At 39.2% G+C, this 72,089-nt stretch overlaps 1 long non-coding RNA gene across 1 annotated transcript; it reads left to right on the top strand.

Moving 5' to 3' along the window:
* Positions 1-38,202: 38,202 nt before the first annotated feature.
* On the top strand, positions 38,203-52,766 carry LOC119817886. The gene is made up of 4 exons (XR_005285956.1): positions 38,203-38,317; positions 49,989-50,216; positions 51,469-51,547; positions 52,545-52,766. It is a non-coding gene; the product is annotated as an uncharacterized LOC119817886 (long non-coding RNA).
* The last annotated feature ends 19,323 nt before the right edge of the window (positions 52,767-72,089 follow it).

Genomic DNA, 72,089 nt, shown 5'->3' with positions numbered 1-72,089 from the left:
CTCCATAACCATATCTTTGGTTACTCATTTTTATAATCATTCCCCAGGATGAGCTCCTGTCATTGACTCATGAATGAAGGACTCTCTGCTGCTAAAGTCATCTGTCATGTTGGTGAGACTCTGACTGTTCTGTCCAGTACCAGCCTTGGCCATGGCCTTAGTGTTTTCCTGTTCTTCCTAAAAGAGGACAAGCTCCAGATCACGAGTAATGGCTTTAGTTCAAGGCCTCCAGGAGGATGGCTAGTGCCTCGCCCTCTATCTGACCTTGCTGTCTGTCATAGGATTAAGGAATCCTCATATTCTTTCGACGATATGCAAAACATTTCCACACATCCCTTCCTTATTGTGTCCTCTTTTGCAAATCAACTCCGTGACTGTTGGTTTCTTTGGCTCCTTACCACATAGATTGGAGAAATGGTTTTCTGGCTCCTTAACCTGTCACCAACACCACATCTTCCCCTCACCCCAGCAGCATAGGGCTTACTCAATAGTGATGTATTCAGCCTTGAAACATGCAGCAGAGCGGTTGGGAGAAAAGAAATAAAGTAAAGCTGCCTCAGGAAAAAAATGTTATTTCTACCTCTTTACCTCCTGTGAACCCTAAAGAAAAAATTAGACTTGCTAAATATCTCTTGATATGAGAGATGTAGAGCCTAATAGTTTCAGATTTGTGTTTTTAGAAGGAATTCCTGACGGCCCTTGACAGATGCCTTGTACTGTGAGTGGACACTGCGCTTCTTCCTTGAAGAAGGTCGAGAGAACTGATATTTTCTCTTTGAGAGAAATCTTTAACTACTCATTATGGAAATAAAAAGAGCATTCTGCTCCTTATCTGAATAGGATTGCCCTACATAAGCTGAACATGCTTACGGCGACACTGGCGCTGCTCATGAGTTCTCTAACCCTCAAGCCCAACTCTGGAAACAGCGCCTGCTACCCCAAGAGCCCTCTCATCCTGCTTTCCTCACTGTGAAACAGGAAAGCCTGAGTCAACAGCAAACTAAGATGTCCTGGTTTTAAGATCACGTAGAATGGGAAATACCCAGTAAATTGAGTCCAGCCCTGAGCCCATGTTTCCTATCTTCTGAATCCCAAATGCTTTGTGTGCGGCGCTAGCTTTATTTTCTGGAAAATCCAGGTTAAAGAAAGTCGCCCCAGTGCTGAGGTGCTTAGGACTCAGGAGGTAAATGGGGTGTGTGATTCCTTGACAAACCATCACAAGGTCACAGGGATCAATCTGCGTGCTTTATGCAACTCCTCTCATACTACTCAGGTGAAGCAAGGTGAAACGAGTGCCTTGGTGGGTCTCTGTGTGGGTGCATTCTGGGGGAAGCTTTATTAACTTGGCAAAAAGAGCTCGCAGATCCAGAATAGGCCTGGTAGAGGAGGAAGAGGACCCTGACAGTAGTCAAAGCTATGCTTTTAATGTCTTGCACAAAATGGAAGTAGATTTATAAGACTTGTCTACATAAAGATTTAAAAATATTATATAACATATAGTTACCTGTCAGAATTTGTAACAAATAAAATTCAGCAATGTTGGGAGATTATTTGGTGAGTTCTATGACTGGTATTAAATTCAATGTTGCACAATGTTGGTAACTGAATCTGTTACATTCTTACATGTAAGGGACTGTTTAATATAAGTTCCCACTGAAGTGACTTACACATAGTAATTTCTGTATCAGAAGATGTCTGGGAAGGCCTGGAGGGCATTATCTTTGAAGAGAAAAGTCACATTCCTGTTTGACCACTTTTGTACTCTCTAGTCTGTCATATTCAATGGGACTAAGTGGCCCTTTGCATTCTTACTGCAAGCATCACTTTCAGATAATATCCTTAAACTCATAGATGTCAAAGCTTTAAATATCCTTGAAGATGAGTGGGCAAGGATGCTGTGGAAGCAAGCAAGACCCTAACAAAGTCACTTTGACCTTTGCAAATACTCTAAAATAAGAGAATTCCCGAGAGCATCCAAGGAACCAGATTGCTGTGGATGCGTCCTTCTGCAGTATCTTCAGGCATAATTTTATCTGTTAAAATCCTAAGGATGTATATATTTATAAAAGAGGAACATAGAGGATGTGGTTCTGTCTAGTTCTTTTAAAATGTTAAGTATAGAATTGTCAATGAAGTTACAAATAAGTAACAACTCTCCCAAAGGCCAAAGACAATGCTAGAAAGTGCATGTACCTGGATTTAATTATGAATGAGAAAGATGATCTAGTGTACCCAAAAACAGGTGACACATGGTTGAGAGCAGAGGACATCATAGGGAGGTGCTTCTTATCAGTGTAAACAAGCGATGGTTCTCAGAAATCCTAAAAATGCCAGAGAGAAGTGCTCCTTGTTTCCAACAAAAACTTAGAACCCTGAACAACAGAAAAACAAACACGGGAGGTCTACAGCGATATGTGAGTCTGGTAGGGGTTGAAAATTTCTATCGGCAGAAAAGCAGCCATTTGTATAAAACCAATCTGTCAACAAATTAACTGCAAAATGCAGAATCCAGTCTTTTTGTGTTAGTTTGATTATAGCATTTTTAGAGTTGGGACTTAGGGGTAAGGAGACATGGCTTTCTTGTGAAGCCATGGAGGCAAATTTTGTGATTTGCACAGTTGTTGTCTTCTCAACTTTTACTTGCTATCTTGGTCTCTTCTACTGACCTGATGGGGTCACATCAAAAATAAGGTAGCCTGGAGAATAGTAGCTCTCCTCTTTCCACTGTAATAGCTTTTACAGGTTCTTAGTCATCATCATTTCTTCAGCGGTTTCTACTAATAGCATCTATCCTACAGAAGATGATAAGTATCTGTTTGATAGCCCCTCTTTCACCAAGAAGACAGAAAACTCTGTGGGGAAAATAGATTATATCCATTTGTTATTATTCACAATACCCATGCTAGTCTTCAGACAAGACTAAGATCATTTCTTTCTACCCTCTATATACATTGAATTCTTTCCCCATTGAGAGATGGTTTCTCCTTTTGAATATGAGCTTGTCTTGGCACACGCTGTCCTAGCTTGTTTTTCCTTGCTTTGGTAAATATTCTGACAGAAAAAAAAAAAAACTTGAGAGAGTAAAAGGTTATTTTAGCTCATAATTCTAGATTATAGTCTATGACTGTAAAAAACCAAGGTAGGTGGCAGGGATTTGAAGCATCTAGTTACATCCATGGCCAAGAGCAGAGAAAGAATAGACGCATGCCTACTTCCTACTCAACTCACTTCCCCAACTTCTCTACAATCCAGAATCCAACCCCCGAGAATGGTGCTGTTTCCTGCCAGTCCAGGTATTGCCACATGTATTAAGAGAAAAAAAACAATCACCTCCATAGACAATCCCACAGGCCAACCTGATCTAGACTCATTAAAACTCCTTTTCCAAGTCACTCTAGATTTTCTCAAGTTGACAATTAATTTCTTTTTTTAAAGTTTTATTTTATTGTATGGGTGTCTTACCTACATGTATTATACATGTGGTGATACTTCCATAGACCAGAAGATGTACAGAATTCCCTGAGTAAGAAAGTTATAGATAGTTGTGAGCCACCATATGGGTGTCGTGTGAGTCAAACTCAGGTCCTCTGGAAAGGCAGCCAGTGTTCTTAAGCATTGACCCATCTCTCCAGCCTTTTAAGTTGACACTTAAAATTTAAATCAATTTTAGATTTATAATAAATATGCAAAAAGCATAGCATTCTCATGTGCTATTTGTCATTACCAATAACACTAATATTCCATCACCAAGGTTGAATTGTGAAAACCAGAGCATACAAATGGATGCACTATTATCCACAAATTATCAACATTGTTCAAATATTTTCAACTGTCTCACTTTGGGGGTAGAATTGTAAGATAGTCCCCGAGATAGTCCCTTCTCAACATGTGTGCTCTCCTGGTCCAAGCAGTAGGACACTAGTTTAACTGGTGCTATTGGTAGATCCTGTAGAGGAGAATGCTAGAAAAGTATTTGAACCAGGCATGGTATGCATACCTCTACTTCCAGCACTTAGGAGGCTCAGAAAGGAGGGTTGTTAGTTTGAGGTTCGTCTGGGCCACATGATTAGACTTTATCTCATAAAAGAAAATTAATGAAATGAAACCAGTTTACACTAGCCTATATGATTTAGCTGAGTAGGAGTGACCTCACATGAATACTTTGAAAATGGGTCTCAAAATCAAAGCTATAGGTCAGAGAACAAGGAAGTGTTACTATGACTTGTGGGAAAAGCTCTATCGCTAGAGGGGGTCACACAGTAAGGAATTCAAGTGGCGTCTGCAAGGTAAGCGAGGCCTGCTGTTGGCACTCAGCTAATTTTCTCTTACCAATTTTCTTTTCTTCATATTTTTGAGTTTGTTTTGATATTTACTTTGTGTTTGTGCATGTGTATGTCTTCTGTTGGTTTTCTCTCTTTTTTTGAGAGAATGAGCAATAATGTAAAGTTGGGTGGGTATAAAGTTGAAAGGATCTGGGAGGAGTTTGCAGAGGGGAGAGAATATCATCAAAACATATTGTATGAAAAGTATTTTTAAAAAATTAAATAAAAAGAAAATATGAAACTCAGAACATCTCTGATAATCTGAATTCTTCTAGGAACCACAGTTTGGAAGTTTGAAAGTGGATTTTATTTTCAGAAACGTCAGACAAGACCTCAAGCAAACCAACACCTTGATTTCCATCCTGTGGTGTCCTGACTAGAGTCCAGTGACTTTACCATTCAGAACAAGGGCTTAATCGGTAGGCATTGTGGGACTGGGAAGGTAGCTCAATCAGCAAGTGCTGGAGGCCCTGACCGTGTTCTCAGAACCCATGTTACAAAAGCAAAAGGCCAAGGCATCAACAAGGATGAAATTAGAGTTGGAATTCTAGCACTGGAAAGGCAGAGGCAAGTGCTTCCCAGGGATGAGTGGCCAGCTTAACCTGTTCAGCAAGATCTTGGCCAGTGAGAGACCATGTTTAAAACTAGGTGGATTATATCAGAGGAAAATTATCTGAGGTTCTAACCTCTACACACACACACACATACACACACACAAACACACACACACACACACACACATGTACATCTACAAACGCACATAAACACTAAATAAGTAAGTTAAATGAATAAGGATATTGCTTTAGGCTTCTAAACCAAGCATTATTTATTAGGCAGCAGTAAATATATAACGATCTTTCTTTCAGTTCAGAATATATTCCAAGAATCCACATCACAATATTATTTCTTCTCAGTTTTCTCTAATCTGGGTTAGTTCCCTAATCTTTCTTTGGTTTATAAATTTTGACAATTTTGCACAACATACTGCAATTATTTTGTAGAATGTTCTTCATATTTTTTGAAAAGTGCTGTTCTTATTAGAGTTTACTTTTTTGTTAATAATTTGAGAAATGATTTTATGTCTTCTCATTGTATTCTAGCAGGAAGTACATAATGTTCCAGCATATTTTATCACCAGTGATCTTAACTGTGATCACTTGTTCAGGACTCTATCTTCCAAGGTCCACACTTCTCACACGTAAACTTCTTTTCGTATAATTAATATTATATTATCAGGAGAGAGTTTGAACGTAGATTAATTCCTTTAGACAGTATTACAAACATAAATGTTTATGAATATATATGAATGCACATATATGCATGCACTAACAATTAGTGATAAATAGGTCATGAGTTTGAGGCAGAACAGGGAGGGTTGTATTGAAGGGTTTTGGGGAAAGAAAGTGAGGTAGAAATGCTGTAATTGAGACTATAATACATAGTCTCAAAAATAAAATTTTGAAAAGGGAAATACTTAAAAAAATAAAAAACAAAAGGTTAAAAAACTTGTAGAGTATGGTTGTTCTTGTTTTTCTAGAGACCAGAGACCTCAATGTGCATCAATCAACCGGAGTGCCGACAGAGCTGTGCTCCCTGTGCAGTCTCTGAGGTGCAGCCATGACACACACTTTCCAGCTTCTTAATTGCATTTCTTCCACCCTTCCCCTCATGGCTGTTCCTCTGGTATAACATCTTTCCCTCATTATGCTTCCTCCATCTTTTGTGAGCTATTAGATTTTTCTCTGCCTCTCACAAGGACGTTGTGGTCCCATTTCAGGCCCACTTATGTCATTCAGACAACTTTCCTTATCTCAAGAGCCTCAACTTACATATATCTATAGATGGCTGCAGAAGATAGCTTTTACATGTTCCAGGGATTAGAACATGTTTTCCAGCATACTACAGAAACTTCAAATATTGTGTTTTTCATTATACTTTGTCCAAACATCATATTTGCCCATGACCCTTAATTATAACACCTATGTAGTATTCCTCTAATATTTTCCTGTACCTAGACTTGCTTCTGGGGATTTTGTTGTGACTCTTTTATTTCATTATAGCTCATTATTCAAGTACATATATCAGTTGGGAACACTGGATGCTTACTATATAGGTAGTTGTCCATCACACGTGGAGTAGATCAAACTGATCAGACCAGTTTAATGAGCAGCTCCTGCTAGGCAACCTTAATGGTGCTTTCCTATGAGACTCCACCACCCTCTGTCCCTTGTGAAGACATTATGTAAAGAGGCTGTATGTTATCCCCTCTGGTGGAGCTCAGGGAAAAAATACAGCCATGATAGCAGGGCTTGGAGGTAGAGAGTGTGCAGCAGAATTGTTTTTGAGAAGTTCTTGAAAGACTCTCTTAGAATAACCTCCGCATTAGTTTTGTATCCTTGACTAGTAGATCTGTGGAGTAAAGGGAGCAAATTTATCCCTGTGGGACATTTGATAGACTCTGCAGTCAGCTTTCATTTTCCTGACTGCAGCAGCATGAGAATCGTAAGCAGAAAGGATGTGGCTTTATTACCGCCATCTAGTCAGTAGAAGCCAGGAAGACTGACAAGCATTCCAGACGGCACAGTACAGCCCTCACAGCAAGAAGTTATGAACCCTGAAGTGTCAGTAGGGCAAATAGGTCATGCAGGATACTTTTTTATATCCAGCCCCTAGGAGGGAAGAGTTGGTCCCTGACTGGCTACTTTATTTTTGTCTGTTGGTTGCTGTGTGTGTGTGTGTGTGTGTGTGTGTGTGTGTGTGTGTGTGCTTTAGATAATTTAAGTTTAAGGTAAAAGAGAGATAGTATTTTTTACAGTCTTTGTGGTCCAGAGACAAAGCTTCCAATATTGAAATTTTTGTTTTGACTTCTTAGACTATTTCTAAGGTAAAAGACAAAACACAGTTAATGGCTTATCTGTACACTTTGTTCCTTGCTGAGTTCTGTGCTTCTGAGAACCTGCCTAGAGGCAGCAAGGGAATTAGGAAAGACAGACACACAGACACGTAGGCAGAAGTACCTGAGTCAGGCTGTACGTGCTCTGTTGGAGCAGTAGCAGTTACGCAGCAACACAGACCATGAGCACATTTGTCATGTGCGGCACAGGAGGAGGAGTTACCTAGTCTCAGCAGCAGGCCTTGCAGACTTCTATCACCCAGGAACTAGGAAGTTGCAGTTGCTAGTTTTCTCACCCAGTGGCCAATTGTTCACAAACACCTGTAACTGCATACTCTGACAGCATTTGCACCCAGACTTTGCCACCCCTCTGATCCTGACTGATATATGTGTGGGAGGTCTGAGCCATGGGGTCTTTGCTATGGCTGTGTCCATATCCGTAATGTACATTCACTCATAACTTCATCTGCTCTTCACACCTTCACTCAAGACTTGTTCCGCACCCCACAGTTCATTATATTTATTTGTACACAATAATATAAATCATATAGATTAACGTTCTAAGCGGAGATCTTTAATTTGCATAAGAGTCACTGGGTGGGCCCAAAGCCTCTGAGATCCAGAACATTCTGTAGGCTAAAGGGCTGATGAGTTAATTTTCTTGAGTTCTTCCATCTTATTTCTTTCATTTAGAAACAGACTGTGAATGTGCAAAGAATGGGATAAACATGGACAAGACCAATAGATGTCTTTGAAGCTTTGAACACTGGAAAGAAGAGATACTCTGAGTAATTAACAGGACTCTTTAGGGGTATTTAGTGGTCCAAAAATACAAGGAATAAAAGTTTTTTCCAAGCTAACGATGTGAGAGTTTTGCTGCACACTTCCCAGACCTTCTTCCTACCTCATCTGTGCACTCTGGGGATGTTTGGGGGCTGGTTAGCATACGCTGAGTCTAAAGTAGCCAATAGGAAAATGTTTCAGGTCTAGGCTCACTGAGCAGTTCGCAACTACAGCCACCCATGGATGAGCACATCCAAAGGTGTGTCACCTGTCCTCCTGAAAACCTGAAAATCTAGAATTTGTGGTGTTTTTTCTGTAACAAAAATTTCTCAGGAGAGAAGCCTGAGGACATGGAAAAGAGGATCAATATATGCACAAAATATTAATCAACATCTGTAATTCCACCCAGTTATTTTTGACAAGGTTCAAGGGAGTACCAAAAAATACACTAGCTAGTTTCCTATTGGAAAAAAAGATACCTTGCCAAAGGAAATGATATTTCAAAGACTTGAATGGAAAAAAGAGTACTTACAGAACACAAGACAGAATTCAAGCCTAGATGATGACTTTTTCTTGGCTGTAACTGTCAACTCTATAGACCTAAGCAAATTATACCTAGACGATATGTAGCAGGAAGGGCATCTGGGAGCCAGATTTCAGGACGGGTTTGTTGATTTTCCTCCATTATCAGGTCATGGCCAGGCTTCCAGGTCCACCCACCCCTGCCCATAAACTTTCCCATATCTATGGTCACCATTTTAACCCATGTCCTTTCTTGTTTCCTCTCTATCTTAGCATCTGTTATTCCTGCTCTTTCCTTCAAGCCCAGTTCTAAAAGTCACCTTTATTTTAGAACTGAGAAGCTTTCATTCCAGACCATTCTAATTATACTCAATTGCTCCCTTGCTCTGACTAATAATTATAGCTTATGTAATATTGATAACAACAACATGGATGAAGAGGCTGTGTTTGCTAGAGTGCAATGCCATGTACAGCAGATCAGTCATGTTCTAGCTGTGATTCCCAAGTTAGAGTAGAAAACGGAAGAGAAGCCCGAGAGGCTATTATCATGATTTCAGATGTCTAGAAAGTGTCCAACTCAGCAGGGTTCAAGATTCATCCTTATCGGGAAGAATATGTATTTATACAAGTCACGGTTGTGCTTCCAGTTAGTCATGGAATAAATTGACATGAAATGTGAAAGCCTTTGATGCCATCTGCCTTCCTCCTCCATGGAAGTATCAGTATCTATTACAGACTTTGGCTGTGCTCACTTATCAATCTGCAAAATGAACTGCAGTGATTCTGGGATGCACTGGTCAGTTTCAACAACTACAATAGCTGCAACAATTTCCGTGAGCTCTGAATTCTAGACTGCTTAACATTTTACTGTTCATGTTTGTTTTCAAAGGTTTGTTTGGAAATTCCTTAAATGTAGTCTTTGAATCCTACAATTTTATCATAGTAAGCTTAGTATGTGGAACAAAACATAAAATGGACTAGTGTTTAGAAAATAGTTATCAAATCATATTTTTGATAAAACTCACTTTCCCAGAAACAGGGAAGACCCGTTGATCTTTCAGGATTGTTCTTTTGTGGTGGAGATGTATTTATGGTTTTGGTCTGAAGGTCTTGAGGACTTGTGATAGTTGACTTTGTAGGTCTAAATTTTTTAATGTGGCAGGAAGAGTGTAAAAGGGAATAATATTCTGTTGATCAGCTCTCAGACACTGATGTAGCTATATATTTTATGCTAGGAAAATTCTATTCCTTATAATTTTCATGTCCTTCTCTCCAATGTGAACCGAAAAAATTTTGTGAACATCACTTTAGACATTCATTAGAAAGAAACATAAAGTGATACAAAAGGATAAAAATAATTTGCAATTTTGAAAAGTTGGATGTAAATGATAATCAGTTGCATCTTGGGGCCAATCTTCCTGTAAGAGCAGAAGGCCACCATAATGTGGACAAAAGTGCTAGTAAAGAGAATGCTGGGCTAAAGATATGGCTCCAGACATAAAGGGCCTGCCAATCATCCACGAGGACCTGTGTTTAGCTTTCTAATGCCCATGGAAGAGTCCACTGTAGTGTGCATCTGTAACCCCAGAGCTGGAGTGAGAAGCAGTCACTGGCAGCTCTCAGGAACACATTGGCCAGCCATCCTGTCCAATTCGTGAGCATCAGGTACAGTGAGAGACTCTGTCTCAAAATTCAAGATGAAGAGTGGTTGAAGAAAACATTAGACATTGATCTGCATGTACATGTGTGCACATACACGAACATGTTCACAATACATACACACACACACACACACACACACGCACACACACACACACACACTGAGAGAGAGAGAGAGAAAGAGAGAGAGAGAAAGATGAATGTTTGAATGTTTTTGTATGTTCATGTGTGTGAGTGTGGGCCCATGCATGGCACATGAGTGTGGAGGTCAGAGAACGATTACTGGGTGTTGTTCCTCAAAATCTGTCTTTTTTGCCACCGTGTATATAGTGCAGGCATTTTGTTATTGTAACTCAAAAGGTTCACAGTTGGAGGAGATTGATGGTTACTTTTCTCCTCTGGTGGTGTTATAGTTCCTTTCAGTATCAGGAACCCTAGTTTTAAAAGGAAAGTTTTCAGCTGAATACCAGCTCCATTTCTTTTTAGTCTCTGGTGAGTACTAGCTCTGTTTCACCAGTACAGTCTTAACAACAAGTTGTGGAGAGAGAGTAACTAAAAGCAACGAAACTGCCTATAATATTTGCTAGGACCGACTCCACTCTGAAGATGAGTCAGTAACATGCACAAAACTAGAGATAAAAAGAAGAGGAAAACTCAAATTTTCTGATGAGGGATAAGAGATTGGAAAGGTGGGGTATGAGAGAGAAGTTAGGAGACTAGGTTAATGAGTTCAAAAATATTACATAATGAAGTTGGAAAATGTACTGGTCAGCTATTCCTGAATTTACAGACTGCTCCTTGATTGTCAGCTTCATGCTGTGCCCTCCAGGAAAGATAAACTTCATTCTCAAGGACACACAACTCACACCAAATACAGACAGTTGAGAATGAAACTTTAACACTTTTAGATTAATAGTAACTTTACTCCTTTTCAATAACTTTACCACTACTGAAGTTTTCCCACTGTTGCTGACTCTCATCCTATTCTATACTCATTGCTTTTTCTTATTTTCTTGGTATAACTTTAAAATAATTTATAAGATAGAATAGAATTCTAAAATACATATAAAATTAGAGAGAATAGCATGATTAACTTTTGTGCTAACTAAATTTAATAATTATTGATGCTTTTGTGGGCATTTTGCTATTTTTTTACTTTTTCTTATATTACTCAAAAGCTAATCTAGAAACAATGTAATTTGTCCCACAAATACTTAAGTATATATAGATTAACTCTGGAATGCACACTTTGCATCCAAAGTCAGCTCTTTGATATATCACAAGAACATTATGAAAATTGTTTCAGTTTAACAAATATACATTGTATAGGTTGAGTTCTTTGACTTAGAGTCCAGTAATGATTAGTGAAATTATTTCAATGTCTGTATTTTTAATTTTTTGTTATTATATAGTATTTATTTCTTGTATACTTTCCCAACCTGTGTTATAATTACTTGATTTGTGCTGATGATAAATGACTTCCAAGTACCAATGGCTATAACCAAATTTTATTCATAAAGAATGTCTTAACTCTTTGCCCCCTGAAAGGTATAAAAAGTTTATAACCCAAGTTGCACAGCTTAGTGACTTATCAGTGAGGGAGGTAAAAACAAGATTACAAAGGTCATAAAATGCGTTCTCTTTTTCTTTCTTCCCCACTTCATCCTGTGATATGAGACTTTTACTTTCTGTAAAATACCTTTCCTGCTAGGGCCCCCACTTTATTACAAACAGTGACACGGTATCCTGTATTCTAACAAAAGTAGAGGCACCCATAATTTACTTCTCTTGAATCATCATCGGGAGAATCAACTGCTTTGAAACTATAATCAATCAGTGTGTGGCATACAGCTCCGTGACATTCTATACAATTCTCTAGGTGCTAAAACCACTTGAATAGGAAGTGCTAATATCTCTTCCTGAGTGAGATTCATTACCTCACATAAATAGAAGTTCGGTGGTTTGTAGAGATTAAGTGAAATAACTCATGCTGAACTCACTACTTCCTTTCATGGTTCACTTATGAGATGTGGAATGATGGAGTATCAGAAGAAAAGCAATCTCATTGCATGTAACTCCTCTACTGTTGCTTTGGTTGGGTGGTATAGGTGACCCAGGCCTTGACAGAACAGAGGACAATTGTTGGACCCTTTCTTAATGTGATAGGTAGAGGCCAAGTAAAGCAGCAGGCTGCAAGATAATCCTGGATCTCACTTCCAGGTCTAGAGTACAGTGGAATCCTTCCTTGTGTGAAGTTGACACTGGCCTCTACCATACTGGGTGGTGCTGGGAAGCGTCCAGATAGAGCTCTGTTGATAGAAGGATTATGAAGTTGTTACTGCCTTTTCAGGGAATGTAGACTACAGAAGAAGCAGCAGGACAAAGCGAATGATAAGACTTGGAATGTTTCCTATTCTCGGGAGCATTTGGGACTACCATGAAGAAGCGCAAGCAAAACAAAGAGAAAAGATGAAGGTTTGGTTTTGTAAGTAAATCGACAGTGGCTCTAACTATTGTCTGAATGACCCCAGATTGTCTTTACTACACTTTGGCTTGCCTCCTACTTTTCTTTTAGGTAATATCTTGTACCTTGTAAAATGCCTTTGTTGTAGACAAGGAAATACACTACACCAGGTCTTCCACAAAGAGGGACATCTCCTTGTGAATACCCAACACCAGAAGATGATACATAGGGTTCAAAATTATTTCCTCAGTTATTTTTTTAGAATAATTAAGTTTTGGTGGTTTAGGAATTTAAGCAACTGGGTACATGTCTTGTGTTTCTGAATATAGTGAAGAAAAAGTCTTTTGATTTCTGAGTAGAGAGGTTGACTTTCATAAATACAGCAGTTAGGAAGATGAGGCAGGAGGATTATCACATGTTTGAGGCTGGCATGTGCTACATATTTAAGCTCCAGATTAGCTTAACACATAGTAGAACTGTCTCAAAGCACAGCAGTACCACCACCAAGAGCAACACAGGCAGACAAAAACAAAAAGAGCTTTCCTATGTTCCCTTTTTTTCTCCTTTAAAGATCTCCTGCTGCCTTGCCCTTGGCTCTGACAGCAGAGTGCTAAGGGTCAGAAAGAGAATTGTCTTCATAATTCTTTCTGTGACTTTCTCCTTCATGGTTCAGCTGTCCTCCTTAACTAAATCAAGAACAAAGAGCAAGAGAGTAAGAACTCAGTGTTCCTGACAGGAGTTTGTAATCCTTCCTAATGACACAGACTTGTTAATTAGGGGGTCTGTCCAGCTGACGAGCAGCACAAGAGGAAGCCCTTTCTGGGTGTGTTTGGAATAAGAAGAGGCACACTCCACCAGTTTAGCACAGAAACCCAGTGACTGTTTAACGCTACACATTTGAGGATCTTGCGTGTTTGCAGTACATGGAAGCTGGGTTTACTTAGGACTCTCAGTGTTCCTTTTATCTGACCCATTGGTGGCATTACGTGGAAGCTGATAGTATGAGCTCTGGAGTTCAATACTCAGATCTTCATTCTCACACATATTTTGTGTGAAGTTGTAAAAGTTTCTGAGCCTCTCTTTAGTTCTTTCTGCAGTACAGGGATGACTATCCGTGGTTAAGAATGCTGTTGCAATTAGGTGAGACAAGACATGCAAAGTGTTTAAAGTGAGTATGGTCTTATTAAATGTGGGATGGTGTAATTCCTGATTGGACTTCCAAATTTAAGCGATCTTTTGTACGATCGATTTTCCCCGTTTTAGTGTTTAAAATGTAAGGCATTTCATAGGACAGACACTGGATTTTCCAATAGGAACTATGATTTGACTTTGCCTGTATTCTACTACAGGTTTAAGCAGCTGAAATGCATGACCCCTCTTCTCTTGAAAGAACAAAGCTTCTCTACACTCTTCAGAGAGCATCCCAGTGGACTAAACTGGTACCCAGAGATGGTCCTCAGGAAACCAGTAAGCCAGTTACCAAAAGCTGAAATAACAGCCATGATCTGTAATGTCAAGTTTATTCTAGAAAGAGGGATTTTAGGATCATTACTCATAAATTCAGGCTGGATTTTCACATTCTCTATTATAATTCAAGTGAAAAAGAAACCTGACAGTCAAAGAATCCCCACCCTGTGTAAGATTTATAGTCAGCTTTCCTGACATGTGTTGCTTTAACTAGGATCAGACTCTCTACAAGGTGTTTACACTTGACAAACCCCCTGGAAAAATTTCTCAGCCAGCAACAGGAGACTAGTACCTGGCTGCTGCTTGTCAGTTTCTGGCAGGATCAGGAAGATGGCTAAGAATCTCAAGCTGACTGTCTCACTTTCAGGGTCTGCACTACCATTAACTCTTTGAGTATATGATTGAAAATGATATTCTAGGCTTTTAAATTCCTCTTTGCACTGTTTTGTTTAATTTTATTTTGTGACCTTTTGGACCAGGGAAAATGTGCTTCTGGGTCCCGGGAGAGAAAGACGGGGCAACTGCTTGTGACTGTGCTCCGTGAACTCCTTTTATGTCATCATGAAGTTGAAAAATATTACTTGGTTGGATGGAATACTCATGTATTAAGATTTGGCTACCTTCCCTGCAGTGATGGATGTTGGAGGATGGGACTTTGCGAAAAGAATTTTCCTTTTGTTATGCTTTCATTTTTCAAGCAGAGGTCACGGCGACCTGCTGAGCCTGGAAAAGACTATAGCAGTTTGCAACAGGGTCAGCATGGCAACCACCTCTTGCTTGGTGGAAGCAGGTAAGAGAGTAAGGCTTCAGTGAAGGAAGGAGGAGGAAGGATTGTTTATACTAAAGAATGCTCTGGAATCACCAAGTGAGAGATAGCAGGAGGCCATGAGAGTGGGGGATGGAAGAGAGCAGAAGACTCTTATTTGCTTCAGGTGGTTTGTTTGGTGATGGTAGCTCTTCCTTTCTAACCAGAGGAAATGTCTATCTGGTGTGACAAGAACACAGGCTCATGATAAAATACATATGGAAAATCTCTGACACTTACAAGACAAGTTGTCTGGCCTCTCTGAACCTGTGTAAGTCTCACTGTTAAAGACAATCACTTTTGATATATGAATTAAATGGAAATCAAACATCAAAATGCCTTGTTGATGTTAAATCATTTGAAATGTGACTACTGTTAGTTTGGGTAACAGAGTGGTACTTGAGATGCTGGCGTTAGTGGACTTGACATTGAGGATGGCAGCAATGACACCTGGGATCAGGAAGGCAGGATATGTAGGCTCTGGCTAGCCAATGGTACCATAGTAGATACATTTGGTTAGAGAAAACCAAAACCTTGTGAGCTTCAACTCTCAAATGTCTCTTCAAAGTACATTTTTGTACTATGACTGGAAGCCTTAGAAAGAACGAAGTTACCAATAATAAGAAAATGCATTTAAAAGAATAAAAAAATTAATAATAAGAAACAAGAATGTCCCATTCATGACCCTGGCCTCACCTGAGTTCTTCAGAAATCTGGCAGTGATGATTCCCCATGAACCCTGCTGAGAGATGAACAGGGTTGCCTTTGGAGGATACTGTTCCGCCTTTCCCTGGATCCCATGCCAGACAGACCAGGTGGTTTCCACGGCATCAGACCAGGCTTAGATTAGATCTTAGTCCTCAAAAGGAAAGGTACCATTTCCTTTTACCAATTCCCTGAAGAAAATCTGTATGCTGTGATTGGCTTTCTCCCAAAGTGACTCATCAAATGGGAGTTTGTACTTCTGCTGACCCCTGATGTCTTCCTGAGAAGGGGTGAGACCTGCTGGGAGGAAAGGCAGTCATTATATCATCCCTATGCTGGGACCACATAAACACTTCCCTTCACTAATGAATGGGCTCCAAAGGCCAGAATGACTTGTCTTGGTGTGGTCTTCCTAGACCAAGGGTGTGTTAGAATTTAAGAAAATCTTGGTATTAGGAACAGTTAAATATTAATTTCCTACTTTCTTTCTAACTTTATCAGAATGTTAATGCTGTTGCGAAAAAAAAAGTTTCCTTTAAAAATTTTTTTTCTCTATTAAACACATACAGAAGCAGAAAAGGAAGCCGCTCTTACCAGCAAATGATTTGAAAGGTGTCAGTTGTTTCCTGTGGTGTGGAGGCCTAGGATAAGAAGATGGGTCCCAGAGAACATGGTAGTCATGGCTTCAAATGAGGAGAAAAAACTAGAGAGTTCTCTTTGTTGGTAAAATACTTGCCATGCAAATGTGAAGACCTAAGTTTAGCTTCCCCACCAACTTCATAGACACTAGGCATGTGCCTATAACATCAGCATTTGGGTTACAGAGACAAATAGATCCTTGAGGTTCACTGACTTGCCAATGAAGCCCATAATGAGCGCAGAGCTTGGTAAAGGACCACCTCAAAAATAAAAAGAGAGACCGAGGAAAGCAGCTGATGCTGGCCTTTTGCTTCCACACACATGTATACACACATGCAAGTTCATCCAGAGGCACACATGTGGTACAAGAACATGTAGACAGACACACACAAAATGAGACAAAGTGATATAAACATAAAGCCAGTGTGTTACAGTGTAGATAGATGATCTTTTCATTCTCTGAGCCTCATGTTAACAGTGGGGCATATTAACAGCAAATTCTTCCTAAATGCTGTGTTAGACAAAGCTCATTAAGGGTTCAACACCATAGCCGTTTCATGTTCCTAGGCTTTTTTCATCATGGGATTTCAGATTTTTGGATAAGTCTGAGCTACTTGATGGAAAATTTGGGTGTCAACCAGAAAAATAAGTATTCACTCTCAATATAGGATTCTTGGTCAAAGTAGTCACTCAGGATGGTGCTATAACTCTAAATCCATGGCATCTTCTAACTTCAGAACTAACTTATACATGAGTCCCATACTAGATTTTTTTTTTAAATCATGAAAATGGAATTATTTGGGAAGAGGGATGGAATAAACAGGAGTGGAAGGAGGACGAGAGAGGGTAATGGGGCTAACTATTATCAAATAATATCATGTATATGTTTCAATGAGACCCATTATATATAATTAACATTCACTTATGATAAGAACTTACTTTTAGAAGGAAATGGCAGAAAGTTCTAAGATAACGAGAAGGACCTTGGAGGTTGAAAAAGGGGTGCCCCAGAAATACTCAATAATAGAGAACATTGTAAGCCTTAGGTAACAGTTTGAATTAATGTCAAATTAAAATGGGAAGTTAGCAGGGAAAATGTATGCAGCTATCTGAAATTATCTGAATTATGAATTGTATAGAGTACATGTCTTAGTTAGGGTTGCTATTGCTGTGAAGAGACACCATGACCATGACAACTCTTATAAAGAAAACATTTAATTGGGGCCGGCATAGAGTTTCAAAGGTTCAGTCCATTATCCTCATGGTGAGACATGGCAGCATACAGGCAGACGTGGTGCCTGAGCTGAAAGTGCTGCATCTTAAAGGCAAGAGGAAGTCTGCTGAGACACTGGGTGGTATTCTGAGCATAGGAAATCTCAAAATCCACTCCAACCGTGACAAGTCCTCTAACAAGGCCACACCCCCTCCAACAAGGCCACACCTCCTTATAGTGCCGCTCCCTACAAGCTTATGGGGGCTAATTACATTCAAATTACCACACTAAGAGTTCTGGAGTGTGCTGGGTAGCAACCAGTCCAGAGACAGAAGCTGGTTAGGAAATTATTGCAGTAGTCAGAGTAAGAGGTGACGGTGAGCATGGTTTTTGAAATGGTAATGGTGAACGTCTTGAAGACAATTAGATGTTCCAAGTATATTTCTGAACTAGAACTTTAGAACTCAGTGGCTTAGAGAAGCAGTAGAGAAAGAGACAGGGAATAAAGAATGTCTATAAAGTCTTTGGCTTTACAGTTTGGCTGACTGTGGTGTTATTGGCTGAGATGGATTGCCGGGGAAGAGAAGCTGCTTTGGGAAATGGAAGAGTTCTGGATTTGAGAAATGCAAGCAGGGTCTCAAGTGTCTATTTGATTTTCCAAGACCTTTTGGTTCTTTGCGGAGTAGTCTAGTGTAGATAAATAAAAGTGAGGGCTTTCTGAAGAAGAGGAAAAGGGCAGGCTCTGGGACCAACTCCCAGAAAATCTAAGAGTTTGCATTTGAAAGGAGAAAACAGAATCACCAAAGGGCACTGAAAGAAGTTGCCAGGAGTTTGGAGCACAGCAGTGTAGTGTCTGTAAGTGAGACTGGCAATGAGTGAGGATGCTGGGGTCATGATCACTGGGGGAGAGATGGTGGCAGGCTCATATCTAGCATCTCATGTTATGGCTTCAGTGACATAGCTGGGGTGGAAAACAAGGAATGTCAGATTTCAAAACCAATTACTTTCCTTATACTGATGCTCCTTCATCCATGCCCTCACTTAAGAAAGAACTGAGCATCAGAGGACAATGAGGGGACATTGCAAAATGAGTCAAACTAGATTGGTATATGTCACTCCTAAGGACACATCTGTTTTCTCATCAGAACTGTCAGATTCTTTATGACATTTGAAGAATCATCGAGTCCAGACAAACAGAACTATGGGATGGTATTTCCTACTTTTCAGATGCTCCCTCTCAAGTTTTAGCAAACTTGAAGTCATCCAACCTACTTCCCAGGATGCAGGCTTCTATGGATTCTGATGCAGTGCTCTGCCTGGCTAACAAACCTGCCCCAACCATGGGCTTGACAGAGTCTGAGGATGCATGGTAATGGTTATCAGGAAGCCATAACTGCAAAACAAATCCTGTTTCTGGTACTGTTTAGGAGAATTAAAGTGAAGCAATAGCAAAGGGAATTCTTCCCTTCATGATTTAAGACACATGCACAGGCCTTTGTTATACCTGAGTTACAAAAAAAAAAATTAAAAAAATAAAAAAAACCAACCATGCAAAGTATACTTTGTGTGTGGTAGCCAGGAGGCCAGGAATATCTAAACAGAGACCTCAGGTTAAGGATAGTGTACTGATCTCATACTTCAATGGGTAAGATGGGAATGGCTCATTATTCATATGGAGATATAGCAGTCCAGGGGCAAAGGAGGTGCCAAGGAGACAGTTTAAGAAAAGACCAATCACTTTTCTCTGTGCTCACAGGCTGGACTTTGGGCTCAGCTGGGTCTAGCCTAGCAGTGTCACCTTGTGTTCCTGGAGCCTTAGCTACTTCTCAACTGGGCTGGCTCTGCTCTTCTCTTCCCTGTGTGTCAAAGTCACTTAGGCTGAGACAAACTGCCTGTGGCCCGATGCTGCATGACTGTGTTTTATTTCGCTGGTTTTATTTTGGCACAGAGGCACGAGGAAAATGCTGATGCACCGGAGCTTGACCATGACAGATGAAGCAGGGGATCCAGGAATTGGGCTGTGCCCTGGGGCAGGGGGATTTGCCAGGCAGGCGGTGATGCATCAGAAGCAGTAGGAGAATGGATCCTGGTAGGCAGGCCGGCCAGCTGGCCAGTGCCGCTTGAGAGAGGCATCTGAAAAGTGGTGGCATCCGTGTATGGCTTCTGTATAGACTTGATGATCTTAAAATACCCCCAGAACTCACACTTGCCAACTCCGCGAAGCCATTTGAGCAGCAGAAAAGGGCATTGTGTTCTACTATTTATTTGGAGGTGGGTTTTGAGGTATTGTTCAGGAGTTATTATTTCTTCTCGTTTTGGGCACCTGAATCCCACGAAAAATTAATCTGGGGCCATTTTGCTCTTTGACTATGGGCTTTAGATGTTTTTACAATGAGCAATAGGGCACATGGCTAGTTCCCCATGCTTTAGTTTGCTCTGTTGGGCCACAATGAATTTTTTTCTTCACAGATTAATAACTTCTCTTTGGAATCTCAAGGAGGCCTGTGATAGTTCCCTCATTACCAGTTTCTTGTCTAATAAACAAAGCTCCTGCCCCTTTTGAACAATATTATTGCTTACTGACCACAATTTTATCTTAGCAAAACTTTTGACAAAACACTAAGAAGGGTCTTCTCCCTTTTCTATTTATCCTTCATCCTTAAGCCCATACTTCTGTTTTCCTGAAATCACCACATGGAGAGGTCTTCCTGCTTTTAAATGTATGGCAGTGGTAATTGTACTCTGTGGAAATACTATGGTATATATTCATCCTTCCCTTTCCCTCCCACTTTCTGAACACTGCACACAAAATTTAGGGAAATTTATGTAAAGTAGAATTTATACCACATTACATACTTCCTTATAACCTTCCATAGTTCCCCATTTAATACACTTCAGTCTTAAACCTTGGTCATGACCCTATCTGTGTCTTTAACTTGGAATGCTAATTTTCCTTCCAGAATACTAGTTCCTTCGGATACTATTCTGGATTTCCACCGTTCAGAACTCTCCTTAAAGACCATCCACCTACAGACTGCTTCACACAATAGTCTCATGATCCAGGCTTTATTTCTTTTTTTCTACCTCTAGCTACAAGAGGTGTGTTTATTGCTCCATATCTGATGCTCTCATGTGGACTACAAGCTCCAGGAGGGCAGCCTTACTGCATCTCTTATTCAGAATAAACAGAATGCTCGGCATGCCACAGTTGATCCATACATAATTTGTCTAATTAGTGTGTGAATAAAAATTACAAATGCAATAATGAAGAGTGTCGTGAGGAGGCAGGGGTGCAATCGGGGGGAATGAGTAGGAAGGAGAGGGCACGGGCTGCTAAAGACTGTGTTAACTCATGTATGGCAGTTCTTCAGAACTGGAGTCCAGTGTGCTCTAGTCTGCATGCCAGACCCTCGAGCCCAGACTCTAGACTACCAATCTTAGGGGCCCTTAAGTATGTCCTCCAGGATGTAGGTACTATCTTTGCCTCAGAGGATATTGGCAGGGGGCCAAACCTTATGGATTCAAGCCTGAGACCTTTGTGTCTTACTGTTGAGTTGGCATTGGGCCAGCCACAGAACTCCAACAGCAATTTCACTGCTAATTCCTGCCAGGGGGCCTATCTCAGAATCTCTGCATGCCTCCAATTCTCCTACCCCATATTTAGTTATTAATGTTACCACTCACATCTTTTCTTTGTTACTTATACATTAACCAATTATCATAGCTATAGTTATTGTTAATAATTTTTTCTTTTATCTTTCATACTAGAGACACAATGACCTTCCACCCACCTTCCAGTATCAGAGAATTATGAATCTGACTGTCTAGTAGTAGAAATTCCTCTCACTTTATCCATCTGTGGAAATTTTATCTATCCTTCACTATGAAGGACAGTTTTTGCTAGGTCTTTTGTTTGGCATAATTTATTTCTTCTCTTCGAATATATCAAGCCATTATCTCTGTAACAGGCAATGTTTCTGCTGAGGAATTTATCAGTAGCTTAAGTAAAAACAACCCAATAACATAACAGAAACCATTATGTAATGATAAAGGGATAAAGTCCTAAAGATGATATAACAAACTTAACCATGTTTCCCTAGCCTTGGGCCATCCAAAAATATAAAGTTGAAGTTAATAGAACAAAGAAAAGTAGAATACCATACCTGTAAATAAGCTTAATACCACACATTTAACAAAGGGAAGGTCATCAGACATAAAATCATTAAAGCAACAGCACACGCGGTCAACTCCAAAGAGCCATCCCATCAGACCAAACAGACACACAGAGACTGCTGCATCTACCAGCAGCAGAACTCCTTCCAACCACACTCCAAACAGTTTCAAATGTTAGGACACAAAGTAAAGCTTTGCAATTTAAAACATTTTAAATCAAATCAAGTGTAGTTTCAGACCACTAGGCAATAGTAATAGAAGGAAAGCTAGAAAATGAATCAATATATGCCAATTTTAGAAGTCTGGTTGTGAAAAAAAAAACATGGGTGGAAGATGAAACCAGGAAGTAGATCAAAATCATCCAAGTCATAATAACATGAGACATTTACAACCTGTGGCTTCTAAGATGGTTCATCAGGTCCAGGCATTTGTGCACAGACTTGATGACCTGAGTTCAATCCCAAGATCCCACAAGGTGGCAGGAGAGAACCAACTCTCAACAGGTATCCTTTGTAGTCCATAAGTACTTCATAGGACATAAGTGCCACCCCCAAACACAATGATTTGTAAAAATCTGAAAACTAAGTTTAACCAATTAGGTGTTAGATCTGCACACTAAAGTATAAAATACTGAAGAAAAATTGAAAAATAAATGTACAAATGCAGTTTTTTATGATAATGGATTAGAAAAAATAATAGTGTTAAAATGTTTGGACTACCAAATGTAATCATTAGATTTTGTGTGATCCCTATCAAAACCTTAGTGACCTTTTCATAGAAATGAAAAAATATTCAGAAGTCCCCCAAATAACCAAAATAATCAAGCAAAAATAATGAAAAAGGAAAAATCAGACAACCTAACTTCAAGATATACTTTAAACCTGTGGTAAACAGAATAGTCCAATATGAAAATAGGTAGACTGACAGAATAGAATTTATGCATATACATGTATTCCCATATATATGGGAATACTATATATATATATGTATATGTATATGTATATGTATATGTATATGTATATATATATATATATATATATATATATATATTGTTTTTGAGACAGGATTTCTGTAGACCATGCTGGCTTAAAACTCACAGAGATCCACCTGCCTCTGTCTTCCATCCCAAGAGCTGGGATTAAAGGCATGCACCATCACCACCCAGTGCATTTTTATTTCTTACAATTTTAAAAGAATTCTTTTGCATTTGCAAACTTTGTACTCACAGATGTGTGTGTGTGTGTGTGTGTGTGTGTGTGTGTGTGTGTGTGTGTGAGCGCAGGTGTGGTTGTATGCCAGAGAACATATTGCAGGGGTCAGTTCTCTCCACCATGTGGGTCCCAGCGATCACACTCAGGCTTGAGAACAAATGCCTTACCAACAGACCCATCTTCCAGGCCCTCTCTTCTGTTTTAAACTCACTTAACTGTCAATGAGCGTCTAGGTTGATTCTCCATTTTGTGTTGTTGTAAATAATGTTGCAGTGAAGATGTTAGCACAGCTTCACTTTGACATGGCAATTTCATTCTCTTTGTCTTCTCCTTCCACACAATGAAACTGCTGTATCTTATGATAATATGTTCTTCAGCTTTGAGAATAATCCATACTGTTTGTCCACGATGGCTCTGAGTTTATTACCTTCCTATTAACAGTAGGAAAGGATTTTTTTCTCTGCATCATAACCAACTTTTACCATCTTGTTCTTTTGGTAATAGGCACTGCAGTGGGTATAAAATGATATACATGATGAGGATTTTACATTTTTAAAAAATATTTATTTAGTTTTACTTTATGTGTAAGAATGTATTCCCTGCACGTATGTCTCTGTATACTTTATGGGTTCAGTGAAGACCATGAAAGCCTTCATGTTCAGTGACCCATGAAGTCCACAAGAGATCATCTAATCCCCTGGGACTGCAGATGGTTATGAGCCACTCTGTGGATGCTAGGAATAGAACCTGGGGTCTCTGGAAGAGCAGCCAGTGCTCTGAAACTGCCTAGCAATTTGAGAAATGTATATTGAGGTTCTTTTCCCACTTTAAGTTGAAAAAATAAGAATACATACACATACACAGTGTAATATTCATTATTTCAAAAGAAAACTTTGTAGAGTAAGACATGGATAAAATACATGGAAGACAATACTAAGTGAAATAAGCCAGCATAGAAAGGCAAATAAAGAATGATCACTTTTATATGTAGACTTGAAAATACTGTGAAAAGATAGCACAGGTCATAGGCAGGGCTCTGGGTACACTTGTGTGTGGGATGTGGTGGTGGTGGTCAGAGGAACAATGTTGAAGATATGGGGGATAAATAAATTCTAATAAGTTCTAGGCAGCTATTTAACGCCTAGTATTTATAGATGATAATATTGCTTTATACACACACACACAAACACAGACACACAGGGCAGGGAGCAGAGGTACAGCCATGCGCGCACACACACACACACACACACACAAACAAATACACACACATATAGTAACTATGTGAGATGACAGATGTGTTTATTAGTTTGATGTATAATTGTAAACACATTATATTTTATACCTCAAATGTACAACATTTTTATTGATTAACCGCAAGTCAGCAAGCCTGGAAGAGTGTGTGTGTATACGTGTGTGTTTGGGGTTACCTTCCAGGAGGTGGAGGGTAATGCAAAGGGGTCCTAACCAGTTCAAAGACAGCACCAAAGGTGACTTGTAGGGTAACTGATGGTGGCTGAGAAAAGTGGACTTTGTCACACCCAGAAGCAGAGAGATCCCAATCGATTGCCAGGAGCCCAAAAGAAGGAAGGATGAGCATTTGCCTGTGCAGCAGAGCTTCAGAGTGTGGGAACAGTATTTAATGAGGCTTCTAGTGGCCGTGACAAAGATGATCATTACATGGGGGTGGAGAACTCCTATAGAGCAGTCACAGCTGAACTTTTTAGCTAAGTGAACTGTTTTCTTTAAATAAAATTGAACTTGCAATTTCTACACATATGTCACAGTACAGTGAATTTCTCTGGGGCTTGGGCAGCAGCCCAGAGTGCAGCCTTGCTCTCACCCAGGAAGTTATCTCTGACTGCTTTGGCACCCTAACAACAGTCTCCAAGTCTGGCTTGCAGAACCACTAGGGTTGCATGGAACATGGTATGACAAGCTTTTCTTTCTATGGTTTTATTCATTTTATTTTTGCACGCATGGGTACATGGGAACAGGTGTGTGTGCCATGGCAGATGTGTGGAGGTCACAGCAGGAGTGTGTGCCATGGCAGATGTGTGGAGGTCAGAGCAGGCATGTGTGCCATGGCAGATGTGTGGAGGTCAGGGAAGAACTTGAGTTTGTTCCTCCCTCCCATCATGTGGGTCCCAGGGATCAAGCTCAGGATCGTATGTGACTTTATCACTGAGCCATCCCACCAGTCCTTAGTAAGACAACTTCTGATGTGGGAGGATGGAGGAACTATGCACGCATGGAGGTTTTGCCCTATTATGTCCTTCACTGACAAGTGCACTTAGCAGCTGTGCGCAGTCTTCCTGAGCAACGACTGGCGTGTGTGCGACACTTCTGACCACTGCATAGTCGTCCTTGCAGAGTCTGCATTGCTGCCTCAAGGAGCCACTCTCCTAAGGCAGAGCCCCTTCGTTTCCTCTCCGCCCCCGCTTTGGCACCTCCATTGCTATAAATACACCCTGTGTGTGTAATTACACCCTGGAAGAGACGTGGCTCCAGTGCCTCCTTGCTCTAGGCTATTGTGTCAGCAATATACCTCCGCCAAAGCATATAAAAAGACAAGCGACTCGGGAGGCAGAGAGAAAGAAGGGATAAAGAGGAAAATATAACAACAAACAAAACTCATAAGACTGCATTATGAGTCTTCCCAGGAGAATAAAAAGGCTCCGAAAAGGTGGCTCCTGCCCCTGGAGTGTACAATAGGGTTTTTATAAACTTCCTGGTCTCTCTCCTATGGTTTTTTTTCTTCCCCATTTCACCTCCACACGGCATAACTGACTGAAGGAAATTAGATACAAAAACAACTTGTATATTTAATTCCAAGTGGGAAAAAACTCAAACTCCTGAATGTTGTAATATAATATCACTAAGGAAGGTGACAAAAAGCGAGAGGCCAGAAAGCAGTCTTTAGACAGGCGCTCCTTCCTAGCTGTGGCCCATGTTCACCAAGAGGCAGCACCCAGGTCCACAGGAACCAAGCGTGATTAGAAACATAAGGAGGTAATGTAAGCATGCGTCGTGCACATCACTGAAGCCCGGGATAATGACTCTAGGTCTGGCCCACTGCTGGGGCATGGCCGGCTCTGCTCGGTTCTCATCTAGAGGGCCCTGTTGCAGGAAGACGTTCATTTCAGTGGGCTGCCATGTGGTTTTCTCAGGGAAGTGTTGATCAGGCTATGGAAAGAGCCTGGCAGGGACATCAGAGAATCCCATCTTTAGAAACACATCTAAGCTTGCGTCTAAACTTTTCCTCCCCTCTGCTTGTTTCAAGCCCTAGTACCCATTAAGGAACAGAGCAAGCCTGTGTTCTCCCTGAACTCACCTATTTATTGTTCATTCAGCCCTTCCTTCTTTGCCTCCATGAACATGGATGGTTAAGGCTCTGAAGTTTAAATTCGTTCAGTTGCCGCTAATGTTCAGCCACCTTGGATGAACGTTCTCTATTTATCTCTGTCTTTTTCATACAAATTAAGGGAAAGTGTGCCTATAAGACAGTAGTCAAAAACAGTTTCTGTAGTTACTGTGGATATTGTATATATGAAAGGAAACTATACTTAGTACCCTTTGGACTCTCAATCTCTCTCTCTCTCTCTCTCTCTCTCTCTCTCTCTCTCTCATACACACACACACACACACACACACACACACACACACACACTCATGCTTGCACACACACACACATCAGAGAGATGGAGTAGCACTGTATATCTGTTAAAGGTGCACAACACATGCAAACCTGAGCTCATTAGTATCTGGGGATTTCAAGCAGACTGCTAAAAGAAATGTAAGGGCCCTTGTGTATAACATACTCAGGACACCCTTTGTGCTCAGAAAACCCCCATTTACTTAGGATATTACATTTCTATGAGGAAACTAGCAGAATTGGATTCAGGTTGGAATAGGCAGACTAGGAGTAGTGTAAAGGTGAAGCCCTACTAGGAAATATACCACCTGTTCAGCATTTATTGATGTAGGGATTGGGTTATACATGATTGTCCCCAAATTGCTTAGTGTGGTTTTTGAAACCATATTCAATTAAGAATATAAAATTAATGAGTGAGACGCGCGCGTGCGTGCGTGCGTGCGTGCGTGCGTGAGTGAGTGTGTGTGTGTGTGTGTGTGTGTGTGTGTGTGTGTGTGTGTGTGTGATTGCATTTGACCTACCAACTATAATAGGAATAATATATTTTGGATAAGTGCGTAGGTATTTTACAGAGTATGTATGTGGGTATGAGAGAGTGTTTCCCAATTCCAAGCTTTTTGTCTAGAGTTTTGTTTTTTCTTCTGTCATACAGTATATCCCAACTGCAATCTCTGTTCCCCCCACTTGATACTATATCTGTCTTTAGGAAGCTTTAACTCTATTGCAACATAGGTATCACCAGAGGATGCCAGAAAGTAAATTAAGAAGAGAATTGAGAAACACAGAGAGAATAAAGGGAAATTGAAAATATATCATACCTGCTGGTAACATGTTGGATTACAATGTTTAAAAATACCTTAAAATAGTGCAACAACACTAAATATAAAAAGAGATGTCAGCAATTTTTTGAATTTTTGAATTTCCGGCCCCACTGTCATGATATAGTAGAAAATTTCTACCATTGTGTGTGGTAATGTGAGCTAGGAATATGAAGTGGCGTGACATGGGACCCTTAGGGATGGTAAATAGGACTCGGGTTACAGCAGTCACTACCCTGCTCCATCTGGGCATCTGAACCTGCATGGGGTCTCAAGATTCTGAAACACATACAGTGCCATGATTAGCTCTGGAAAAGACAAAAAAATAAATTCTGAGTATTTCTTCTGAATAGCATAGACCAGGAAGGAGATGAGGGCCAGTCGGATTTTTCTGTGAATCCCAGCATCATAGTGCTGAAGTTCTGTGTTCAGAATGTGCTCATACAATGTTCACATAATGATCCCCTCTTCCTCCTTAAAAGCTGAAAGCATGAAGAAGCATTTAAAAAATATGTTGTCAATCTCTAAATTGACATCCCCTTGAATTCTTTTAGAATAATTTAATATTGATTAAAAAAAGAACCAGCCTCAGGTTGAAAATTTGATGGGGAGGGCGGCAGTTGACAGGGACACTGTTCAGACATATATGGGAAACAGCCCCAGTACGAGCCACCTCGGTAACAGATTATGAATGATGCTGACCTGCAACGGATTTAGTTGGCAGATGAACTTGACAGTTTATTACCAGATCTCCTCTAATGGTTGACTGATGTGATCTGGGAAAGATGGTCTGTAGAATGGTTACAGGGATATAGTGATTGGTACCATCCCAGCCATGGAAATGACAAAATTAACCAAAGCAACAAATCCTTGACTACAAAGTTGTGATTGCTTAATGATGTAGCCATACCTTCAATCTTTAGACAGTCATCAAGCACTGATCACACAGCCCCATGCAAGTAAAGTGCTCTCTGCCTTAATTACCGCCTCTGGTCTCCTTTCATGAAGCTGGCTAACAGTTTTTAAACTGGTGATTACATCCTTCAGAACTGAGAGTAGTACGACACTCACCTCCGGCAAGTAGTGTGATTCTTGCTCCATCCAGCCAACAACAAGGTGGCTTTTCCTCCAAAATGGAGGAAGTTTCCAAACTTCTATCCCTGTCTCTGTCACAGTTCACTGCGCTCCGCATGGTCAACTTTAATAGCACCCTCATATAAGTATGAAAAGAGCACATACAGGAGATTTCAAGTTGACTTTTGAGAGCTCCATATCTCTGAGAATCTGGACCGAGACCTTAGTTAAAAGTATGTATGCGCCGGGCGGCGGTGGCGCATGCCTTTAATCCCAGCACTCGGGAGGCAGAGGCAGGCGGATCTCTGAGTTCGAGGCCAGCCTGGTCTACAAGAGCTAGTTCCAGGACAGGCTCTAGAAACTACAGTGAAACCCTGTCTCAAAAAACCAAAAAAAAAAAAAAAAAAAAAAAAAAAAAGATATGTATGGATCTCTACAATTCTTCTCTGGTCTCATCTGACACAGGAGAAATCCGAGATCTTCAAGAACTATCCCATAGCTACAAAAGCTCAGACTAACTCAAGCTAGAACAATGTGGATAGAAAGTTTAGTCTCTTCGTGTTGCACAGAAGAGTTATTTTATTATACACACAAGTACTGGCACACTGCACCAGTAGGAATTGGCATTTACTTTGGAATAGCTGTGATTTTGCCCGGCTTTCAAATACTGGCCTATATCTTCCTACCTAGAGGATTATCCCTATTTGAGAAGAGACTAGAGAATCCTGAGGATGCGTGTATCTCAAGTAAGTTAAGATTGGTCTAGCATTTTTTTTTTCATTACAACCAGAACCCCACCAACATTAATGTATTTGGGCACTGCAGATCACAGAAAAGTGAGCCTCACTAAAGGTAATACCAAATGGCCACAGCCCAGGCTACTTTTCCACTTACATCATGCATGCCGTCCTCCGAAGCCAGCCAGTCATTCCTGGTCTCTCTGGCAATGTTTGCACTAGCAATTATTATGACTTTATTATAGCCTCTTTCAGCAACTTACGAGTTTTACAGCCATATTACAAGTCTGTTTACAGTTAAATGGCAGTGAGTACTATTAAAGTGAGTACTGTAGATATTTTTATGACTTACGTTTGCACCATCAGAAACATTCAGCGTCTATAAGCAGTACCAGAACACCAGCGAGATGGTTTAGGGTTGATCAAACGGGAAAATAAAGGGGCTTTGTTTTATTTGCCAGAAGGAGGTCTCCATCAGGCCAGAACTTGGGTTGGATCACGAAACTATGAATGTTTTGTGTATATGCCAATGCTAGAAACATCGTCTACATGATTACAATTAAGATAATTATGCTGTTGTTAAAATTATTTGCTATTGTCAAATAATAAGACACTCAAATTCATAGGGGCAGGAAGTAAATGATTTTGGCAGAGACGACTGGGAAAAGGAAATGGGAACTTATTGTTTAATGGTACAGAGTTTGGATTTGGAAGATGAAACGTGCACAGCAATCTGGATGGACTTAAGGCCACTGAACTCTTTTGTAGAAGAGTTCTGTTAAATGGAAAGGTGAGGCTATGTGCTATTACCTTTAGGCAGAGGAAAGGGGGAAGAAATATCTATATAGATATGATGTTGTAAAATTACCCATCTAATGATGGTTTACTCTGTTTAATGATTCCAGTATTTATGTTGCTTTTTTTAAATAATACCTTCAATTTTGTCAGGGTCTCTAGCATTGGTTTAGTAACCATGTGGTAAACATTTTTACCATCCTAACCTAAAATCTACAGAAGCTTGTTTACAAACTGGGAAGTTCAGTTATAGGGAAACTTCTAATAGGACAGCAATTTTTATTTTGTGCAATGTAATCATTTACACGTATTAGAACACACTGAAAAAATGCCCACCTTAAATATACTCCTGAAGAGTGTTAGATACACTTTTTACTTTCTTTATGAGGGTGACTTGCTTTTTATCCCTGAAACCAAAACACCTGAATTATCAAAAGACAATTTCAAACAGTATGAACATGGGCTCTCCCACATGGTAAACAAACATTCTCCCACCAGCAGCTCTCCATGAGTTCTAGCAATGCCCTGTGGACATAGTTTCTCCCATTCTTTTTGATCTTTATTAACCTTCTTACCATGCATAGTCCTATAGTCATATTCGAGTACAGAATCACACAAGATTGCATCTTCAAATCTGGTGAAAGACTATTATCTTCAAGTTTCTTTGAAAATGTTTTCCACTGTGGTCTTGCTTTATTGCTGAGAAGTTTGACATCAAAAGTCCTGGTAGTTTTTGTTACATTTTCTTGGCACAAAAATTTAAGTATAGAATCTATATTTTAAGCTCATTTTATCTTATTTTTGCCATTTTTTCTCATAAATAGTTGTTTGTCTTTCTGCTACCTTGAGAGAAAAAAAATTTTCAACTTATACTAAGCACCTGAAAAGAATTTCAAATCTACAAGGATATATCTCTTCCTGACACATAGTGCTTACTGTAAAAGCATGAGGAACTGAGTTCGGATATCTAGCCTTATATACAAGCTAGGCAGAACTCCATCACTGAGGGTTACTCACACAGATCCTGTGGCTTCACCTGCTGGCTAGTTAGTCTGGCACAGCAATCTCCAGCTTCAGTGAGAGATACTGTCTCAATAAACAAGGCAGACAGTGAAAAAGAAGGGGATCCAGATCATATGTTCAAATTCTACATGTACACACACGGGTCACATACCAGCACACACACATCACATACATGCACATATAACATGCCCACATACACACACAAACACACAAACATACTAAGAGAGAAAGAGAGAGAGAGAAAGAGAGAGAGAGAGAGAGAGAGAGAGAGAGAGAGAGAGAGAGAGAGAGAGAGAGAGAGAGAAGAGGAGTAAGTGTTGGCAAATACTGAATGTAATTCTGAATCCCAGAACAAACTAAATGGAGGGGCGATTGTGATAACAAAATACAGCAATAACTAAAAATAGTAGAGAAAAAATGTCAAAGGAGAAATGTAAGCAGAGGCTGCTTGTTCATTCTTGGCTGCCCAGACCCAAAATAATCACATAGAAACTATTAATTACAACACTGTTTGGCCAATAGCTTAGGCATATTCTTGGCTAACTCTTATATCTTAAATTAACCTATTTCTATTAATCTTTTTATCATTACATGGTTGTGGCCTACTGGTAAGGTTCTGTCTAGCGTCTGGCATCTATCTCCTGTGGTGGCTACATGGCTTCTCTCTGACTTCGCCTATTTTCTCCCAGCATTCAGTTTAGTTTTCATGTCTACCTCTACCCTGCCCTGCCATAGGACTGAAGCAGCTTTATTCATTAACAAAATACATTCACATCATACCGAGGGGAATCCTATATCATGAGAAATAGAGTAAACATAATACTGTATAAGAAATACAAGGGAGTAAATATTTTTTAGAAACCATGGCATTATATGACATATCACAGACAGATAATAGATAGATAGATAGGTAGATAGACAGACAGACAGACAGACAGATAGATAGATAGATAGATAGATAAAGATAGATAGATAGATAGATGATGGATGTACACATAGGTAAGTAGGGTAAGTAGATAATTTGTGTTGTTTCAGCTTCAGGCAGCAGCTGACACATAGTAAGCAGAATTTTTAGCACTGAGTTACATGCTTAACACCCACCCCAATGATATGTAATGTTGAGTTCATTAATCACAGAACCAAAGTATGAGCAATCATTCCAAAAAGTGCTTGCCTGTGGAGATTCCAGATCGTTCTCCCTTTTAATCAGAGGTACTGTTGTCAGCAGCTACCTGTGTTTCTGATGTCTGTGACAAGGTGGCCTTGAAGTCAGGTGGTAAGACAGACAGATAGATGCAAGACTTGGAGAAACACTTTTCTCAAGTGTCGTTCTTGGATTTAAGTATACAGTGATGAATCTAATTGGAATTAGAATCAGAGTACATATGACCCAATACTTTCTTACTTTAGAAACATGTCAGTGTCCTGAGAGTGCAACCATTTTTGGGCTATTTATCTTAATTCCAGACAAAACTATACAAAAGATGTTGCCTCACCTAGCTTTTACTGCCTTGGGCCCTGAACTCCTGATTTTATTTGCTATCGTGGCCCTTGAGTAACAGGCATAATAACATTAGCTTGATCTAGTCAACACTGAGTGATCGCTCTGTGTCAGGTGCTGTGCTTGTAAAGCAGAGCATAAATGGAGTCAGCATTTAACTATTGCGAGTTTTATGTGCGTTGCTTCATAAAATGCTCACAAAAACATGGCGAAGTAGTATCATTACTCTCCCCAATCCACAACTGAAAAACGGAAGCTGAAATTAAGTATCCTGCTAATACTCCCTGGCCAGGAAGGCACAGAAAGAGCTTCACTTCCGATCCTCTAGGTCACAGCTTATTTACTCAGCCATTGTGCTGATTCCAAATAATCACTTTAATTAGAATCAGATAAATGCAGAGATTGAATTTACAGTGACAGCTTGTCTTTCGGCTATGATGGAGAATGCTTGACACTATCCTCACCAAAACTGTGACATTGAACAAAACTGTTAATTTATCATCTTATGGGAGATTCAATATTCATCTTTTTTATCGTTTTTACTGAGCTATACATTTTTCTCCACTCCCCTTCCTTTCTCCCTCCCTTATAGCCTCTTCCATGATCCCCATGCTCCCAATTTACTCAAGAGATCTTGTCTTTTTCTACTTTCCATGTAGATTAGATCCATGTATGTTTCTCTTTGGGTCCTCATTGTTGTCTAAGTTCTCTGGGATTGTGAATTGTAAAAGATCTCCCATGCTCTTGGGTAAGTAGAATTAACACAGTAAAAATGGCAATCTTATCAAAAGCAATCTACAGATTCAATGCAAGGCCCAGCAAAATTCTTCACAGATCTCAAAAGAACAATATTCAACTTTATATGGAAAAGCAAAACAAAACAAAACAAAACAAAAAACAAAACAAAAAACCAGAATAGCCAAAAGTATCCTGTACAACAGCGGAACTTGTGGAGACATCACAATCCCTGACTTCAAAGTTCACTACAGACCTACAGTACTTAAAACAGCTTGGTACTGACATAAAAAACAGACAGGAGGGCCAATGAAATCTAATTGAAAACCCAGATATCAACCCACACACCTACAAACACCTGATTTTTGACAAAAAAGCAAAAAATATAAAATGGAAAAAGGAAGCATATTCAACAAATGGTGCTGACATAACTGTATATCAACATGTAGAAGGATGAAAATAGAGCCATAACTATCACCATGGACAAAACTCAAGTTCAAATGTATCTAAGACTTTAGCATAAATCCAGCCACACTGAACCTCAATGAAGAGAAAGTAGGAAGTTCATTTGAATGCATTGGCACAGAGACTACTTCCTAAATACAACCTTAGTAGCACAGACACTGAGAACAATAATTAATAAATGGGACCTCCTGAAACTGAGAAGCTTCTGTAAAGCAAAAGACATGGTCAACAAGACAAAAAGGCAGCCTACTGAATGAGAAAAGATCTTTACCAACCCCACATTGAGACAGAGGGCTGATCTCCAAAATATACAAAGAACTTAAGAAACTGGTCATCAAAAGAACAAATAATCCAATAAAAGAATATGGGAAACAGAGAACTCTCAACACATGAATCTAAAATAGCTGAAAGACACTTAAGGAAATGTTCAATATCCTTAGCCATCAGAGAAATGAAAATCAAAACAACTCTGAGATTCTATCTTACACCTGTAAGAATGGCCATGATCAAAAACACTGATGACATCTTATTCTGGAGCGAATGTGGGGTACACTCCTGCATTGCTGGTGGGAGTGCAAACTGGTACAGCCGCTATGCAAATCAGTATGGCAATTTCTCAGAAAATTAGGAAACAGCCTACCTCAAGACCCAACAATACCACTTTTAGGTATATACCCAAAGGATGCTCAATCGTACCACAAGGACATGTGCTCACTATGTTCATTGTAGCACTATTTTTAGTAATCAGAACCAGAAAACAACCTAAATGCCCCTTGATTTAAGAATGGATAAAGAAGATGAGGTACATTTACACAATGGAGTACTACACAGCATGCAAAAAATGATATCCTGAAATTTGCAGGCAAATGGATGGATCCAGAAAAATTCATAATGATTGAGGTAACCTAGACCCAGAAAGACAAATATAGTATGTACTCACTCATAAGTGGATTTTAGATAGAGAGAAAAAAAATCAATACTCAACTTTTGAAATTCTCAGCACTAGGAAAAGTCTCAGTTCTTTATATAGTTCCAATTTTTAAAGAATAAGCCAGTTTAGTTTTGTGTGACATACCACATGCAAATCTCACCAAGAAAGTCATTTGAAAATATCACTAGCTATATATGAAAAGGTTTTAAAAATACATTAAAATAATAATGTGCCACTGTATTTTATGAAGTTTTGATGTAAAACAATTACCATCAAATGTGACCAAGGTGAAGAAAAATTAGCAATTTTCAGAAGTAATTTAGAGAGCAGTTTAATCAATTATAACAAAAGCCAGAGACTCTGCATACTGTTTCCTTTATGTGTGAAACATTGAAAACCTAAGTATGAAGTTATATAGCCACCAGAAATATCAAAGAACTAGCCAGTGATGGAACTGATTGAGTACATCTCAAACCAGTGAAGGTTTACTCTTGGGAAATTTTAATTCAGGTTTAATCATATTAAATTTGAAAAATTCAAGATTAATACTTTGGTATTGATATTACAATCTAATTTCATGTGCCTAGTAAAAGTCAGAGAAATATGAGTAGATGAAGAACACCAAGAATTGGTAAAATTAACAGAAGTCATGTCAGACTCAGTGTACACACATGAAGTCCCAGGGATGAGGGAGGTCGAAGCTTGTGAATAGTTTGGGCCTGTAAATTCAAGATGAGCCTTGGCAAAAAAGCAAGACCCTTTGTCAAAACAGAAGAAAACAGGACTAATGAACCGGGGAACAAAATGGTGCACGAGCAATATTATTTCGCTGAGTTTGTGCACTTCAATGTGTAGATCTTGTGTGCATGTCATATGTAAGTTTTGTATGTAACTATGCTTTATGTATTGTTCTATTCTTTAGTACACAGGCCCTTTGAAGAAACTTTTCAGATTGAGATACTTTCTCATGTCCTCAAGACTCTTTATCGCAGCACGGTTTTCCTTTTCGTTTTTACATACTTTATCTCTAAGATGGTCTGCCTTGTTGGGGCAGCAATATAGCCCAAACAGTCTCGGCCAAGGACAGGCTGACAAGCCGATGACTCGGTGAGTCTGGGGTGCTGGGCGGGGGACACAGGTGCTAGACGTGCAGCATTTGGTTCTGAGTAGGGTTTGTCCACACAGTGAGTACTTCCACCTGTTTTCCCAATTGTGGCTCTGCAGCATGTCACCCCAGGGTTCACGCAGTTCCTTCTTGTCGGTCATGGACCAGTGCTTCCTCCTGAAGGCAGGGAAGGAGTGTGCTGCTCATGGTCCTTGTGAGAACTCCTGGTCACAACGTGGAGGGAAAGCCTTCCTAAACGTCGAGTATGTGCTGATGTGACCATTTCTTGTTGCCCTCGCGTGACTTCATCAGGGATTCAGATTTGCCTTGTATTGTTACCTGCTTCCAGTTATTTCACAACAGATTTCACCTGGGCCATATGCCTAACACCTTCAGCATAAGCTGGCTCCAAGCTTTGGATGAAGTCGGTGGGACTCAACTTAGTAGCTTTATCGGGGACATTTTATGAAAAGCTAATTCATCTGTGTGAAATGCCTCCAGAGTTTTGCCTTTCAATCCAATATGTGAGTATAAAATTGGCAGCCTTGCTAGTGACTCCTACCCAAGGGCTCCTTCGGGGACATGCTCACATCACTAGAGAGAACCTTGCCTTGGATTTGACAGTCAAATTCACTAACTCACTTTTCATTTTCCTTGTTGGAACTGGTGCTAACAGTGATGACATCCGGAGTCTGAAAAGTGAAATTCAGTCCAGCTGTGGCTGCATGAACCGGGATGTGGAGTTTGCCACCCATTACCCCCGCCCTCCCCGCCGCCCCCCCCCCGCGCCCCCCTCCGTCCACCCCCCCCCTCTCATTTTCAAAATGAAAAATGGTTTCCCAAGACCTGGCAGCTCACAGAGTAGGATTCTGTACTGGGTTCATTGGATACATATGATAAGACTGAGACAGGAAGCAGCCAAAAACTTAAACAGAAAGCAGTACCAAGTTGGAGCTGGAACATTAAGGCCGAGGATAACAGATACTGGATCGAATAGAACAATGGTAATAAGGCCAGTCTGAGAAGATTTGCTTTCAATGTGGCAACAAAAACCATAAACTTAAGCTGGTCTTTGCTATCTATACAAAACAGTTAACTTATTGTAGACTGTATTTAAGGGATATCAAGATGCATACCTATAAATACATGAACTATTTTGTAACAAGAGAGAAAGGTTCAATATTGATTAATGTTTGGGAAGTATTCTGGGATGCAAACATATTGAAACCTGGAAAAAATGTAATGGGAAAAATGTCTATTTATGTTTACTATTAAACGTGATATTGAATATTAGGAATATATTGTTACTTAAGGATTGAGTTAGAAACTTAAAGAATCACATCTTGGTAATAAGCACTAAAATTAGATGTAGGTTTTAAAATTATGCCTTGTTCCCACTCTGTTCTCCATGTCCTTCTATTTGCCCATGGGCCACTGGATATAATCCTTTCATTCCAAAGTATTTGCCTCCAAAACAAGTAAACCTTTGCTCTAGGATGTTTCTTACAAGGTGAAAAGGATCAGAAGAACAATGGAAAAAAGAACACAACCAACACATCATAAACACTCACACAAACCACACAACCAACACATCATAAACACTCACACAAACCACACAACCAACACATAAACACTCACACAAACCACACAACCAACACATAAACACTCACACAAACCACACAACCAACACATAAACACTCACACAAACCACACAACCAACACATAAACACTCACACAAACCACACAACCAACACATACACACTCACACAAACCACACAACCAACACATAAACACTCACACAAACCACACAACCAACACATAAACACTCACACAAACCACACAACCAACACATAAACACTCACACAAACCACACAACCAACACATAAACACTCACACAAACCACACAAGCAATTCAAAGGTTATGTGGGATCCCAGCTGACTTAGATTATCTAATTGATATTATGAAACAATTGTCTAAGGTTTGCGTATAATTGAAAGTTGATTATGTTATTTTAAAATATTCTATTTCTGAGCTGCTACAGAAAGAAAGTGTGCAGTGATTATTAATACAGCAAGTTCTTTAATTGCTGCTAATTCAAGTAGTTAAGGACAATAAACAATGGCAATAGCAAACTCTGGACCTAGCAAATTCAATTCCCTTCTTCTTTCATCCTTTTCTTTTTATATTCATCTGTTTAACAAATGTTTCTTAATTCACCCCTTAATGTGCCAGGTACTCTGCTAAGTTCAGATCAAACTATAAAATAACAATTTACCAAGAATTATCTGGATAAAGTAAACTGGATCTCCAAATCTATATCATTTCCCATAACATAGACCTTTATGCAAAAATGTTATTTTGTAACTATTCACATCTATGGGCAGAGGATACTTTGTTGGGGCATTGTAAAGGAGTGGAAGGTTTAATGGCATCCGTGGCTTCTTCCTACTAGACTTGCAGTACCCACTTCCCAGATGAGATAACATAAAGCACATCCGGCATTACCAAATGATATGCAAGACGATGTTTATTTCAGGACCTCTGGCTCAAAGAAACCAATAGGGGGTTATCTCCATGTGAATTATGGTGGAATTATTCTCATGCTGAACTTATGCAGGAATAAGGTGAGTAAACCTGTGTGCACATACTTGTGCAAGTTGTAGGCTGCTATGAAGGGAGGTAGATGGATTAGCTAAAATTTAAATGTAAGGTCTGCTGATATCCGAAGAGCCCTTTCCCAAAGTCTAGCATTTAAAGAAATATTATTGGTTTTTATTAGACAAATTTGCAGAAGTAGAATTTATAAGAAATAAATAACGAACTGGTTAAAATGTTCTTTCAAGTTTGCTGTGTTTTGCTTGATGAGCAAGGTCTTCTGTGTTATTCTACAAAATTCTGAACACAGTGCTCACAACAGCTAGCTTGCTATTAGTTTTAAATCAGCCAAATTTATGATACATTAGGTCTTTGTTTTATGTGCTATTTGTAGATCCTTGACCATTTTATAGAATGGGGATGATAATTATACTAATTGAAATGGTTCCTAGAAGCTCATGGTTATTGTATCTTGCTTGTGTGACATATTGTTGGTTATATCTGTGATTTATTTGCTGCTGAGTCCTTGGTCAGGAACACAACTTCCAATTATCTAACCAATTATAACATGATTTCATGGGAAAGCTGCAGCAGCTGCAAGTGTTGACTAGAATCAGAATGGCAGCCCAACAGCATATACACTAAAAGTGAATTTTGCTGTGGTTGATGTCTGCCAATGTTTGCAAGGAAGTCCTAAATAAACCTATTTTTGATTAATTGTGTGCTCTTGCTCATGATGGGTGGGACCACTTTATGGCTCTTTCATGATCATGATGGTTAATTATAGAAATTGTTCTGAACAATATCCCAATTAAAAGTAATTATTTTGTTATGACAAAATGCACTAATATTTTTTCTTGAGGACTATATATTCAGACCCTAAGTATATCCAAACATCTGGCTTTATCATAATGTCGTGCAAGAGTTTAGTTTCACAATAGAACACAATTTTGATTTCCAATAATCTGTCTTCTGTAAGTACTTAATTATGCTTCTTAGATAATAAATGCCTTTGACATAGAACACACTCTTTAAGTGACTATTCCCACCTTGTCAATCCCTTACTTCAGAGTTACTGAAATGTGGAGACCACTCATCCCTCTTCTGACAGAGAGCTCATTGAGTTTGGGTCTGAGGAGACAGAGACATCTATCTGTGGCTCTTGTGTCTTGTGCACATTGATTTTTACAACATATCGCAGTTTAAGAAATATTAAGATGGAGACAAGTGTATATATTAAAACCAACCCTATTGCATCATCTTCAAATTTCTATTAGTTCACCCAAGATGAACAAATAATCTAAATTAGAATAGTACACTTCTATGTAAATGTAATTTTAAGATAACTGTTCATTATTATTCAGTCATAGTTTCGCATTCAGAAAGGTACTCTAGAAAATCTATTTCAAAATATCATAATGACATATTACCCAAACACTTATGCCTCACAATGGCAAAGATTTCAAAGCTCACTAACATATTTAAGTGTCTGTTTTCTCCTTTGCAGTTCTGCAGGCTCACTTGCAGCTCATCAGGGATAGAGTGCACTCACTTTTCTGGTTTGGCTTTGGCCTTTGGGGTAGAATCAGGTTGGCTACACAATCACTTTGAAGCCTAGGTTGAAAGAGGCACATCTGCTTATAGCCCCATTCATGGAAAATAAACCAAGTCAAGAGCCAACCCAAGCTCACAAGCTCATCTGAGACCTGTCAATGTCATATCCCCTAAAGTCTACTGCATTTAGAAAACACACTAACATGATATTGTGTAAATAAAAGTCTTATGGCTAAATCTAGCAACAGTGCATCAAGTAGACAAATTCCTCCTGCACAAGAAAGTGGAGTAAATAATATTTGCTGAATAATAACGCCAAACTCCACATAAATATAGCATTTTAAAAGGTGATCAGAGGATACTGATAGTAGTATAGGTTAGAAGAGGGAGTAGGAGAATTATTAATAAGGATTTAGAAGGGCTATATAGAAGCTGAATGGTTTATCAGCTCCATAGATATTCACATAAATTCATCATAGTATGCATGCACATACATATAAAAGAGTTTAATTGGAGCTACTTTACAATGGGGAATAATCCTCTCAGTAGTTATAGCTTGCTAAATAAAAAGCCCAATGGTGCTTGTGGCATACCTTCCCTCAAGTCATTCATCAGATCTGCCTTGAAGATCCCCGAATCAATACAAGCTGGTGCCATTGCTCTTGCACACCAGAACTTCATAATAAATTGGTCCTTACACTGTGATGCTCTTGAGTTAATACACTGGCATTTTGGTGTATTTTAGTATTTGATGTTTTAATAACTTAGAGATGGCTCAGAAGTTAAGAATGTTTGCTGCTCAATTATGAGAACCTGAGTTTGAATCCTAGTACACACAGTCGGAAGCTTCCATTGCCTGTAACTCTAGCTCCATGGGATCTAATGTCTACTTCTGGCTTTTGTGGGAATCTCTGCACATAGGTGCACATTCTCTCTCTCTCTCTCTCTCTCTCTCTCTCTCTCTCTCTCTCTCTCTCTCTCTCTCTCTCTCTCTCTCTCTCTCACACACACACAAATAATTTAGAAGCAATATAACTCAATTTGATGTGTGTCTGCTTTTGTGTCTAAGTATACAAAAAAGATGAAAGAATGTTACCAGAACATTTCTGAGTGCCAAATTACTGGCACTTTGAATCAGAGACACTCAGTATTTTTACCCAATTGTTTATTTCTTTTTCTTCTATTTTAGGAGGCAGGGTCATACTATGTATCCCTTGCTGGCCTGGAACTCACAGAGGTCTGCCTGGCTTGGCCTTGCCTCCTGAGTGTTTGGATTAAAAGTATGTATCATCATGCCTTACTCTTTTGCTTCTTTATATCACACAGATATTACTATCTTTAAAATAACCTTATATGAAGCTACAACATTCATTAGGAGCCAAAAAATAGCTACAGACTTTAAAACATAAGACTAATGCACCATAATTAGGATTCTAAAAATGAAGACAGTTGTTTGAAGTAAACATGAAGTCATAAGAAATTTTAAAAGGAGATTAAATTAGTTAAGTAATCTTCTACACTGGGAAAGTAGCCTAGGGATAGCCAACGCAATAATAACCAATTATTCAGAAGAGGTGATGAGTCAGGCATGTTAACACATTCCTTTAATCACAGCACAGGAGGACAGAATGATAATGAATTCAAGGCTAATCTGGGTTACATAGTATGTCCCTGCCTCAAAAAATCAAGGGTTGGTTGGGAATGTAACACAGTTGTACAGTACTTGTTCAGAATTTACAGGCCCTTGGGTTTGGTTCCCAGCACAGCAAAAGATCAGTAATTTTTCAGTAATACAATACAGATTTGACAACCACTAGGTGAAAAGCTGTAGTTGTTAATTATATTTTACACTTTCTTTACATCATTGACCCTGCTAATTATTATAAAATATCTTCCCAATGTTTTCTGCAGGTTTTAAAATTATTTAACTCCTTAGAGAAAGGAAAAAAAAAACCTTGGATTTTATTGCCCTCTAATGCATTATTTTTGCTTTACATTAGACAAAGTAAGGAAGCTTCTCTTTATAAAATTATCCCCCACAAATTTAGACATTCAATGATCAGAAAGTTTAAAAGTAATAAGGTGAGAGATGGTGGTAAATCAAACAGCCACCAAAATTCCTTTCATCTCATGATCTCATCATTCTCTCAGCCTTTGCTGTAATCTGCATGACAGACAGAGTTATGCTGTTACCCGGCTTCTAAGGCACTGGGATGAGAGAAGTCTGTCATCTTGGTCAGATCAAGCTGCTGTAATGCATTCCATTGGAGATGCAGGGCAACCAAAAATATGCATTTCTGCCAGTACTAGAGGCTAATGGGACCATCTTCCTTATTGCAGATTCTGTTTAAATTTATTTATTTCTTATCAATTAATTATTATGTTCATGTTTATCCTCTAGTTTCAAGAAGAGGAAACTTGCATTTCTTCCTTTCTTGTAATTCTCCATATCAGGAGAGGCTCGTGTTCATGACATGTTCACACTAATCACTTCCAAAACCCGAGAGCAGCTTTGCATTAGACGTGTGTGTTTCCCTCACTTGAGTGGGCCTGTTCAACACGAATGTAACCATGTATTTTTGTGAATGAGAGCTGGCATGTCGAATGCATCTTACAGGAAAATAGTGTAATACTCTTTATTATTTGTTTTCTAAAGTTAATACCATGGGTTATTTTTGTGAACAGCCTGATGTTTGGGATCTTTTTCTCAAAATAAACAATTCCTTATTTAAAAAAAAAAAAAAAAAACTCTACTTCTTAATACCATCAAATTAGAACTCAGAATTTTGCTACATACATTTTGACTGAAGACAAATACTCTTCCCCTAATGTTTGTCCTCTTCATTGAAAATCATTATACAGATATGCAAGGCCCATTCTACTAAAAAGGGGACAGCTATATGATTGTCATAAAAGGAAATGAGGACTTTGGTGGCAGTTTAGATTTCCTATCTGTGTCTCTGTCTCTTTCTCTCCCCCTCTCTCTGTCTGTCTCTGGTTTTTTGAAACAGGGTTTCTCTGTGTAACAGCTCTGGCTGTCCTTGAACTGGAACTTGACTGGTAGACCGAGCTGGCCTCAAACTCACTGAGATCCACCTGCCTCTGCCTCTCAAGTGCTGGGATTAAAGGTATTAAAGGCGTGCATCACCACTGCCTGACTTCACCGTCTCTCTTTTAGTTAGAGACAGAGGAAAAGTGAGAGGTAAGTCTAAGTTCAGCACTCTGTCTACTACTGTAAAGGGTCTCCAACAGATGGGTAAAACAGAAACTCTGTTAGTTTATTAGAACATCTGGCTATGATTTAAGAAAGATATTCAGCTGAGCTCAAGAATATTTGTTCTGACACCAAGCTTGGCGTGGTCTGGATCATGCTCACCTCCAACATTTGCTATAGCCAAGTGAATAGATGCAGTCACAACAAGCAGGAGCCTCTCCACCTCCCCATTCACTGCCACCTGTCACAAGGTCTAGGTCTGGCTCCAAAGTTACAAACTTATCAGGGGGTTGGTTTTATCTTCCTACTTAGTTCCAGTTGGAATTATGTGTACCTCTGTACTCAAGAGATTAAATGGACATAGAAGAAGTAGGACCTAGACTAGATAAAATGCTGTCTCACAGTAGAGAGGTTGTGTGTGTGTACATTTCTGTGCAATATTAAAATTAAACATTACTCTCTATTTTGTTCCATCTTGGAATAATTGGACAGATACATACCACTGAAATGTATTATGTTGGGATCAATTATCCACTAAACATCCAAAGGCAGCCCAAGACTTCCTGTATTAACCAAGGGTATGTTTATTTAAAAACAAAACAACTTTTACACGCATGTCACCATATGGATTGTTTCTTCAGAACTATAAGCAGAAGCGCCTGCATTTTACAGGAGGCTTTAGAAGAGTAAGTGACTCTTGGATGTCTCGTTTAGCATTTCTCTAAGCTTGATGTTATATCTTTTACACTTTCAGGACCGGGGAGATGTTTGCTACATATCCAGCATTCAATATAGAATTGGCCAGGGTATAGGGGATGACATCTCACCTGCTGTGTCTGGATGCAGAGGCACCAGCAGCATCTAAGCCTGAATCTCAGGCAACTATTTAGTTCTTTGATCCTGCCCAGTAAAAATCAAAGCACAATAGCAAAACATCTTTCTCCACTAAGTGCTTCATACAACCAGCCCCAGTGCTCAGGTCTCAGGAATCCAGTGTGACCTGTGCAGCAGGTTCTTACCAATGGGGAAAAACAAAAAGGCCCAGGCCAAACTGGAAGAGACATGTGCTAAAAGGAAGTTGAATTGCTATGCCATGTGCTAACTCTATGCTTAACTGTATGAAGAACTGTGAAACTATTTCCAAAGTAGTTACATCATTTTATTTGCCCTTCAGTAATGTATGCTGGGTACACCACTTGAAAACCCTTACAAACATTTCCATTTTTCCTGAGTAGGGACATCCTTGTGGAAGCAAGTAGAACCTGCGTTTTTTTATCTTACTGCTGGCTAAGAAATGCATTGAACATCTTTCATTTATGTATTAGTCATACATGTACCTTTTGGAGAAATTACTGCTCAAATCCTTTTTCCAGGGTTCAAATTGTGCTATTGCTCTTTTTACCTTCAAGTTTTAGAGGTTATTTATACACTGCAATTATAGTATATTTTTTCAAATATTTCTATTATTTTTAACCTTAATTATTTAATGATTAGTAGAACTGACCACTACAGCACTTTGTGTCTAGGCTTACCTACAGATTTTTTTCTATCTTTGTGTGTATGTGCTTCTATGTGTATGTGCTTCTATGTGTATGTGCTTCTATGTGTATGTGCTTCTATGTGTATGTGTGTGAGAATGCTCTTACAGCAATGCCACAGTGTGTATGATGAGGTCAGAGGGCAACCTCTCATATTGGTCTTCATCCTCCATACTACTGGATACAGGTTTCCTTGTTGTTACTGCTGCAGATGCTTGACTAGCTGTCCTGTAGCTTCCAATTCTCTAGTATCCCCTTCTATTTTAACATAGGAGTTCTGGGAATTCTGATATGCTACTGTCTTGCTTTACGTAGGCTCTGGGGTTCTGAACTTAGGTCTTCACCCTTGCATGGCAAGAACTTTATGCACTGAACCATTTTCCCATCCCAGATTTTTAAATGAATTAATATTCTTAGCATGTATAGTTTTATTAGATTTTACTATTTCTTCTTGGTTGTTTAAGTTTGAATTTTCTAGGAATTCTCCCATTTTGGCTACTACTGTCTTTGTCAATGTCCTGTTTCTGTGAAGAGACACTATGACCATGGAAACTCTTATAAAGGAAAACATTTAATTGGGTCTTGCTTACAGTTTCATGGCTTCGCCCATTGTCATCATTGCAGCCAGAATGGAGACACATAGGCATACATGGTGCTGGGGAGTTAACTAAGAGTTCTACATCTAGATCTAAAGGCAGCAGGAAAAGAGAGGCACCAGACCTGGCTTGAGCATTTGAACCCCCAATGCCCACCCAAGTGACACTAACTCCAATAAGGCCACACCTTCTAATAGTGCACCTCCCTGGTGATAGAAGCATTCAAATCTATGAGCCTATGGGGAATATTGCTTTGCAAACAATCACAGCCACATAATAAGACATGTTAGTATTGTCCTTTTTATCTAAAGCACATCAGAATAGTCCCTCTTTCACACACAAATTAAAATTAAGTAATTTGAGTTTTACTTTTGAAATTCTTGGTCAACATGGTCAGACTCAATTAAATGTCTGTTAAATTTGTAGTCAAAGAACCAACTTCCCAAAAAATCAGCTTTTGCTTTGGTTGGTTTTTATCTATTTCTTATTATATATTTCACTTATTTGGCTTTTAATTTCTATTGTACTTTTATTACTCTTTGTCTCTCTTTGAATTTTGTTTGCTGCCCTCCCCCCATGATTTTCTTTGCTGTGATAGAATACATTAGCGAAAGGCAACTTCAGAGACAAAGGGTTTGCTTTGGCTTACACTTCCAGGAAGTTAAAATCCATCATAGTGGGGGAGTGCATGACAATAGGCAGGGAAGCCACAGCACAAGAGCAGGTAGCTGAAAGATCACAATTTACCTACACCGGAAGCAGAGGGAGCATAAAGAGGGGTGGATAAGGAAGGTAGAAAAATCTTGGAGGAGTGGGAGGAGGGGAAGGAACATGATAAAATACATTGTATGAAAAAGATCTTTAAAATAGTATTTATAATATAATATAGAACCTCTGGAGATTGGATTCTGGCTGTTTGTCATTATTCATTATTGTTGTTGTTATTGTTAATTTATTTTTTCCTTAATTAATCTTCTAAAGTCTATGTATTGGTTTGGATAGCCACCTTACTCTAGAAACCCATATTAAAAGTTCACAGGAGCAAATTAGGGAAGGAAATACTTGCTCTGGTTCTTGGTTTCTGGAGCATTTCAGCTCATTATTAAGACAGGAATCTCTTCATTTTTGTTTGAGGGAGTGTGTGCTGGAGTCTCTCAAAAGTCAATGGGTCAGGAGGAAGACAGAGAAATGCAATATAACCAGAGGCAGGCATCACCCTGAAGCCCTGCTTTCAGTGGATGTAACTGGACCCTGTGTTTGAAAGATTCTATAATTTCCCCAAACAGTGGCGTAATAGGAGGGACAAGTGTTCAAGCTCATTAACCTACTGAGACAGTTCACATTCAAACCATAACACTTGGTCATCAGTCATAGTTTTACTGGGAGGTAGTAGTGACTTTAAGATGTGGGACCTAGGTAGTTTCTTTGGTCACTAAGGGCATGGTTTTTGAAAGAAATAACTAGTTTTTAGCTCTTTTCTGTTCCTCGGTTTTACTCTTTTCTCTTTGGGCCATGAGATAAACACATGTGCTCCACTGTGGTGTGCCTACAAAGACTGGATGCCTTGCCGATAATTCCAATACAGCAGGGTATTGCATTTGTGATACTTCAAATTGAACTACATCCTTGTTATTTCAAAGTTGATTATCATAGGCATTTGCTATAATGATATAAAGATGATTGGCGCAGTCTTTTTCATGTGTCTCTACTCAATTATTTTTATCAGTTCACAAAGATTAAACCAAAGTTTCCTGCAAATCTCATTTCCTAACCTTTTCTAAGGGACTTTCTGTATGTTGGAGGGAGACAAGTGCTCAGCTGGGCAGTTCATACCCCTTCACCTCGGTCTTTACTTATTGCTTGTACAGCGGCCCAAGTTCAGTAATTGAGCTCTTGGTAAAATTATAAAGAATGATCGCATGTATCCAGTGGGAATCCAGGGGAATTCTTTGCTAGGAAATACGCCTCCAATGACAGTTAAATTATGGAAAAGTATTAATTCACATTGTCTTTCTTGCTGGAAAACCATAAGCCATGCACTTCAGCTGGTCTGCTTTTTAAAATCAATCTGAAGAGCTCAGAATTTCTTAATAGGACCCATAATGCTGTATAAATAACTGAATGCCAAGGAAAACATATATTTTACAATTTAGTTCTCTCTTTGTTAACTATTTCTTTCTTAGTTATGATCAACTAATGATCATAGAAACATCATGAAATCTTTGAAAGAACTGATACCATGATCATGGTTTTAAGAACTTGCAAGATGGTTCACAAAGAACTTGTGTTGGATGACTTTCTCCATCATTGTATGGTTTATGACGATTAAGACTGTCAACCACACAGAAATTTAGTGTCGCTGGGAGGTGGTGGTGCACGCCTTTAATCCCAGCACTAGGGAGGCAGAGGCAGGTGGATCTCTGTGAGTTCAAGGCCAGCCTGGTCTACAAGAGCTAGTTCCAGGACAGGCTCTAAAAAAGCTGCAGAAAAACCCTGTCTCGAAAAACCAAAAAAAAAAAAAAAGAAAGAAAAAGAAGAAAAAAGAAATTTAGTGTCAACCCTGGTTCTGGTCTCCCAGAAGTCTTTGACACCTCATTGCTTGATTGCCTGTGGTCTCCAGTAGCTTATGAACCCTTAGGGAAATGGAGAAAACAGCTCCCTACAAAGGCCACAGCACCTCATTTGCTCCCAAAGGCTGGTCCTCATGGTGATCTCTAATTTCTTTCAAAGTTAGGACTTGAATTATGTAGACCTTGTGTTTATGTCATTCTTCTGTTTCCCCATGGGTTTATAATTCCATAAGCCATGGAGTGTAAATGACATCAGTATTTGTAAGGAGAGCGTCATCCAAGCCATTAGTCTCATTCTCTATTTTGCTTAGTTTCAAATAATATCTTTAAAACTATAAAAATTCCTACACAATGTATATGCATTGCAGATACTTTAAGTACTTTCAAATGACTCATAGATATAAACATGTTAGAAATTCAGAGTATGCATGTTTTTAATCACAAAAATGTTTAAAAGATAAACATGCCAAATAAATGACACATCAACTTGGAAGCATTTGAAATATCCTTTTGTTTGTTTGCCTAATCTTTATGCTACATGTAGGCATTTTCTCTATTTTAATACAATTTTCAGTATTAGGTTATATATGTATCAATGTGTGCATATGTATGTCTGTGTCTATGTGTTAGCATGCCATCACATTGTTTCTCCGCAAATCCAATGCGTTAGTCCACAAACATACATTCCAGATAGATACACACTATCTAACTGCTGTGAGGCAGTTAGTTTAGCAGGCAATTCTGAGAAGTATTACCACAAGAATTCTGAAGCTGAATGTTTGTTTACTCCTAAAAGATTAGGCTATTTTCTCAAGAGAGAAAATAGTGTGTACATACATGTGTTATTAGGCAATAATTCTATAGTGGCTTACAGTAACTGGATAGGATTCTTGTCAATCCCCCCTCCCACATACTCTTGATATTGGGTCACTTTAAATTACACAGTGGACTTAAAATATTTAGAAATACATGAAGAATCCCATGTAAAATTAATCAAATTCAATTTAATTGTCTTTTGAAAGTTGAACTGCCTTTCAGTGCATGGATATTCTGCAAGTGAGGGCTCTACAACCACGTAGGATTGCTTTCGCCCTCTCCTTCTCCTTGCCAAAGGGGAGATGTGAACTTTTGCTCAGAAAACCTCTCACTTTCGGGATTGTCATCTGTTTCTTGTTTTAATTGTTTGAAATCAATAGTCCATTTTGCCACGTGTGTCATTCATTAGATTGCATTTTATCTCATACTTTATAATGCTGAAGAAGGGCTTGATAACAGAAAACTCAAATTATCAAACACAGTCAAAGTCCAAGATAGAAGGGACATAGGATACTTGCTGCCCTGAGGGCTTCAGGTAGATAGTGGGTATCTCTAGGTCCTTCAGATTGAGCAATATGTAATTCAACAGGTCTTGTTCACTGATAATCTCCCCCCCCCCCACCCAGCTGCTTCTCATGGGTTCATTCAAAGAACACTCCATCAGAAACAGTGGATTCTGCCTGAGAAAACAGCACACTTGTATTGCCAGTGGGTAGTTCTAGGCAGCAAAAGTCAGTCAATGTCATGAAAACAGTATGTGATTCAATGGGAAAAGGGTGGGTGACTTGGCTTTTCCTGGGCTGATCACACAATGGCTCCAGGTTGACTTTTGATAAGGAATGTGACTGAGTTCAGTGTTCTTGTTAGATAGACACGTTGTGGATCAACTCTTGGAAACTGTTCTTCCTATCTGGGCAGTATGTTTATTTTCACATCCACATGCCACTGTTTCAGGCAGGTTTCCAGGAGGATCATTTGGAGGTAAGTTTATTTCTAGCTCCCTTCCTTGTAATGATGGCCCAGGAGAAACTGACAAACCAAAGGGGTTACATTAAAACATCAGCTACAGGGATTCTGGAAAATTCTACACATCACAGAAACACAATTATTCTACCTTAGTCTTATGATTTTATAAAGTCTGTTTTACATGTTGCACCAATTCCAGCTTACATAATTATTGATTATTTCAATTACTTTCATATATATGTATGGGCTCATTCTGTTTTCAAGTATTTTTGGTTTTGTACCTAGGAATCAGAGACATTTTGGGGTCATGTAAAACATTTTTTCATTTATTTTACATATTTACTGACCACAGTTTCCCTTCCCTCCTCCTCCTCTTCTCCTATCCCCTCCTCCCACTTTTTTCTTACCCACCCCCCACCACTCCTTCTCCATCTTCATTCATAAAGGGATAGGCCTCCTATGGGAGTCAACAAAGCATGGCACATCAAGTTGAGCTAGGACCAAGCTCCTCCCCCTACATCAAAGTTGAGTGAGGCAACTCAGAACGTGGAATGAGTTCCCAAAAATCATTCTACATGCTGACATCCAGAAATGCCAGCACCATTTGTTGAAGATGCTTTCTTTCTTCAATTGTATAATTTTGGCTCCTTCATCAAAAAATCAGGTGTTCACAGGTATGTGGATGTATATCAGGGTCTTTGATTTGATTCCATTGATCCACCTGTCTATTTTTATGACAATACCATGCCAATTTTATTGATTTAGCTGTGTAGTAGAACTTCAAACCAGGAATGATGATTCCCCCGGAAGTTCTGTTATTGTACAGGATTGTTTCACTACCCAGGATTTTTTGTTTTTCCATATACAGTATTTGACTGTGGATCTCTTCATCCACTCCAATGAACTGATGGATGAAGCCTCTCTAATGATAACTGGGCTAGGTACTGATCTATGAGTAGCAGAATATCATTAGGAATCATTTCATTGATTTCTTTTCTTTTTTTTTTAAATTTTGCCAGTTGTGTTTAGTTCTATTTTGGGTGTCTCAGATATCCAGCTTCTTAATTGTCTAAATTTCCATCCATGTTTCCAGTCAAGCTAGACAGACAAAAAACTTCATCCTTGGTCTTATAATTTACCTAAGTTGGATTGAGTTTTAATGAGGCCTTTTATTTCTACAGGAGACATTATCCTTGTCTTTAGGACTTTAGTTGAATAATTTCTTAATGACACCACCTAACATTCTTCCTCTTTTTTTTAAACAGTAGAAACTATGGAGTTACCTATATCTTGCTTTGTCTTTGGTTGATATGTGTTTAGAACCAACACAGCAATGCCTGCAACTTGGTAGACCCCTTTGGCTTGTGCATTCAAATCCACCTACCACCCCCCTTCCTCTTTTCCTGCTCCTCATAGATTCACTTCAGTCCTATACCCATAAACCACTATGGTAAGAGAGATAAATATTTAGTTATTTTCAAACTAGTTTGTTTCACATTAGCATGATTATTGTCAGATCCATGAATCTATATCATTTGAGTGGTATGTGATGTTTCTCTAAATGTTTCACAGATTCATGTAAAACAATTGAAGCAAATTGAAAAGTACTTCCAGTTGGTTTAAGTTTGAACAAATAGTCAGTTCTACTTTTGAAAGACAAATAAGAGCACTTTAAAATCTTAAAACACACAACAAAACCTCATAGAAAAGCAAACCATGTGCACGGATACTGTTAGTTATTGATTCCATTTGAAAATGGGAAGTGAAAGCCATGTATTATTTTCATGAGCTGCACCTCACCAATACTACATACTGTGTTGATTAAAAACTCCTACTACAAAATCTGTAACACTTTGTCCATTCTGAGACAATGTGCTCCAGGCTCCAATGGAACTCATTGTTCTTTAATTTCACTGTTTTTTGTAGAATTTGTTGTTTAGCATCATGAGATCTTAAACATTTCCCATCACAACCTTCTCTGAGTTCAAGATCCATAAAGCACAAGGTAGGTGTTACTTGGATGATTTATCTGTTGTCCAGATGGGTGAAAAAGGATTTCCCTGTTTACTCGCCTATGACTCTAGATTCATTTACTGCCTGAGAGCCATTTTCCACAAAGGTCAGAGCTGAATCTTACCAGTGTAGGAAGGGTGCTGCCAAGATCATGAGGTGGGGATGTTATCCTTTCATAGCTGGGAAAAAGAAAGTTGAGATTGGATCATGAGATGTTATTACAGCTCACTAGATTCATGTCTAAGTAATGGGAGAATCACAGAATCCCCACTTAATGACGAGGAGAACAGGCTCTCAATCCCTCAGAACACAATACATTTCATAGGAAACTGATAACCAAATCCCCTCACACCCAAGCAGTTAAATAAAATAATCTTCTTCCTGTTTCCCAGTCCTGTATATCTCCACCCTCAAATAAAACTGAAGCTGAAGAAGTACTTGTATAAATTATGGCTATGTGACTTTTTACAAAATTTATTAGTTTTATTAGTGTGTGTGTGTGTGTGTGTGTGTGTGTGTGTGCGTGCATATTCATGCGTGTTGAACGTTGGATCATTTGTGGAAGTCAGTTCTCTTTTTCTACCATGTGGCTGCTCAGGAACCAAATTCAAGTAATCATCAGGCTTGACAGAGAATAACTGTACCGGAGCCATCTGGCAAGCCTTGCCTATATCCTCTTCCTATTGTGAGAATTTGTGGATATAAGCCATAATGACTTCTCATATAGGAACATGAATACAAAGCATGTTCTCTAGTTCATTCTTCCCTAGTAAGGAGTCTGATGCTTGAATAAGTGAGCACAGAGAAATTGGAAATGGTATATATCTCTAATAAAGAAAGCGTACTTTAATCATTTACATTTAATGTATTTGCGTGTAGCCCACCACAGTCCAATTTTTTTTTTGTTTCTTGAACCTAAGGAAATTATTAAATTAAATAATGGACTTGATAAAGTTTAGAATATGTTCCTCTTTTTGGCTGTCTTTGAGTCTTTACAGTGTTACATCAAGGTCTACAGGAGATTGGTTCAAGTGATCAATATTTAGAGACACCACAATAAATACTTTGTGAAGACCTCTCCTCTTGCCCACGAGGTTGAACTGAATGGAATTGTACTCGCCACATCACCTATGAAAACTGGATCTCAACCTCATTTTGTTGTCAGAGGTAAATGTGAAGCTGATACGAACACCTTAAGATTTAATCAATAGCTGTAACTTCCTTTCTGAGTATAACTTCGTGGTTTTCCTCGCTCCTGGAAGCTGAGAAATTGAAAGTGATGCATTATGAGTTCATATATTTTTAGATAACTTTTATATATCTACTAGACCTTGGGAGTCACTCACAAGACCAGAAGACATTGACACATTGACACAGCTTCCCAGACCAAAAGAAACTTAGTCTCTTTCCACAATCCCTTACCTAACAAATGTTCACAGCAGCTGCTTACAGTCATGTTGATTCAAGCAGCCTCCAGACATCAACGGCTCTTCCAGGAGATGTTCAGGTATAGTAGATTGTCTCCTTACTCCTCCTCTAGCTGGTCAAGTGAGCCCAGCTCATGCTACTGTGGGTATCAGCATACATACACAGGAATGAAAGGACTTTTAATAACAAGGGTGTTCCTGATTTCCAAGATGGCTCTACGGATTGCCTGTTCCAATTTTCAAGTCCAAACACGTCACATAGTCTTTTTGACTTGCCCTATCTTTCAAGAATCAATCATCACTAAAGACAAAAAAAATCACTCCAGAAAAAAAAAGGAAATTTCCAACATTTACCTGGTTTGTATTTTAGAGTTCTGTTCCAATATGTTTGAAATAGAAATCAGATAAATGATTACAGTTTTAAGTCATATCATATTGGGTCCATACTTGTATCTGAATGAAAATTTTATATTTTCTGCAATTGAAATGGTTCAGTTGATCTAATGCATTTTTCTTCATTAAAATATAATATTCTTTGAAAATTTTACACACACACACACACACACACACACACACACACACACCACAATATATTTTGAGAATTCCACTCCTCATTCCCCTCTGATGCTTCCCAGATTGTCCCTGTCTACATGTCCCCTACCAAATTTGTGTCCTATTTTTTAATAGCCCACAGAGTTCAACTAGTGCTGTCTGCACATGCACTGTGGTAGGACTGTCCACTGAAGGGAGGGCAACCCACCAAGGGTCATGTCCTTGAAGAAAAATAACACTGTCTCCTCTAGCAAGCAATGTATCACAAAGCAAATAGTTTCTCATCTATAGGTGTGCCTTGAGAGACACCCTCCCCCCATCACTGGAATAATGAAGGACTTGATTCTGTGCAGTCTTGTGCAGCTGACTATAGCTTCTAGGAGGAGTTCGTGATGTATTTGCTATGTGACACCCAACAGTTTCACAGAAATCACCCCCAAAGCATTTCTCGTAACTCCCCCCCTACCAGCACCTTGGTGCTAATCTCTTACCTTTGTGAGTGGGCACGTGTGGTGCCGGATGTCCTCTTTAAGGTTGAATGTTTCAGCAGGCACTTCCTCTTTGCGTTTTTGACTAGTTGTGACACTTTGTATTACCTGTCAGCCATGGTGGTGGTGGTGGTGGTGGTGTGTGTGTTGGGAGGGATAAGTCTTCAGCAGTAAGAGCTGAAAGTTGCATGAATCTATGAATATACAGATAAGTATTTAGAAAGCAATTTGAGTTCATGTCCATTTAGCAAAATAATAGTGGTAAGTTCTCAAGTAAGGCCTATAATCTCAGGTACAAGATCTTTGCCAGGTTTCTAGAACCACACAAAAAAATCCCTTGCTCAGAATGGGCCTTCATTCAATTGGGAAATAGTTACTCCCACAACAAGCATACCACTGTGGAACCAATGGGCATATCTTGCCAGACCAACCATTCTTGAAGCTACAGGGTTCAGATCTAGGTAAGACTGTTGAACACATTTCTTTCCCAAGCAGACTACACTGACAGCACTTTGAGGTTCAGAAAGGGTAATGCAGGAAGAAGAGTTTCCAGTCAGTACCAGCCTTGTTTCTCCATGTCCTCTCTCCAAAGTTTGTGGTGTCTTCGGGAACTGGGGCTTACTACTGGGTTCTGAACAACCAGGAGAAAGAACAAAAGCTTGTAACTTTTGGGGGGGTTCCTGTGATCCCACAACCAACTATTAATTTTCAATCTAGTAGTTAATTTGGCTAAGGACTTCCCAAAATGCTTATCTATTCAAAGAACCACTGATGTAGGTATATCTTCTATCTATGTGATGATTTCATTGGTTAATTAATAAAGAAACTGCTTGGCCTAATAGGTTAGAACATAGGTGGGTGGAGTAGACAGAACAGGAAGAAGGAAGTGAGGTAGATGGCTCAGACAATTGCCCTGCCTCTCCTCTCTGGGGCAGACCACCATGCCTCTTCTCAGGGAGAGAGTCGTGATGAAGCTAGCCACCAGGTCAGACGTGCTGAATCTTTCCCGGTAAGACACCATTTGTGGTGTTACACAGATTATTAGATATGGGTTAGTCAAGATGTGAGAAAGAGGCTGGAATTAATGGGCCAGGCAGTCTTTAAAAGAATACAATTTATGTGTTGTTATTTCGGGGCATAAGCTAACCGATGGCCGGGAGCCAAGCGGGACAAAAAGCAGGCCTGCCCGCAGCTCCACACTACAAACCACCTTCTGGTTTCATTGGTTATTTTATTTCTTTTCTTATTGTTGTTAGTTTGTTTCTATTTCATTAACCTTTGCTTCCCTTTTCTGTGCTATATTTCTCCCTGTCTACTGCTTTTTGTAATTCATTTATTTTTTTATTTCCAAAGACTTGTGATGAATCATCAGGTCATTTAAGATCTTTCTGATATTTTTTTGAAAATCTAGACACTCAGACCTATAATCTTCCTCTTAGCAATGCCTTCATTGTACCCATAGACATGGGTATGTTGTTTTCATTTTCATTTTTCTATGAATTTAAATTTTTAAAAATCTTTATCAATGATTCAGTCATCTTTCAATAGTATGTGATTTAATCTTCATTAATGCATTTATTTTCTGTAGTTTCTTTTGCTGTTAATTTCTACCTTTATCCAATTGTGGTCAGAAATACATAGAATGCTATTTCAATTTTCTTGTTTTGAGACTTCTTTCGTACCATAATATTAGGTTTATTTTAGAAAAGTCCTATGGGCTAGTGAGAAGAATATGTTCTTTGGAGTTTTGAAAGGGGCAGAATTCTCTGTAGAGGTCTCTTAGGACCACCTGATCTACGATAACGTTTAATTCCAGTGTTTCTCTTTTGTACAGTTGATCTGTCCAATGATGTTCCCATTATTGAACTCACCCACTACTACTATGTTGGCATTAATCTGTGACATTATATTTACAACTATTTTTAATGAAATCACATGATGCTCTTTGTTGCTTATACCTTTAGAATTATAATTGCCTCCTGATGTTTTATTCTTTTGATCAGTACAAACCTTTTAATCTCTTCTTACTATATTTGTTTTGAAGTCTGGTCTATCAGATATTAAAATAGTGAAAGCTATTTGTTTCTTGGTTCCATTTGCTTGGACTTTCTTTTCCCATCCTTTTATATTAAGATAGTGTTTATTTTTGATGATGAGATGTGTTTCTTGGAGGCAGAAAAAAATGACAGTGCTTTTCAATCACTCTGTTAGTCTGTATCATTTGGTATGGGAAGTGAAACCATTAATAATCCAAATTACTATATAAAGATATTCTAATTTCTTTCATTTTGTTGATACTATAGTGTCTGTGGGTTTTTTATACCTCTTTTGCTTAATGATCATAATGTCATTCATTTTACCCCCTGTTGCCTTTTGAGTGTATTTCTCATCTATAGTCCAAAGCATTTCCTTCAGTAGCCTCTTAGGCCTGGATTGGTGGTCTTAGATACTGTTAGTCTGTTTTAATCATAGAAAGATTTCTTTACTTTTTCAGTTTTCTGGGTATATTAGTCTATGTTTATAATTATAGTCTTTCAGTATTCGAAATACATCATTCCAAGCCCTTCTTTATTTGATGGTTTTGCAGAGACAGTAGTTATTCTGAGAATCTCAGCTTAGCCATGACCTAGCTCTTCTCCCTCTCATCATATTTCTTTCTTTTCCCTATGCTTAGTTTTTTAGTAATTATAAAGTATTATGAGTTTATTTTTTGGTCCTTCCATTTGATGTTCCATATGCCTCTTTTTATCTCTAAGGGAATCTCTTTCCCAACATTTAGGAAAATTTCTTCTATTATTTTATTAAAATATTTTGTGCACATTTACATTAATTTCTTATTCTTTCATGCCTACAATTCATATGGTTTCCCTTTTTATAATGTCAAAAGATTTTTACATATTCAATCCACACAATTTAAAAAAATTATCACTGACTTCAACTGAATTATCTATTTCTTCTATTTCCCCTTCAAACCCTGGTATTGCATCTTCTGTTTGATCTGTATTATTGGTGGGGCTTATTTGACCTCTATAGTTTACATTCCCATTATAATATTGACTTAGTCTTTCTTCAGTATTCTTATCCCTTTATTAACTTCTAATTTGATATCATGAATTGAGTTTCTTATTTCATCCAGTTGCTTGTTTGTGTTCTCAGGGAAAATATTTAGGTGTTCTTTGAGTTGCTTGAACTTTTTATAATCATTCTTTTGAATTGTGTGTCAAGAATTTCACTGAACTCTTTTCTTTAAGGGCCATTACTATGGAGCTGGAAACTTTTGGAGGTATATGTTGTCTTGATTTTCAGGTTACTGTTTCTGCAGTGAGGATATGCGTCTATGTGGTTAGAGTTGATTAATTTTGTTATTATTGCTTTTAATTCATATCAGATTAGATTGCAGTGCAGTTACAGTGTTTTCTTTGGTAGACTTGTGTTTCATGCACCAGACTTCATCTCATGTTAACACTTATGTGGTTAATACTGTTCGAGGCAATAGTAACTATCCGACAGTTAAGCCATTCTGATAATAGAGTAACAGATAATATAAGACAGACACTTGCTAAATAATCATTGGCTTTAGAAATAAGTGGACTCAAAAAAGACTGTCTATACTAGTATGTTGGTTGTTATAGGTATGAGTAGAAAGCAAAGGAAAAGACAGAGATAAACAAGCACAGTGAGAACTGTGATTATTATTAGGTTACTAGATGGGACACAAAAGAAAGGGACACAAATAAAAGTGCAACTGATAAAGGCACAAGAAAATATGGGGGTAGAGTTGGAGTTTTAGCTAATGGTAGACTAAAACGTGGTGGGTAAAGATGTGTAATAATAAGAGGAAGGGGTATGGAAAAGAAAAAGAAAAAAGGGAGAGAAAAACAATATAGATAGATAGAATCTCTCTCTCTCTCTCTCTCTCTCTCTCTCTCTCTGTGTGTGTGTGTGTGTGTGTGTGTGTATTTAAGACAATAAAAGGTATGAACAGAATGGGAGAGAACAAGAGAGACCTAGGGTATTATATCACTAAGGTATGTTTTATCCCAGCAATAGAAAATAAACTAATACAGACGATAGAGGAAATTTGTTGGGGTGTTAATCATTTGGATTCTGGTAACTGGAAGAGAAGCTAATGGAGTAACAAAATGCTCCTGTTGCCTTTGGTTCACTAACTATAATCAGCTAATACTTTCAACATGTTTTCTAGGCTTAAGTCTTGTCCAGAAGTCCCCCATAACACTTATTTGTTATCCAAATAAAAAAATTAGAAAAGGCTTGAAGCAATTCTTAACATGTATAGTCTCATGGTATGTGCTTATGAAGAATGTTATATTGCTGAGGTATCAAATTATCTTGTTGGACTCTCTCCCAGTGATATTGACATTCCCAAGGAGTTTGCTCACAGGTGCAGGGGAGGACAACTGAACTGATATGGAGAGGAGCATTTCTAAAGCTTCATTCTTTGCAAGTAGGAATCATCAACCCCTGGTTTTATTTTCCTTTTGAGAAACAAAATGTTGACAGTAATTGAGGATGTATCATGAGGTGCTTTGAGCTTGGAAATGTTCAGAGTCTGTTATTTTTAATTGTATATCTAATTGTTGTTTGGATATGAATTATAGTTTCTCTCCCTCTGTGTGTGTGTGTATGGGGGGTGGATATAGGTTTTGCTATTGATAATAAAAATGTAAAAAAGATGCTTTATGTCTCCCAAGTAGCCTCAGTCAAATAGAAAAGTTATAAAAAGAACAAAGCAGAAGGTGTCACATGTTCTGAAGAATTTGTGCATGGTCTAATATGGACTCCAAGGAAGAAATTAGATAGCTGTTACTTGGAAGATATTGTATGGAGGAGAAGGAGGGGGAAATGATGCAATTTTATTTTAATTAATAGTTCATTAAGAAAGGGAAAGAAAGAAAAAAAGAAAGAAAGAAAGAAAGAAAGAAAGAAAGAAAGAAAGAAAGAAAGAAAGAAAGAAGTTCTTTAACTCTGACTTGGGTGTCTCATGAGTAGTGAGAGAGAAATTTGTTCACTTGCATTCGTCTTCAGACCTTTATAACTTGCAGGTATGCACCTTAATAACTTTCATTTGTATATCTTAAAACACTTTGGTTTGAGCTTTGTATCTTAAAACACCTTTTATTTAAAACATGGTAAGAAGTTATACTGAAAAAAAAAAGATTTAGAACATAGAAAGGAGTTGTGCTGGTCTAGCAAAGTGACAGCAACAGATTCTTCTCTAAGGTTCATGACCTCAGAGCCCTGGGGTGTTGTCTAGGTTTCTGGTAGCAGGCATGATTTTCCTCCTGGTGAATGAACCTTAAGTTCAATTTGGTAGCTGTTTATTACCACCCTGAGAGTGCCACTTATTAAGACTTTTTTTGATATCATGCCATGTTGGCCATGGTGTTGCAGTTGGGTAGTACTATTATCTGCTTCTCTTCCTTGTCAACTTGCATAGTATTTTCTGGTAACATGGAGCTAGACTACAGGAAGGAGGCTTTCATGTCCTATTCAGCTCAAATCATCTGAGACCTGTGTCCTAAGTGTGAAGTGTCTTAAGAAACAAGGGCTTGCCTTCAACCTCTGAGAGGCATTCTAGGACTACATCAATAATTGTCTCTATTTTGGGGGAAGTCACTAGTGATCAACTATACAAAAGGAGTTTCTTGTGCCTGATTCTGAGCTTTGTGTTTTCTATGATTCATTGTCAGCCAAGTGACATGACTTACTTACTTACATTACCACATAATGCATATGTGGTATACATGTGTGTGCAAGTAAAGTATTTCATATATATATATATTATATATTATATCTACCACATATAAAACAATATTTACATGTATTGTGTATAATTTTTAGTCACCATAAAATAATGATTCTTTGAGACTTTATCACACAGTCTTGCTGTTATTTGTCTCTCATCTTTCCTTCTCCTTCTATATTGACCTCCCTTTATCTTCCTCAGTTAGAGCCCCCTACATCTTTTTCTAGTTCCCAGTTCACACCCATTTCCTGCTGTTACCTACTCAAGCTCCTGTCCCCAGCTATGGTCCCTTTACTCTTTCCTGATTTCTGTTCTTTCTCTAGATTATATTCTCACATTCAAAGACCTGGAGCTAGGAACTGCAGATAAGAGAGAACATTTTCCATTTGTCTTTCTGAGGCTGGGATATCTCTCTCAGTATAATTTTTTCTAGGACTACCTATTTATCTGCAAATTTCATGGTTTATTTTTTACAACGGAATAGTACTCCATTGTAAGTATTTGCCACATTTTTATTACCCATTCAACTATTGCAGGACATTTAAGTTGTTTCCATTTTCTGTCTACTGTCATAGAGGGACAATGAACATTGATGAGCAAGTATGATTAGTGGATTGCCAAGTCCTTTGGACATGTGCCAAATAGTGCTATAGCAGGTCATCTGGTAGGATTATTCTTAGTTTCTAGGGTTGTCACACTGAACTCAGAGTGGCTGCAACAGTTCTCATTTGCACCAGCAGTGACTGAGGGCTCCTCTTTCTCACCAGCGCTCCTTGTCATTTCTGTTGATCTTAGCCATTCTGGATGGGGTGAGAGGAACTTGCAATGTTGTTCTCATTTGCATTTCCCTGATTGCTCAGGATGATGACCACTTTGGGGGCACTTCTTGGTCACTTTTATTTCCCCTATTGAAAACTCTCTGTTTAGATCCTGCCCCTCCATTTGTTTCCTCAGTCAGATGTAGAGCTGGCGAAGATTCTCTCGCACTCCATGGGCTTCCTCTTCACTCGGCTGTGTTTCTTTCTCTTGCTACCCAGAAGCTTTTTAGTTTTATGAGGCCCTACTTGTTAACTGTTGGTCTTAAGCCCTGGGCAAATGGAGCTGTGTTCAGAGAGTACTCTCCTTCACTTAAATCTTGTGGCGTACAATTTATATCTTCTAGCAATGTGTGTTTCAGGATTCAAATTGATATATTGATGCACTTGAACCTAACGTTTGTGTGGGCTGACAGATACTGGTCTAATTCCCTTTGGTAGCATAGCAGACAACATGAACAGCTGCAGGCTCATCATGCTGCTGACGATCACTGTCGAGGAGGTGGCACCATGAGCCTGCGTGGATGCTGCGCACTCAGGAAGCTTGCATTGCAACTAGAAGAAACTAAGGCAAAGGAGGACTGCTGTCTAGGCAGTCACCAAGCTTACACTTTGTCCTAGACAGGAGACAGCACTTCCCTCTACAGGGATGCTTGCTTTAAGCATAACCCTGGAAAATGACCTTTGCAAAGAGAGGTAATTGGTATTATTCTTGACAGACCTAGCAAGACGTTCAGAAAACTGGAGGTCCATGTAGGACTACGTCCAAATAATATGTGTCTTCACCTGTGTATTTTTTTTAAATCTCCAGTAATTTCAAAGGGATAAAAGTGCTTGACCAAAAAGCTTACACTGCTTCAGTTTCTGTCTCCTTCTGTAAGTTTGCTTTCTCAGCTGTGTCCCATGCTGCTATTTTCTTACTAGTCTGGGGATGGCTCTCATCTGAGTACTCAGATATTTTTTTTATCTCTGCTTTTCTGGGGATATGTTTCAATTGTATTAACAGGAAGGGTATTTTAGCAGACCCATTTCCTGCCTGGTGTCAAGATGGAGGTAGACAGTTTCTCTGGTTGGTGGAAACAAGAATGCTCAGATAAGCATCAGTATTGCAACTCACTCCTGCAGCATGACAAATTTCTTTCTACTCATGAGGCCTTGGGCCCTGTTTTCTCATTTGATCTAACACTCAGGACAGGTGTTACGTTATGTGTATGTGGTCATAGGTGAATTTTAATGACATTTCAAGGCATTCTTGAAAAAACAAAGTAATTCTGTGGATTGCTTTTGTCAAATAATAAAATTATTTGACATAAGTCTTATTGAAAACAGATGTGGAAATATGCAGTTCTTACTTTTTCTTAAACTATCCTTCCCTGGAGTCCTTTTGACTTATGCCAATCTGAAATTTGAAGTTGAAAGTTTCAGCATCTTTTTTTTCCAGGTGTGTTGTCTTTAATATATAGGGAAATTTGGTGGCAAGGAACACTGAGCTTTAACTAAGCCTGTTACCAGAAAGACTGAGCCATCAGACTGCTAATTAAGTAAGAAATGTTTTTGCCTGAGCCTCACCTGCCTGCCGTAGAGTAGAGCTATAACACATTAGTGCCTGGAGCCATGGTCTGGACAGACTGATTCATGTCGTGCTTTTCACTGTGCTGTGACACAGTCACAGTTTTGATTTTCTTCCATTGAACAAGAGCGTAATTACCTGGCTCTGCCTTCAATAGAAGACAATCTCTAATAGTCATTTAAAAATTGTACAAGTGTGATTCAACTACATCTTCCTAGACAGTGTTGAGTTTCTCTGTCCTTCTCTCCATTGCCACCCCCCCCCCCAGCACTTCTCTGTTGCCTCTGTGTTTCCCGGCATTGAAGTAGCTAAGATGGAATGGATTGTCTGTTGGTCAGACGTGGTGTTTCCTTGACGTGAATGAGTCGAAAAGGAAAATATAGCCACACATCATGAAGGTGCTTTAACTTTGCAGATATACTAAGGAAATTAAAGGGGGAAACCCATAGTACCTGAAGAGTCACCTTCAATAAAATGACGGTTTTTATTTCCTAGTCTTGTGGCAATGTGTTCCATGGGCGAGACATCCATCCTACCACATAAATAAGAAAAATTGGTCATTGTTGTAGACTGAATGTATCACCTCCTAAATTCATGTGTTGAAGCTGTGTCTTCCAATGTGACTCGATTTAAAGCAAAGTGCTTATAAAGGAGTCATAAAGACAAAGTTAAGACTACAGGATGAAGTGTGAACTGATGTGGCTGGTGCCCCCAATTCAAAGAAGAAAAACCAGATTTTCTCTCTTACCCTATCACATGAAGACCCAGTGAAAAGAAAGTTCTCTGAAAGCTGGGAAAACCTTCTGTTACTAAAGCAACCCTAGCAAACCATCTAGGAATTCCAGCATTGAGAACTCTATTGCTTAAGCCCTATTTTGTCATATTTGGCTATGGAAGCCGGATCTAAACTGACTAACATACATACCACATTCTCCGTCTGTCTCCTCTCTATGTCTCTCTCACTCTCTGTGTCTTCTCTCTCTGTTTTTCTCTCTCTCCAAACATCTATTTATGGTCAAAATTGGTTCCACTCACCTTTGAACAGATATACTGTCAAAAGTAATTGAGAGTAGCATTTTCCTTATCTGTACTCTGTATTATTTCTCTAAAAATTTTTTAAAGGCTAAACCTTATACAAATACGAGACAAATAAAAGAATATTTCTGTGACTTTATTTTCATTTTTCTGAAAGCTACAACAGATCGCAGCTACACAGATATCCCTCAAACTTCATGGAAGTATTTGCTGAACAATCTGCCCTTAGATTTTTATTAACATCTCTAAAAATATATGCATTTGGTTTCCTATGGCATCTGTGCACCTGGCTTAGGAGGTTGTAAACAAACAGTTGATGCATGATGAATGCTGTCCCTGTTCACTGATTGGAGGCCTTGCTAGGCTTCTTACAACAACCGCTTTCCAAATGGGTATATCTCCCTCTTATGTGGTGACATCTCCTCTGCAGTCAACAGAAAATGATGAGGTAAATCTTTGCCTCTTTTCTTTGAAACCTATAACCTACCCTTGCTTGCAGCTACTTTGCCAAAATAATATTAGAAAGTCATCCTGGGAAACAAGTGAGGCGGGAAGGCAAAGAAAAAACTCTTGTGATGAGTTCAGAGAAGCTCAAATATACTTGAACATAAAACTGGCTTCTGGAAGTTCAGTGAGATGTGGGGGGCATTCTTTTCACAGCCTTTACTTAAGATTCAGCGAGGACAAATATGTGACATTAATTCCAAAGTGAGTGAATCTACTGGGATCAAATGGTCTGTCTTCAGCTGTGCAGATCACTGGTGTACAGAGGAGTATTAGCACAGGTCAGTGTTTGGTAATTCACCTATGGGATAGGGACTTACCCCACGGAGAGTCATTGTGAGCCCCAACTTCTTGAAGGGAGTTACTTAGTCTAAGGATATTGGGGAACAAAGAAAATGAAATCTTCCAATACCATCACTACTCCCCTCATAGCAGTTAGTTGTAGGTCAAAATCTTGCCTCCGGGCTATGACTGGAAACAAACTATCCCTTATATATGCCCTGCCCCATCTACAGAGTAAAACTATAAATTATACTTGTGGTTTAAAAATGATCACAGGTTTACATGCTTATGTAAATAGATGTATCACTTCTATCTTGTTGCTTTACTGGTCGCTGATAAGTCTGGAGCCACTGAAATTAACCAGACCACTATAGGCTGTTGTTGTAAAAATGACTTTATTTCCTACAAACCCATCTATTGATTTACCAAGTCTTCTGTGCCTTTCACTAGTCATGTTTTATTTCACAAGTGGTTGGGAAGAGAAAAGGAGGAGTATGTCTTCTGTGTTACAACCTCATTTGAAATGAATATAAATAGTAAAGATTCAAGCAGAATGCATGTCCTTTCAAGCCCAAAGAGTTAAATCAACATTCAGATGAGCTACATACATAAAGCACTCTCTTAGAGAGTCAGTCACTTGACCACACTACTTGCAATGAATGAGGTAATGGAACCACGGTAACCCCATCACCTTGATAGAAGGTGAACACAATACAAATAAATGATCAGTTTACAGAATGAACTCTGCATGACCGGCTTTGGTTTGAGTAGAGGCCTTTCCCAACTTTGCAAGTCAGTGATAAATCTTGCAGCAACAAGTTGGCCTTTCTCAGAAAATGGATTTTCTCCCAATATTTTCCCATTCTATACTTGCCAAGATTGAGTGAGTGCGAGGTAGAGATCTGAATCCACACAACTGTAGCAAATTAGCCTTTAATGGACCACCAGTGTTTGGCTGACACTCTTGCTCCTGCTGGGAAGGAGAGAAAGGGGAACAGGTTGCAATATTAATAATAATAGCAAACAGAGTTGACCATCTGAAAAAGAGAGCTGTCATCTGATTACTGGTGAATGTTGATACACTGGTTAGATTTGCCACTTGCCACTACCATGGGTCATCAGGGAAGAAGGAGCTTCAAATGGGCTCTTAGGCAAGTCTGTAGGGCGTTTTCTTGATTAATGTCAGATGTGGTAGATCCCGGTCCACTGAAGATGGTGACACCCTAGGGCAGATGGTCCTGCATGTGGAGGGGAAGGGACAGAACAAGCTGAGGAAGCTATGGAGAGCAAGCCAGTAACCATGGCCTCTACTTCAGTTTCTGCCTTTAGGTTCATAACTGAGTTCCTGCCCTTATCTGTCTCAGTGATGGACAAATAATTTACCTGTCAGTATGAAATGAATTAAAGTTTTTTCTCCAGTTGATTTCACTTGTGGCTTATCACAGCAACAGCAATCTATGACAAGAGTCTGTAAGGTTAAAGGCAGGGGTCAGTGTTTCTCCTATGAAAACAATTGGTAGTACTATCTTGAATTTCTTCATTCTTCTCATTTTTCCTACAGGCTTCATTACTTAAACTGTGAAATTCCTCTCTGCGAATTAAAAAAGCAACTTGTATATGCTATACTACTTGGTCTAGGCCTATTTGTGTTCCATACAGAAGACACATGAAGAAGGAATTAGGACTTGGGTGTATATCAAAATATACTAAGGTGGTATGAAACTTCTAAGGAAGAAGATGAACCCAAGCTTACCAAGCAGCCTCTCTGACAGGAACTGTAAACCTTCCTCCTGTGGTAATGTTATTCTGTTAATGACCTTTATGAAGCAGAGAGATGATACAGAAATAGTACAAGACCGTTCTTGGTTTTACTCCATTGGTTTGTCTGGTCTTTGTTTTTCTCCCTGAATTAATTGGGACTAAACTGTATTAAAGTGATCAGTCAATTTGTACTTGGCAGAACTTATGGAAATGCTACCATGTCCTGCTCTTGCCTGGAGATGTTAGTGTTGTGTTTGGCTTTTGTCCTCCTGTGATCTGATAAACCTACTGCTTGTCTTTTAAACTTGATCCGCCTGAGATCCAAGACTTGATTCTTTCTGGTCACCACTGGCTAGCTGAGCTGCTGTTCTCCTAAGTCATTAATAGGATTCTGGAGATCTCCTACTGGTGTAGATTATCACAAACTTGCTGCTATTCGCAGACAAACTAAGTAAGCATTCATTTGTAGACTAAAGCAGCTTGAAACAGAACACACTGCTGACCCGTGGAGCACAGGCTGATCCTGGCTCCCATGTGCAGTTGCCGCTTAATGCACATGTCCATGCTCTTGGGCCTGTTACATTTCACTGTGACTTGTCCTTTCTAAAATTCAAGCCCAAATTTAATGTTAACTAAGATAGTAGGAAGTAGAACAAAGAGAGACCTTTAAGAAATAATGTCCTGTCCTATTAAAAGGATTAATCTCTCCCTGTGATTAATAGGCTAGTGGGTTACTGCATTGTCTTAAGGGCAAGTGTTATAAAAGCCCCTTGGCTTGTTTTTTCCTGCTCTCTTGCCATGTGATGCCGTGTAGCACCTTAAAACACTGCTGGTAAGAAGGACATAACCAGATCCTTTCTTCTTTGAGCCAAAATCAACAGCTAAACTCAGTCTCTCTCCTTTTTAACTTATCCAGCTTGTGGTATTATGTTATTAGCAACAGAAAATGAACTGATGGTAAAACCTTTCTTGCTATGCCTCTGGACAAAAGTTCACAGAGAGCTTGGCTGTGAAAGCAATGCACTTCTTTTTGGATCTCCTTTGACACCTGAGTTAAGTGACTGTAGTGTTCAGCACAGCATGGAGAGCCGAACTCTTGCCACAGGGACTTCCAACAGCTCATTCATCGTACGTGCACTCTAATACCAACTGGACACCTCTCAGGAGTTGGGCAAAAGAAAAGTGCTGCATATATCAATGGACATCATGACAAGATACTATGACAGAAATGTTACCAAGTTAGGAAGACATAAAATCATATTAGCAGACAAGATATCCATGCTGAGAAAGTCATAACTATTTGCTGTAAAGAAAGTAACTGTGAAGCAGGAGTTTGGATGAGGGTAATTGTGGGAAAACCCTAAGGGAAAGGCTGACCAATGTCAAAAATACGAGTAGTCTGATGTGTTAAATGAAATCAGCATATGACAAGGGCAGGAGACATGAAAGGAAAGATGTGTTATAGAAACAAAAGGAAGACTGTTGTGGGCAGTGCGGAAAGGAAAGTGAACACACAGGACGAGGTTGTTAAAATGAGCACAAAACAGGTCACTCCATTGCATACGGATGCTTTTTGGTGCTGTTCTTCACTCAGGGATGGTACAGAAAGGCACTAAGCCAGGAGATGCCATGATTCTGCTTGGTATCTGTGAGTCTCACTTAGGTTGAGAGGGCTAGAGATGTGTTCCTTAGTGTTGCCCTCCTGGCTTGGACCTGTAAGAAAAGTCTATGGGTGGGTGCAAGTCCATTGTTGACCCCCTCTCCTTATCCACAGGCACTTGCTTCCATGAAATATTAACTCCAACATCTGTGAGAAGACCTTCCTTGACCTGGTTTCCCCTTGCCTTTTTCAATTCTCCAAAGGCCAGAGCACCTACTTGAAAATACCCTTTAGACTCTTTCCCCAGACATCTGAAAGAATCATGGGTCCAAGACTCGAAACTAGCCCAAACTGTGGCCTAATAACATATTGTGTGGGCTAATCTAAAGACCAGAAATGCTGATATAAAATATTTCACTGTAAGTATTAAATATTATTTTAGTATTTCTCCTAGGGCTCTGGGCCTTACCAGACTGTTGAAGTTAAGTAGCATGGTGGTCTGACGAGCTGGCTGGAGTGTATGTCATCAACACTGGTAGGCCTTCCAGGACACTCTTGGCAAACAAAACCTTCCTTGGGAGGCATGGCTGCATCTGATGAAACTTCATTTCTATGCAGGTGCTAGTGACATGGCCAAGTCATGTAGAAATGAGAAATTTAGTTGCTTCTCTCCTCTGTGGTCTGTCATGAGAGGAACGGTCAGAAATTCCTACCCCTACTGCACAGTGATATTTTAAGAACAAAGAATAAATTCAAACACCTGGACCCTTTGGTCAAGTCACTGTGTTTCGCTCGTTTGTGCAAAGGGAATTTGGAAAGTAAAACACACATTAGGAAAAAAACACGAACTTCCTCTTGAGAAAAAAAAAAAATAACCAGAAACAACAAGGACAGCAACAGCGACGACAGCAACTGAGTGCAGTGCTGGTAGAGTGAAGAAATGCTCAGCTAGACTTGGCTTGTGGCGTAATGAAATGTTGAACAGAGAGTGGCTTGGACAACAAAAGTTTATTTCTCGGAGAAGTCAAGTCAAGGTACTAGCCAGTTTGATTCTCCAGTGAGAACTTCGTCCTGCCTCACAGACAGCTTACCTTTCATTGTGCTGCCACACGAGACGGAGAGAAGCTCTTTGGTGTCTCTTATACTTAGGACACAGAGACAAGGATGAAGTTCCTTCTTCATGGCGTACTTTAACCCCAACTAACTCCCAAAGCCCCGCTCTGCAAATAGTGTTATATTGAGGGCTAGATCTTTAACACATAAAACTGAGTGAGAGAAGCATTCCTCCAAATCTATGCTCTTATTACAAAGAAATATACTCTTTCCACCTCAAAAGTCCCCAAACTTGCTGATATTTTGTCCATTAGAATATTTCTGCCTCCTTTTCTGCAATGTTTCCTGGGTGGTAGATGCAGGAGCTGTGATGTAGATGTTACCTCTTGGGGTTAGGCTCCCCACAATTTGCTGATTTCTGCCTTGTGTTCAGTTCTGGTTTTCTGTGATGGTCTCCACTTTGATGCGGGGGTTAAGCTGTTATTATCTGTGTATTTGTTAAGATTTGTTTGGAGTCATAGGATGTGATCTGTTTTAGAGAAGCTTCCATGGGCTGCAGAGTGGAATGTGTATTGATTGGTACTGGGGTGTAGTACCCTGTAGATATCTGTTAGGACCATTTGCTGTGTAGATTGTTAAATTATGATGTTTTTCTGTTTATGTTTTTTTCTGGATGACTTGTTTATACGGGAAAGTGGATATTAAAATCATCCACCATTACTGGGTTTAAGTTAATCTATGACTTGTTTTATGATTTTATGAAATTAGGTACTCCTAAGCTCTGCCTGGAACTATGAGGATGGTATGTGTGGGCCCGAGACTTAGGTTCTCTCCATACTAGGCTGGCATACAGATTGTGAGACCAAAGCTAGACCTGAGGATTAGGGATGGTAGAGGCAAGTTGAGAGCTCAGGAACTCCTCAGGCTGTTACTGTGTACAAATATCCCAGGCTAGATCAAAAGTTGGATCTGATAAAGCTGGGATCAGGCAGACTCACCAGATATGCCTGGAGCAAAGAATATGTGACCATGGCCAAGCCTGGAGGTGGAGAGCTGCCAGGTGCGACTCACAGACTGGATTGGCACACAGCATGTGAAAACAGGGCTAGGTCTAGAAACTAGGGCGGGCATGGGCAGGCTAGATTTGGGAATTTATCATAATGGACCAGAACCTAGCTGGGGCTGGAGGGTGGATGTGGTGCAGGTGGGCTAGAACCAGGCCAGTTCACCGACAACATTATTGTTATTATTGGAAAGTATCCACATTTTCTCCAGTCATAATAAGTGGTTATTTAATGGTTCTGTGCTGTGTTCAAGAACCACTTACAATATCTATCATGGCTAGATCAGAAGCCGTGAAAATGAATGTCGACTGTGCTAAGACTCATCCAAATGAGTGACTCAGTAATCTACTCTACTTCCCATATAAGCAAGTGGGGGAAAAAAAAAAGCAATGAGCAACTCTTCAGTACCGAGATGAGAAAATGCAAGATCCTTTCCAGCCCATGCCACTCATCACCATGGCTTCATCATCTATTACACAGCAAAGCAAACATAGCCACTGACTTTAATCCTTAATGAGCATATGCGACTCCGATAATATTTATTGGGTTTATTTGTTTGAGGGTGAGTGAAAGGAAAGGAAAATAGTACAGCTCTGGCTCATTAGTCTCCTCTGACGTGTTCTGCAATTCTAAGGAAAACATTAGTGGCCTATTTTTAGCAAGCACCTTCATCCGCGGAAGCACTAATCACCGAGGAGTAATCCTCGGGATGGAAAACACAAATTCCCAGAATTAAACTTTCTTGCTCATCTGTTTTCTGGTCACAGGAAATCTATCAACACCCTCATTTCTCATCAGCGTTGAGGACTGAATAATGACGCAGCTCTGCCGACCAGGCTACCTTCATTTTCCCCTTCGCTAAGTTGGGCCCCTCCCAGCCTAGAGACATGGAAAAGGTCACTTCCTCCAAGAATCTCTTTCTTTAGCCTTCCCTTCATTCACATCTGCTAATGCTTGTACATTGTTTGAATTTCTCCTCTCTGTTTACTCTTTATTAAAAATGTTTACAGACTCAAAGAAAGAGGATAGGGGATACTCATTGTCCGAGGTCCTATAGTTATGATTTGTGGAGTAAATGGCAGATAAGGGAAGAAGCTACAGTGTCTTCCCTACAAGGCTATCTTCATGGAATGCTTCACTCTGGCCTGGTGGTGACTTAAAACCTGAAGAGCTGGGATGACCCACATGAAACCATCAAAAGCTTGGAGCCTGTACCACTCCCTCACAGGGGAGAAGGGCACATGGGATGGTCATGGAGCAGCATCCCAGGCTGCTCCAGTAGTTCCCCAGGAGGCCCACAAGGCCTGTTGCTGAAGCTGCTATCATGTGACCTTTTTGATGGTGTACCTGCCCATAAATTTCTCATGCTTCTGTAGATAATCTCTCATCCATGCTTCTGTAAATTAACCCAATTAAATATATCAGTTCACTAAGATAGACTTAGGTGGAATAATTTCTTTGGTCTGTCATTGATGGAGTGTCTGGGATAAATAGACGCTTCTTCACAACTCACAAGCAAAAGTTAATGCAACAGCTAGATAACTCATTAAGAAAGATTCAATATATTAATAGTCTTAACAGGTGCTTCTTGGTATAATTTCTCCTCGGCATCTGAGAGGGATACAGACCTCGACCACCATAACTACTGGTTGACACTAATTGTGAACAGAATGAAGCATGTGGACTCTGTGCCAACGGAGATTTAGAAGACTAGAATATGGGAAGTAGTTTGGAGTGAGTCCTGAAGTACTGACTGTTCAAAGCAGGGACTTAGGAACAAAACAAGGTGGAGGTTGGAACATAGCACCTTCCACTGTTTTGATGACATATGCAATTTTAACACAATAATATTATTAGCATTTATTTTCTTTGAGAGATTGTGAAAAGATAATTATTTGTTCAGCTTATGAGAAGTCCCAGTAGAGGAAATTTATTACTTTTCACACACTATTTCTTGCTTTGCAGAGTTGGTTAAAAGTTCCTGCACTGAACTTTTAAGTGATATCCTATAGAAATGCATAATATGCAAGAGGTTCAGAAGAAAAGCAATTCTGTGACTCTTCAGAAAAGAGTAGAAAAAGTTCAATGGGATAAATATCATTACAGCTTGGCTTTAGAGTTGAATATGATTTGAGAAAGAAATGAAGGAGACACAGATCATCTAACCATAAGCCAAATGATGGAAGAGAGATCAAGAGCATTTCCACATTGCTTTCCTGGTGTTCTATCCTGAATTCCTGGTATTTGTTAGATAGTACCACTAAAAACAATACATTTCTTATAGAAAAAGCAGCAGTTTTACAATCTCCACAGATATGCCAGTGGAAATGAAATCTGTTGCTACTCTGTGACCCATGAAGAAACAGTTCTTATAAGCAGAGATGGATTGATACTCTGCCCAATACCCCACCTCCAATCATGGAGGAAGTAAGTACATGGAGTTGCTTGAAGCCTTCTTTTATAGATGGCTCAATTGTGTAAGCTCCCTTCTTTGTAATGTGTAACAGAAACTACAAAATCATGATTTTTTGGATTTATGTATCCCCTATAATTTTGGTTATTAGTAAAATTTCTTTTTAATTTTAATTTATTCTCAACTAAGCATGATCACCCAGC

Source organism: Arvicola amphibius, chromosome 6, assembly GCF_903992535.2.
Source record: "Arvicola amphibius chromosome 6, mArvAmp1.2, whole genome shotgun sequence".
NCBI classification, from domain to species: domain Eukaryota; kingdom Metazoa; phylum Chordata; class Mammalia; order Rodentia; family Cricetidae; genus Arvicola; species Arvicola amphibius.
The sequence above is the reverse complement of the archived record's forward strand: the minus strand, read 5'-3'. Positions and strand labels throughout refer to the sequence as shown.